The 72,089-nt window shown below is 41.7% G+C and overlaps 2 protein-coding genes across 4 annotated transcripts; one reads left to right on the top strand and one right to left on the bottom strand.

Moving 5' to 3' along the window:
• Positions 1-33,482: 33,482 nt before the first annotated feature.
• LOC147603231 (uncharacterized) lies at positions 33,483-36,983 on the top strand. 3 transcript variants are annotated; one of them, XM_086796729.1, is made up of 2 exons: positions 33,483-33,922; positions 34,046-34,171. In XM_086796729.1, exons 1-2 carry the CDS (start codon positions 33,611-33,613, stop codon positions 34,103-34,105), a joined length of 372 nt encoding a protein of 123 aa, XP_086652855.1. In that variant the 5' UTR covers positions 33,483-33,610; the 3' UTR covers positions 34,106-34,171. The 3 variants fall into 3 exon arrangements, with proteins under 3 accessions (XP_086652855.1, XP_086652856.1, XP_086652857.1); XM_086796730.1 differs by having other exon boundaries at positions 33,488-33,922; positions 34,088-34,171; XM_086796731.1 differs by lacking the exon at positions 34,046-34,171 and adding an exon at positions 36,826-36,983 and having other exon boundaries at positions 33,489-33,922.
• Positions 36,984-44,084: 7,101 nt separating this feature from the next.
• On the bottom strand, positions 44,085-61,466 carry LOC147603230 (uncharacterized). The gene is made up of 3 exons (XM_086796714.1): positions 61,305-61,466; positions 60,591-61,209; positions 44,085-44,128 (listed from the first exon to the last, which is right to left on the bottom strand). Exons 1-3 carry the CDS (start codon positions 61,464-61,466, stop codon positions 44,085-44,087), a joined length of 825 nt encoding a protein of 274 aa, XP_086652840.1.
• Between the last annotated feature and the right edge of the window lie 10,623 nt (positions 61,467-72,089).

Genomic DNA, 72,089 nt, shown 5'->3' with positions numbered 1-72,089 from the left:
CTAGTTTTTTAGTGTTAGGCTTTTCAGATTCCCGATTTTTGGATTCCTGTCTTGAGTCAGTGTGGGGGCTTGCATGGCCATTATCAGGTTCCTTAAATATTCCTCCCACACCTCCTTTATGTCTTCTAACGCGTGATTCTCCCATTGCTCCATCTTTTCCACCTCCATCTCATAGACCTCCTGAAAGTCTTTTGCGTCTGCTGCAGCATAGCCAGTCAGGCTTCCGCCTTGACCTGCTCCACCTTATCCTTGTCTACCCCCTGGACTAGACTTCTCTCATGATCTGTAAGTGTTCTTCTCTAATCATATTCACTTGTCCTTTGGCCCTAACTTGGCTTTCGGTAACCCTGTCCACTTTATCTTATAGCCTCCCATTTGTTTGTTCTGTCTAGACCAGGGCTTCCCTTAGTGTACAACCATTTCCTGCTTTGTTTTTTCATCTGCCCTTTGGAGTTTTGTTAACTGCTTTTCCATTTCCTCCATCCGGGCCACTTTTGTCCTTCTTCTTCTTGCCTCCACCTAGAGCGATGCCTATTAACTTCTTAGTTCTTGAATGGAAGCATCCTTCTGGGCCTGACGTGGTTATTTCTTTGGCCCGATTCATCATGCACATCTGTAGATCATTTAAGCTCCCTTGTATCCACTCCATGTTAATGCTTTCTGATAAAATGGCAAGACTGGGTTTAGAGGGCCCTGCTTGTGTTTGCTCAAGGTGGATGGGCCCTAGAACCATGATGCCCTTTTGTTCTTGTTGAGGTTCTTGGGCGGTGCTCTCTTGCTGTATCTGTAGGCATTGTGTTGAGAGTCCCTCCTGTTGTTGCTCCTTGAGCCTTTGCAAGAGGATGGACTTCCCGATTTCGACAAAGTCCTCCTTGAGATCTCTTTTTTCTTCTTCTCATGTCAAATCTTTCTTTCCCTTCTTTTTTTACCAAACTCAAACACCCTCTTCCTTTCGGATGGTGTCTATCTTGAGCTTCGCTTTTTTTTTGGGCTTTGCATCAGCTTCATCCTTCGCTCTTTTTTTTGGGCTTTGCATCAGCTTCATCCTTGTTTTCCCTGCCCTTTTTCTGGCCTGCTTCCTCCCTGTCGCTCTTTTCTTCTTGCCCAGCTCCTACCTGAGCTTTAAACACTACCGTTATGTAGGGACTGATCTTCCTCTTAGTATTTAGGCAGTTGGCCTTTCCAATTGGTCCTTTATGTGGTTGTACAAGACTTTTTCCTAGGCCACCTTTGTTCTAGCTTTTGCTGCTTTAACTAGTCCATATGCCTTTCTTGACATGCAGTATAGCTTGTGGGTGAGATTGCTCATCTCCACCACAAAGCGCATATGCTTTTTCCTATCCTCATTAGGCATCCTTGTGATTTTGAACTCTTTTGCTCTTCCTTCAAGGGGATCAAACTCCTTCATGATGTCATCCTCATCCGTTACCTTGACTTTGCCCTCACCTTCCACAACACCATATTAGTGAATTTGGGAATTTCCCAATTTCCATTTTTGAATACTTAAAAAAGGGGATATGGATAACATGTTTGTAAGTTTCTCAAAACCCTATCATATGACCTATCGTTGGAAAGCGCTTGAAAAATAGAATCTAAAGAGCTATAAAGCGCTCATTTTGGATTAGTGATGTTCAAGTTATGGTTAATCGAAACTTTTGACCACGTGTCCCAAACTTGTGGGAAATTCCCATATTCCCCAATATGGTGTTCCACTGGAAGCATGAATACCTCAGCCACATAGAGGGGATCTAAAGCCCTCTTTTCTCCCGTGTGATTGAGTTGGTCTTCTACAGCTCCTCTAGCTACTCCACCACTTTGTAGTTATGTTGGAGCTCCTTCCATGTGGCAGCTCCGCAAACTCTTTAAGGACCATCCTGTCCAGCCATTGTGTGTGCTTGTCTACCTCCTTGTATATTGTGGACGACAAGGGCTTGAGCTCCAGCACATATCTTCTTCTTTAGGAACACTATGATGTCTTGGGAGAAGGCGCGGAAGTGAGCAGCGTTTAGCAAGAAGAGAGTTGAGAGCAGGAAGAGTGTCAAGAGTGCGGGGTAGGTTTTTGAGAGTTGATTCACAAACTAGGCGTTCGATGGGGAGAGGCATTCAGCCGTTGCCATGAGGCAGCCATAATTGCGTCATCTTCCCATGATTGCCCCATATCTCCCTTGTTTTTTGACCATTGTCCCTTTTGCACTCTTTTCGATGTCATAAATGGCCTTTACACATCCACGCTCCCCTTTTTGTGGCCGCAACCTTGGCTTTCCCATATGCACCACGCTGCTGTGCCACTTGGCTCCTTGACATCCGTACACACTGTTTATATATGGTGAATTTCATTTTGTGCCATTGGCATTTTTAAAATCTTTGAAATCATGTCCTTCTTTTAGATCCTGGGGCCGAACACTGATTCTAGTTCCTCAATCACTTTTGGATCAGTATTCTGATTCTTTTTTAGACACTTTCTCCCTTCATCTAGCATCTTTCCATAGTAGGGCTTTAGCCTGTATCCATTTACTAGCTTCTTGAGTTTCTCACCATCCAGATTTGCCGACAAAAAAGTTCTTGTCCCCAACTTCCTGATGATTTTGTATGGGCCCGTCCATCTCATGTCAATTTTCCTTGGGTGGGGTCCCATTTTTGATGTAAATGATAGTACTGCATCTCCTTCATCAAAGATCATGAACTTTGTGTTCCTGTCCACCTGTAGTTTTTTCCTCTTCTATACATCCACCAGTGCTGTGTAGTCTTTTTCCATCAAGTTTTAAGAGTTGTTCAATCCTCTGCATCTCCGATTCTTCTGAAGAAAGCCTTTCAATCACTGCTATCCTGAGACTCTGTGGTGTCAATAACTCCATGGGCACTACTTCTTCTAATCCATACACCATACTGAATGGTGTAAGCCCTGTTGCATTCTTATAGGCTGTCCGGAATGCCCATAATGTTGAGTGCAGTTTTGTACCCCAATCGTTTCTTTTCTCATTTACCATCTTGATTAGGATTCCCTTGAGGATCTTGTTGATGGTGGAATCTGCTTGCCCATTGACTTGTGGGTAGTAGAATGTTGACTTCTTATGTATTATCATGTGCTACTCCATCAGTTTCTTGATCACTTCATTGATAAAGTGGGTACCTCGATCAGTGATGACTATCTCTATAGGGCATCCAAATCTTGTCATTATGGTTTCATAAAGAAACTTTGCCACCACAGATGATGCCTTGCAGTCTCTAAGGGCCTTGGCCTCTACCCATTTTGTGCAATAATCAGTGGTGGGCCACCAACAAAATGTATTTGTTTCCTGTCTTGTGAGTAGTTGGTTTGAATGGGTCGATGAAGTCTAGGCTCGAGTGGTAGGACTGGATTATTGGGCATTCTGTCTGCATCGCTTGGTTGCCCCATCCTCTGGCACATATGACACTCTTTTAAGTACTTATGCGCATCATTTAATGCGGTTGGCCACCATAGACCCGCCTAGTTAGTTTGAATGGGTCGATGAAGTCTAGGCTCGAGTAATAGGCCTGGATTATGGGGCATTCTATCTGCATCACTTGGTTGCCCCATCCTCTGGCACATATGACACTCTTTTGAGTACTTATGCATATCATTTAATGTAGTTGGCCACCACACAGACCCGCCTAGAATATTTTCCATCCTATGACTTCTCCAAAAAAATGCTCGTCACTTACACCTTGATGTGCTTCTACTAACATGGCCTGCTGCTCGTGCTTTGGGACACACCTCTTACGAATCTGGTCGATGCCCATTTTGTATAGCTGCCTAGCCACTACCGTGAATGTCTTTCTCTGAAGAGTCAACTTCTTCCTTTGATCTCTAGACATGTACTTCGAAAAGGAAAAGTTAGACAAAAATTGCAGCATTTCATTGTACTAGATGAGTCTTCCTCCATCTATGAGGAAGAGTTATGTATCTCGGAAGTTATCTTCCACCCCTTCTGGCTCCTCTCCTGTTTCCAGTCTCGTGTGACAGGAAGTTTTCCACCATTGCATGCTTGTTACCAGGGATGTACCTTATGTGGAACTCAAATTCTTGCAACAAAAGCATCCATCTAGCCAACTTTCCTGCAAGGTCTGGTTTGTTTGAGAGCTTTGTGATCTACATGAAACTCAAACATCTTACCTAGCAGGAATCAATGAATGGCACTGGGAACAGGTCAAATATAGTGGAAGCATTCAGCGTATAGTAGTCAATGTACACCCTAAGCTTCCCATTCTTTTTTGGAACAATGACTATCGGCGATAGCCATTCTGCCCGATCCACAGGATAAATGAACCCTACTTTCAGTAATTTGTCGATTTATTTCTTTACTTACTTGTAGTTTGGGTTCATCTTGTATCTACTCTATCTTATAGGGGTTAAATCTTCCTTCAAATTGATTTTGTGCTGATAGAAATTGGGGTCAATCCCTTTCATGTCAGAATAGTTCCAAGCAAAGACATCCTTATAGGAATTCAGTAGTTCAAGGAGACTTCCTTTGAATTCCTGATTCAATGTAGCACTAATCCTGACTATTTTGGGTTCCTAATCACCCAGATTCACCTCTTCAAGCTTGTCTTCCTGCCCCCTGATATTTCTTTTCCTGAGATCAGCTTCTTCCTCTTTTAGTGCCACTAGCTCTTCCTCCACATTATCCTCAGTGTCTTCTTCCTCTTTACAAGTGCTTTCCTCCTTGCCCATTACCTCCAGGATGGGCTACTAGGACCTTTGGGTTGTACCTTTGCACAATCCTTTCTATGTCTATTTCAAACATGGAAAGCAGATCTCGATTCTCCTTTAGGATTTTCTCTTCTTCATCATCTTCTACTCTTTCTAGGTGGTTCAGACCTTCTGCATGCATTGATCGTTTTTCCCAAACTTAGCATTGCTTTTCCTGCCCCACTAAGATACAGACCTTATTTTTGTCTTTTTTGATTGTAATCTTGTCCGTCTCTCTGAGTTATGTGTTATTCTTCCACTCAGGAGAACCAAGGTCTTCCTAGGAGCATGGGATATGCACCTGCTACTATCTCAGTCATCTTGAGAACAATGAAAATAGCGGTGAAGCTACACCTTGCTACCTCTATCTATTCTCCCATCATTATCCTGAAAGGTCAACCCTTCTCTCGTCAACCATGCAAATTTGGAATGGAGCAGGTTCCATGTGAGTGATCCCTAGCTTTTTGGCCAGGCTATCTGATATTATGTTTACACTTGGCCCTCCATCTAAAATGACTCTTGTCATTGTCTCACCTCTGATCTTGATGCTCACTTCCAGAATGGAGCTAGCACAGTCCTGCACAATTTTCACATTTCTTCATTCTGCCACTTGGTTTTTGGGTTCTTGCAAAGACATCTGTTGTGCTAGTTTCTCACTTGGTATTATGGCCTGTAGGCAGCTTTTGTCTGTAGTTGGGAACCAGGTCCAGCATTTGATATAGAGTGATATTTAATTTCATCTTGCTGAGATCCTCCCACAAGTCATATTCTTTTCTATTTTTCTCCTCATCAGCTAGCGTGCCTTGTCTTCTCTATACATCCTTATTTCTACTTCTATTTCTTCTCCTTCATGTTCCTGACTTCCTCTTGTTAGTATTCTTGTCTAGATCCCTTCCGGATGTCCTTCTCTTTCTTCTATCCAGACGCTCCTACTGCTCTGGGCTACACTTGGTCGTGATTGGCACTTCATTGCATGTCCTCTGGTTGCCCTCTCTTTGCACTTCAATGCACGTCCTTCGGTTGTCCTCTCTTTGCAAGCCAGCTTCTTTCCTGTTTGGCACTTCAGTGTACGTCATCCGGTTGCCCTCTCTTTGCAAGCCGACTTCTTTCCTACTAGAATATCTTCTCCCTTCTTTGTCTTCTCTGGATTTCCTACTGAATTTCCCAAGCGTGGGTCTTCGTGTACAGTCTTCACCATTCCTTGTGCACTTTGTACTAGTTTGGTTATCTGATCACTCACAGACTGTCTATTGTATTACTTGCCCACTATGCTAGCTTCTGTCTCTGTTCTGGTTCGACATTCCTCCCTATTGACAACTTGGCAAGTCCTTGTGATCTTGTTCATTAAGATCCCTTCTGGTGGCTTTTCCTTTCCTACCCCATGGTCTACTTTTACCATGTTCATAGCCGCATCAGTTCTTGCAGTGTTTGCCTCCCTTCTTGGTCTTATTTTTTATAGTTCCTATTGATAGCACTAAAATATGGGGCATTCATTCTTCCTGTGTCCCAAGACATTGCAATAGAAACATGCTCCCCTAGGACCAAATCTTCCACCTCCCCCAAATATTCCACCTCCTCTTCCATATGGTGTGTTGATTTGGGGTCTTGTGGCGACTTGTTTGATGGTGGGGGCTTGTTGTTGTTGCCTTTCCACCATCCTCAGGTTCTTATTTCACATGTTATAGTAACACCTCTCTGTAGTGTGGTTGTCCCTACCCAAAGATGGTGCACAATTTGTTGTGCACTCCTTAACTGGCACTCCTCTTTTGTGTGCCCTTGATTGTTGCACCACATGCACCAGACATATGGTATGTGTCCGGATCCTGTGTGTCCTCCAGTAATATTGGCTAGGGAGGCCCTTAGTTCTTCTTCAACTTTCTTTGCCTTCTTCCTGCCTTTCGTTTTCTGGGGCTTTCTCTCTTCGGCATTCAACTAGATCTCAATTCCAAGGTATCTTCTCTAGAATCAGATTCCCAGGTTTCTTCCACTTTGTTCTTCCTCTTGTCCTTCTTTTTCTTCTTGGAGTCTTTGTTTGTTTGCTTCAGGACTCCTTCTACTCTAACAGCTCCTACTATCACTTTCTCAAAGGTCAAGGCTTCCAGGTCAAATGAGGCTACCGCTTTCTCGAGCTTTTCCCTTAGCCCATTGCCTTAGTGTGGCTATAGCCGGCGGATGGTTGGGTTGGTCTAGACGCATCAACATTGCTTTGAATTCAGCTACATAGTCTTCTATTGGCCTCTTTTTATACGTCATCCCTTGTAGTTTTTCTAGTACTTCCGTTATAGACTTGTCTTTCTTGAATACTTTCAAGAAAGCCTTCTTCAGCTCTTTAAATGTCTAGAAGTGCTCCATACCATATTGGGCATACCATTTAGTGGCCTTGCTACCCAATGTTGTAGCAAAATACTCAGTCTTTTTCCCCAACAGAGCTGTGTTTGCTTGGAACATGGTTTCAAAGGTAAAAATGCGGGCATCCGGGTACTCCATTCTTGCCTTTAAATTTTAGGTATTTCAGAGACATCTTGTCCCCAATTTCTAGTTCTTCCCCTTCTTGAGCTTCCAGCCTCGTGTTTGGAGGATGACCTTCTTCTTGATTCCTTGGTGGTTCGGGAATCGGTCTTTCCTGCTGTTCTGGGTTCCTGTCCAGTTCTTGATGATTTTCTTCTGGATTTCTCTATTGTTCCGAAATCAGTCTTTAGAGTTACTGTGGAATTCCATTTGCCAATCTTCTTGGTCGGTGTAGAGGACAATGTAGTGGCGCTTCTTGTTCTATAGCTTTAACTTGTCTACTACGGACGGTATCACATTTCCCTGTTTGAGTTTCCTTTACTCTCCATTATTGCTCCCTTGTGCTCTCATGCCTCTCTTGTTAGCATTCCCAACCCTAGTTAGTGTGTGATTTCTACTGAACGTGTATAGGACTTAACCTATACTAGCCTCTATCTTTCTACTCCCTACCTCCTGGAGGAGTGTCGTTCCAAATTGTTAAAAGTGTAAGTGTTCGGTCGAGACTTGGTGCTTACGTGGTTCTCGACCACCTAGTCGGCTTCGGAGGACGAGACACGACTAATACTACTATGCCCAACAAGATAAGCCAACGATTGTGCCTTCGATTTGCCTAGGTTAAGTTAGCTGCATTAGGGCTGCAATTAGTTCCTACATCTAGAGAGTGTCTTAACAAGGCTTCCAAGAGTAACCACCAAGATGTGAAGTACACCACACAAGGCTCTTTATGTGGACAACAAATGTAAATATAATGGACATAAAGGACGGGAATCCATTTAGGATCATGGGAGGAAAAAGGAACCCAATGCATTGCAACATATAATGGTATTAAATCTACAAAGACAACATCCACACACATGAATTTTCTTTCCATACACAATGCTAAAAACCAGGATACATCAAGGACAATATATACCTCTGCCACATATGGACGTAGAAAGCATTCATAGATTTTTTATTCTAAATGTTAAATTTATAATTTTACCTCAACCTCATATTTTATCAACATTTATCTATTTTCTAACTGTTGGATCTCAAAAAATGAGCATTGTAAACTGTCAATCTTATGTGCAAAAAAGTAGTGTATTTTTTAGAATTTATCTCATAATTTCTTAAAATAATTTTAAAAATAGGAATAATTTTTTATTTAAAAACCCATAAATAAACTTGACCTATATGTAATTATGTGAATTTATTATGTTCAAAGTGGCTTGTTGACTGGAGCTAAGATGCAAAAACTATAATCATTCAAGGACATATAGTCCTATAGTCCAAAGTTGTGACATATAAGGAAACGTGTACTTACAAATATCCAATTCTATATTGAATTACATCATTAGGTGCTCAACTTCATGTAGTGTGACATTTTATTAGAAGACCTTGTAAATAATGAAATTCCTTTGGTAGTAGCTAAGGGTGATTCGACATTAAAGGTGACATTAGGGGGCATTTGAACATATTTTGGGCCTTTTGCTAATGAAAATAATTAGCAACCGACCAATAGGAATAGAGGATTGTGCACCTCTGAATATAGGGAGGGAGACTAGGATGTAGGGAGGGGGCCTAGGCTTTCAGTACTAATAATTACACTTGTCTCCCTAAAAAAGTAGGGGGTTTAGGGTAGGTATGGTCCCACCATTTTCGTGGCTTGAAAAATCCTTAAAATTTTAAAATTTTTGAGATTCCCCCAAAACTCACTTTCTCAAATTTCATTGTAGTCAAAAATTTCATTTTCAAGTTTGCTTTTCCTCTTGAACATCTAAATCAAACTCTTCCTGCCTTTCTCTTCCATCTCTATCTCATTTGCCCAACCCTAATGAAACCATCAAGCCCGAAACCCTAATCTACATAGCATCTTTGCGTTTTCTTTCTCTATCTCATTTGCCCAACCCTAATCTTACTACTATAGCATCACAATTGATATGGTTGCACCACGAAGAAGACCAAAAGATGAGATTGAGGAGATCTCACTGTACAATAAGAGGCACGATGATGGTTCTTGGGTGAAAGAGGCATTTCGCAAGGGTGCTTGGGTTTTCCTATAGCCTACTGCTATTCATCCACACCGAGTTTGTTGACGAGACGATGAGATGACGTTGAGATGTGATAGAGCTTCATTGGAAGGGTCATTTAGAGGGATTCAAAAAATCGAGCAATGGAGACTTGTGGCCATTGTACAACATGTGTACATGGCACGAGACATACATCTTCATAAACAAACTCGATTCCCATGTAATTGTATCATAGGGAAGGAAGGAGGGTTGTGATATTAAGATAGCTACATCTTTCATGTTTAATGATCTTATTTTTGGGTTGTAGATATTTTTCCTTCCAACTTGATACAGGAGAAACCATTACGAAGCCTTACCGGAACATTTCAAGCACTCCATGAAGACATTGGGAAGGCATTGTTTTCTTGTAAAACTAGTACAGACCTTCTTAAGGGAAAGATTTTCTTTTACCGGCACTCTTATGTGGTGCCAATGCATGATGGTGGGTTTGGTAAGGTAGAGATCATCACATCTCCTCTCCTCTCTTCTGTTGAATGGCCAACTCCTGATGCTTGGACGGTTATGGTTATGAAATCAAAGATGCTTTGTGACATACAAGGATCTTTGAAGTTTACAAAGCCATCTCGATTTGTGGGTCTCAGTTGGGTATGTCCAATTAATCTTTTTGTTAAGATGTTCAATCAATTTACTTTCTCACAAACACTTACCATGTTTGTGTGCAAGAAAGTACTAGGTGATGACATGGTTGCCTTGCTTGGAGAGTAGTGGGACATTGTAGAAGGGCATCATAAGATACATTCAAGTACAAAGTAGTAGAGTATAGTGTTATATTTCGGTATCTTAAAGCTCGTGCTACCTTATACATTCGCTTTTATTACGAACGATGGATGAAGAAAAATAGTAGTTGGTTCCCATTATAAGAGCAGATGAACAAGTTGTTTTGCCTGTTGACATATGCGTTAGGTTGCCCAATGGTGTGGTGGAAATGGTAAGTGCAAGAAGGCATTAGAGCCTACTAAATATTAGGGAGCACCTCAATATCATGGGAAGTGAAGATATAAGTGGGGCACAATTCAAGGTGAAGAATAGAAAGATTCGAATGCGAATGGAGTCGAAGACCTTGGTAGATGCTGATTGGGAATATAATTGTATAAGCATGATTTAATATAAAAGGTTTGGAGTTTGTTATGAAGTTTATTTACTCTTTGGATTTTGTAAATTTACGTATGTAATTCATCAATGATTAGTTTTGTCTTGTAATTGCTGTGTCTTCGTAATTTTTTAGGTTGTTCTTTTTGAATTACAATATTCAGACCTCTTTTTATGAATTCCCATGTGTAGCCAAGCTTTTAAGGGGTTCCCAAATGGCAAGTGACCTATTATTTTGTGAACGGTAACATGAGAACATGTGAATAACTTGTTCACATGTGCTATTATCACAAAAAATCTTGTGATCACGTGAATATTAAATCCCTGATGTACATACCTCACTTTCTCTCATCTTTGAGAGTTCATTAGACCTAAATAAATTGGTCACTCATTTATATGAAATTGATAATCTCTCTACTTTGACTAATCTCTCATGCACCCTTTAGATGTTATTGGTGATAGGTCATCACACTAGGTGATGCAAAAACCAGTGTATTTTGGGAGTGCAAAAAGTTTTTGCACATGTATTGTTAACATTGGGTGTATGTACATGTACTTGGTTAGATCTGGTATAGGTTGTGCTGAAGTACCGCTGTAGTAGTTACATAAGATATTGCTGTGTTATAGGTTGCATACAGAAATTGTCTGTTGTAGTTTTTTGATTGTTGTAGGAAAATGTGTCTGGTTATGGAATCAATTAGATTGTTAGTGAGAAGATGGAAAAGGACAACTTCCATGCCTGGAAGTTTAGGATGACCAATTTCCTTATGGGTAAAGGATTTTGGGACTATGTCGAAGGAGACAATGAGGATCCTCCTAAGTTGTCTGAAGAGAATGCCACTCCAGTAGACATAAAGGCATTTACGGATTGGAGCCAAGGTGCAAGGAACGTCATGTAATGACTTTCAATTAGTGCCACTGACATGATGATAGGACACATAAAAGATGCCAACACTCCAGTAGTTGCATGGCAGAACCTAGTGTTGATGTTTCAAACTAACACAAAGGTAAAAAATTACACCTAAAACAAGAGTTACATGCTGTGGAAAAGAAAAGCATGTCTATCAATGAGAATGCTTTAAAGATCAAGGTTATTGTTGAATCCCTTGGGTCTATCAATGTATCGGTGGAAGATGATGACTTTGTTAGTGTCTGTTTGAATGGGCTTGGAAAAGAGTACAAGCCATTCAAGACCTTCATTGAAGTTAGGGAGAATATTCCTAACTTTCGGGACTTGGTGTCTATGCTGATCATAGAAGAAAAGGCTTTAACTGAGGACTCTTCTTCACAAAGCAAGAACACATCAGAACATGCCTCCTCCCCAATTCAGGTAGAGGTAGAGGTAGAGGTCATGGTTGAGGCCAAGGTGGTGGCCAACAAGGAAATTAGAATTGTAGACAATAGTCCAATGATTCACAACGGCAACTATACACATGTGGAAGAGGTCAGCCTAGAGGAAAGGGGAGCCAAAGAGGTCAAGGTGTTTGGCAAATAAATTGGAATGCAAATAGCATAGAGTGCTATTATTGTGGCAAACTAGGGCACATGGCAAAGGACTACTATAAAAATCAAAATGACATTAAAGTGGAAAGTTGCAGCATGGCAACTATGCATCATCTAGTAAACTGGGAGGTGATGACAGAAGTGAGTAGTTGTTTGTGATGCAGCACATGCTCAGCTCCATAATAGGAGATGTGTCAAGATCTCAAGTACATGGTATGTGGATTCTGGCACCTCTAACCACATGAACAATCATGCTCAGTGGTTTAGAGACATGTAGAAAAATGAAAAAACCAGGTTATGTAGCCAGGTTATGTAGAAACAAGTGATGATACTATGCATCCCATTGCGTATGTTGGTAAAGTGCCATTGTCTATGTAGGATGGCAAAATGAAGTACTTGGCAGATATACTTCATGTTCCAAATATTACAAAGAACTTGCTTCATGTTGGATAGATGATGAGCAACTTTTTACCATTGAATATTTATTACATGTCCCATGGATTAAGGCTTACCCTTGATTTTTGGCTTGATTCTTTTACAAAGAAGTGAATCCCACAAGGCAAGCTTGGCCACCAAGATGGGGAGGGTAATCTCCAAGAGAGGATGGAGATTTATGAAGCTCCAAAGCTTCCCAAAGTAGAGGCAAAATAGAGGGATAATAAAATTACACTAAAATGAAGATAATACTAGCATGTAAATACACAAAGATGAAAATACAAAAGGAATGAGGATCTATTTATAGTTGAGGGAGGCCACTAACCAAGTCCATCTGGGTTCTAGATGTTGAAATTTGAGCATTGTGATGAGCTATGGTGGATCAAACACTAGAATCAACATCATTAACAAAGTGATTAGTAAATAATAATTAAGATGGGGTAATTAGCACATAGATTAATGTAGGCATGGATACTCAAAAACCAGCAAATTCTCATTAGGGCAATGCCTCAATTTATAGAGCTTACATCGAGCATCAAATCCCACTGATTTCTCCATGATTCACTCCACCTCTTTTCCTTGATTCTCTCCACCTCTTCACTTTTCCCAGAATATCTCCCAGAATATCTCCACACTTCCTAAATCTTCTCATGCTACCCTTTATTCTCTCCCAGTAGATTCTTCTCACCTTTTCATAGGTTCTTTCACATTTACATCTTCTCTTTACAGCCTCTAACCAAGGGCTTGTTCCCGCACACACCCTATTCACTTGTATTTTTAACACCTCCCCTCAAGTGAATAATCCTAGCACACGTGGACCCTATACCAAGTTTCCCTCTTACTTGATAGCCCGCGACCAGTGCCTCAAGTCCCTAAACTCCATAGTCCTTGACACTCTCTCTCTCTATGTGTCCAAGGCTACTATAAGTGCCCGCGACCTTGATTAAATTGCTCACACAAACATCTATCTACCACGTGGCCTACATCATCGGTGGCTCAGAGGTGGTTTTACTTTGTTGGGGCAGGTTACATTGGGTTGTGGGGTCTCTCTCTCTCTCTCTCTGTCTCTCTCTCTCTCAGAAAAGATGATCTGACTCCACTTCTTTTGGAGCCTCCATGAAGTTTGCCGATGTCGTTCCTTCTCCACTGGGTTTGCTGTAGCAGTCTCTCACCAGTTGTGTCCTGGCTTTCCACATTTGTGGCAAGTGAAGGTTCTCCCTCCTACTCTGCCTCTTCCTCGTCCTCGTCCTTGAGAGAATCCTCCTCGGGTGAAGAATGCTTTTTCTTCTCTTGCTGTTGAGTCGAGCCATTTCTTCTCTTTGCCTCTGCTCTCTTGCTCTAGTAGAGCTGCTTCTATCTCGTGTAGCTTCAATTCAGGTACATTCTTTAGTGTTGCTACAATGTTTTCATAATCACCTTTGTCCACACTCTTCAGAAGCACTGCTAGTGCCTCATCATCTTCTACCTTTTTGCCAATAGCTGCAAGCTGTCGCTTAATGCTTTTATATTTGTTCAAGTGTGTGATTAAAGGTTCACTTTCCTTCATGTCCAATTTGTAGAATTGCATTAACAGATTTATATTTGAATTTTTTGTTTGTGTACCAAATAATTTATTGAGTTCATCCCATGCATCTTTTGCCCATTGTATCCCTGTGATGTGATGAATGATTTCATCATTTAAACTGAGTGCAATAAGTCCCAATGCTTTTTCATTCCTGCTCTTCCACTCATTTTTCCCTCTCTCTGGGCATCCCATGCATCTTTTGCCCATTGTATCCCTGTGATGTGATGAATGATTTCATCATTTAAACTGAGTGCAATAAGTCCCAATGCTTTTTCATTCCTGCTCTTCCACTCATTTTTCCCTCTCTCTGGGCATTCATCTTTCCCTTCAACTAATCCCCACAGATTTTTCCTCATGAGCAAATACATGGTTTTTGTCTGCCATGTGTAAAATTGCTCCCCATTAAATTTGGTTATTTCCTGTGCTGTACTCATGGTGATGTGAAGGGGGTCTTACCTCTTGATCCAATTTCAAGATTCAAGGGCAGTGTCTACCCTTTTACAACTCAATCTGGTGTTTAATAGATGATTACAACAAATTTATCAACATAAAATCACCAGAAATTACATTAAATCAAGGGTAACCAATTTGTACGGGATGGTTGGAGTATCAAACCAACTCCGAATTGAAATCTAAAGTTATAGGGATCTGTACCAGATACCTAATGGTTAATTTGAACCCTCAATTGCACCAAAATATAGTGATTAGCACCGATTAATCACTGATTAGCAAATTAATGCTTTGTTTTGTGTGCAAAAAACAGAGTATGCGGGGAGTCCAGATCTGGTGCCTTAGACTTCAAATGAGCTCAAATTCTTTCAAAGGCATCAATAGCAATGAGTCTAGTAGAGGATTAAGCTAAGAAACACAAGATTTGACCAAATATTGAAAGCTTAATCTCTATTTTACCAAAGTCACCTGCAGATTTGATGAAGAGCTTGGATCTCACTGTAGACTTGATGAAATTGAATTCTGTCTTCACCAGCTTGTAGAGCATGCTTGAAAACACCTTGGGCTAAGAGGAATTAGAGACCTTTGATTTGTGGAAGTAGTAATGTCAAAAACTCCTCAGAAAAAAGGCGCCAACAAAAATCACAAATTCTCCCTCATTGCTTGGCGGTTTGCTGTGCCGATTTGAAGAGCTTGAAGGCAATGGATTGGCTACCATATGCTAGACGGGTTTAAGCTAAATGTGAGTGTGCAAGGTGAATGAGATCCTCCACTAGCTGGGAGTCCAGAAGTAAAGTGAAAAATAACTAAAATTTTGATTATTTCTTAATTATCTACTAATCTTGATTAATTAAATAATGGGCTCATAAACCTGATGGATTCTAGGCATGGCTTTGATACCATGTTGAAATTTGAGCATTATGATGAGCTATGGTGGATCAAACACTAGAATCAACATCATTAACAAAGTGATTAGCAAATAATTAAGATGTAGTTAGTGGGTAATTAGCACATAGATTAATGTAGGCATGGATACTCAAAAACCAGCAAATTCTCATTAGGGCAATGCCTCAATTTATAGAGTTTACATCAAGCATCAAATCCCACTGATTTCTCCATGATTCACTCCCTCTTTTCCCAGATTCTCTCCACCTCTTCACTTTTCCCAGAATATCTCCCAGAATATCTCCGCACTTCCCAAAATATCTCCACACTTCCTAAATCTTCTCATGCTACCCTTTATTCTCTCCCAATAGATTCTTCTCACCTTTTCATAGGTTCTTTCACATTTACATCTTCTCTTTTACAGCCTCTAACCAAGGGCTTGTTCCCGCACACACCCTATTCACTTGTATTTTTAACGCTAGAGGTTTCCAGGTTCAGTTTGATCCAGTTTGGACCAATTTAGCTCACTTTTTGAATCCAGTTTGCAGGAGGAGAGATAAAAATATCTCAATTTTTTGAATTAAAAATGCAAGGTAATGATGAGAAAAAGGTGCCTCATTCATGAGCCCCCTTCCCCACTTCTAAGGTGTCAAAATTTGATTTTTTTACTAATAAACCTTAATTTTTAACTAATAAACCCAGTACTTAGTCAACTCTTCATCTTATGTGAATATTTACTCATTTTTGGGGGGTTTTCTTTTATTCTTTGTATTTTTGTCATCCCAACACTTGGATTAATCCTATTGGCCATTTAGAACCTTATTTGGATCTTAATAATCAAAAATTTCTGAAAATGTGAACTCTTTGGCTAAGGTCTCTTGTACACATATATTCAATTAATTTCTAATGCACATTGGAAAATTCTTTTTAAACTTCTATTTCAAGGGAATTCATTTTAAATATAAGGAGAAACTTTGTATCCAAAAATATCTCAAATGTATATCATCTCTCTCTAGAATATTTTCTCTCTCTAGGCTAAAAATAAGGAAAAACGATATTTTCTTGCATTCTGAAATAGGAGATGATTACAGAAACTGAAGGGGATGTTTTTACACCTTTACATCTCAAAAGCTGGAGGGAGGAACCTTACATCCTACCCCACTTAAAAAATGCGAGATGTCCTCATCTCACAATTGGATGATAATCTTTTTCATCTCTTTCTTCTTCTATTACTTCCAGCGTTACTGCCTTGGAAGTGGATGGTTGGTTGGGGAACTTCTCTCTTTAATTTTTCCAATTTTTAGACTGAGGTCTTGCATTACTTTGCATTGAAGCTGAGGGTTGGTTAGGGGGTCTACCTCTGGGGTTTCTCTGATTTTAACAGAAAGGACCTTGATTACTCTGGAAGGAAGGAGCTGGAATCTGGAATCTTGGTCCCTCAATTCCTTGTCCTGAAAACCTTGATCCAAAAGGAGTTGGGCAATCCATACTACAATGACTGTATCCCTGGTAGCCAACTTCTTATTACATGTTTGGCATAGGTACAATGCTATAGATCTAGCAGTAGTTACTAAATCTTTTGTCAAGGGTCCCCCATCACTCATTGGATAGATCTTCTAAGTGAGTACGTTCAACTTTAGCATTCGATCCTTTTTTCGAATGTAAATGTGATCCGTATTCCAATCATGGATCATTTTGGTCTCTCTCATGAAGGCCCATCCTAGGATGCAATCGTAGGAAACTGGCTAGTGGAAAATGGACAGTGCTGCATGGAGAATGAGGGAATCTAAAGTAAAGTAATGTGGTATTGTTCGCCAACAGGTAGTTAAAGGTGTCAATAAGTGAAGGGCAACCACATGTCCAAGAGGATTTTCGGAAGGAATTTTGCACCATCAAGATCAAGAAAAACGACAAAATCAAGAACCTCTGAGAAATCAAGAGGGAGAGGAAAAACACCAGGAGCTTTGAGACAGGAAGTAGGAAGATCAAGTAGCTTTGGGAAGAATGTCTCTGTTATACCCAAATTTCAAGATAAAAAGTTAGGAGGATCTAGATGCTCACATCTTCGCCTTTGAGATCACCTTCTTGGCCACCCGAGCCCCATTGCCACACAAAGACAAACTCTAGATGGAAAGGCCACCAGTAGTTGGCATGCTCAGTATTGTTTGGAGAACTTCCAGATGTTTGAGGAACTTAAGAAAGACTTCCTCAAAAGATTCCAAAAAGACGAAACCACCACTGAAATACTAGAAAAGCTACAAAGACTGACTAAGAAGAAGAGGCCAACATAAGATAATGCAGCAAAATTCAGAACATTATTAATGCATTTGAACTAGCCAAACAAACCTATAGCATCCACACTGAGTCAGTGGGTTTGTGAGAGGATAAACCCTCACATTTAAACAAGTGGTAGGTAGGAGTAACCGAGGAGTAACCAAAGCCGAAGGGATCTTAAAGCAAAAAATGAAAGACCCCATGAAGAAAAAGAAAGGAGCTGACAAAAGGAAAAATAAGGAAGAAGAAACTTTTGAGGTCAGACTCCGGTGGACACCTCAGAATCAGATTCCAATCAAGAGTCGGATGCCAAAGAGAGAAATCCATGGAAGAAGAAAGGCAAGAAGCAGGCAGTTGATGTTCAAGAAGAACTGAAGGCCGCCCTAGCCAGCTTGCCAGAGAGGACACACAGGATCCGGATTAAGACCGAGTGTCTAGTGCACGAAGTGTAATAACCAAGGTCACCCGAAAGAAGAATGACATATGAAAAACACATACAACAACCATGTGTTATTTGTAATAAGAGAAACCACACCACTCATTCGTACTTTTATAACACTCAGAATAGAAGCTCGAGGGTATTAAAAGATAATAGCATCAGCAACTACAGATTCCACTGTTGTCAATTCAGTAGCCACCACTGGACCTCAAAACAACAGACCTTATGGAAGAGGGGGAGGTGGAATACTTGAACAAAGAGGTGGAAGATTCAGACAGAGGAGCTAGAGTGATATGCTAATACTATAAAAATCATGGGCATACACAAACAGAATGTACCATACTACAACGTCATAGTAGGAATTGCAAACAAGAAGTAAGGCTGCAAAGGGAGGCAAACACAATGGGAGCCGACACAACAATAAATATGGTGATAGTGGATGTATGGGTAATGGAGCATCAAGAGGAGCCCTTGGTAGTAATGGCAGAGACAAGGTTGCAAATGGATCAGTCAAAATTGTGTGTGGCAGGTAGGGATGCTTATTTGGAAGAAGAGAAGAATCCAGAATAGTGGGAAGGGTAGCAAGGGGTTCAAAAACCAATCACTCAACTTGTGTAGAGTGAACAAGGAATGATGAAGATAATGCAGGAATGCCCGCTCTAGAATGAGCATGCTAGCACTAATCTGGATAGTACAAGCCTAGTTAGGAAGAAGCAAAACATTGCAGAGCAAGGCAAGAAGGGATGCTGCAGGAGTGCCAACTAGGGCCTACAATGGCACAAAGCAGTAAAAGTATCTTGGAAAAGGAAGTGGAAAAGGAAGTGGAAAAGGAAGTGGAAAAGGATCCAAAGAAAGTCTACGTAGAAGAACTAACACGGGCAGGTCGAGAGAAGGAAAAGGATAATAATATGGAAGAAGGAAGGATGAGAAGAAGCCAAGTTATGCCAATTCAACATCAAAAAAGGGAGAAGTTGCAAAATGTAGAAATGTGGAAACAACTTAAGACTAGGACACACCTATTCTAGAAGTAGCCATAAAACTAAGAGGGAAAACAATGTCATGAGTCATCTTGGATGGAGGATCTAGGGTCAACATAATATCAGATATCCTGGCTAAGAAGCTAGGAATCATAGAAATGCAGCGTGCTCTGTTCTAGATCAGGATGACTGATGGAGGGTTCAACCACTTAGAATCATCAAAGGAGAGTAAATTGAAGTAGCAAGATGTATGTTCACTATTGTATTTATAGTTATGAAGATACTGAGATCGCAGGAATGTATCCCATGTTGTTGGGAAGACCATGGCTCAGGAGTGGAAAAAAAACACAATTGGGAAACTAACAAGATTGAAATCTGGAAAGGAAAGAAGAAGGTATGCATCTCAATTGCAGGAAACGACAAGATTAGTCTAGCCAGCCGACCATTACATGTAGAGGAGCTAAACTACTTATAGAAAAAAATGGAAGATGATGAAGAAGAGTAGATCTTGATAGAGAATCTGGACAACCTGTGGTTACTCTTCAAAGTAGATATAGAGAGAATTGGCCAAAGATATGATCCAAAAATCCTGGTCACTCAACGAGCATGAGGTGCCACAATGAATGAAGGAGATCAAAAATAACAAATGAGACGAAAAGATATAGATAGCCATGACATTTAGAACAAGATAATAGATGCGAACAAGGATAAGGTGGACCTGGTGAAGGCGGAGGCACGATTGGTGGTACTAGATGCCAAAGAATATATCTAGAGGTTTACGAGTTGGAGGCTGGAAAAACATTCTACATATGCTAGGAGATGAGAATCGGGATGGAGGGTCAGGACATTATGATCCAGTTACATCATATAGGAACTGGAATCGAGAAAGGCTTTAGATGCCCAGCCTTGAGTGGAGTTGAAAAGAATAGAAGGAAGATGGTCTTTCTGTGATAACACTACCAAGACAACCTAATGAATTTATAATGGTGGGTAATTGGCCAAGTGCAAATACATCAATTGTTGTAATTTGCCTTGAAATATTGTATGAATAAAAACATTAAAAAGAATGTGTCTTGTGGGCTGGAGGAGAGGCCCAACAAGGTCCCTATCGAGTTGCCTGCAAGTCCAAGAATAAGGCATGAGGGCTAGAGGAGAGGCCCAGAGAGGTACCTACCATGTTGCCTGTAAGTCCAAGAATGTGGCATGAGGGCCGGAAGAGAGTCCCAACGAGGTCTTGACTGAGTCGTAACTCTAAGAAGAAAGCATGAGGGCCAAAGGAGAGGCCTAGAGAGGTCCCTATCGTATCGCCTGCAAGTCCAAGAATGAAGCATGAGGGCTAGAGGAGAGGCCCAATGAGGTCCCTGATGTGTCACCTTTAAGTCCAAGAATAAGGCACGAGGGAAAGAGGAGGAAAGGCCAAATGAGGTCCCTACCGAGATGCCTGTAAGTCTAGGAAAAAATAAAATGTAAACCATAATGAAATTATTAAAATCATAAGGAAATTATGGAAAAATGATGATTTCTAGGATATAGTAACTTGTTGGGTGTTGTAAAGTTTTGGACACATGGGAGAAACTACTGTGTGGATGTCTGAATTGAAAAAAACTTCCCAGAATCTCCGAGATGGACTTCCGAAAAAATGAAGCTAATTCCTCAGACACTTGGACCAGAAGCAGATGACTACTTCAATCACCCACACCAACTTATGATGAAACACAAGAGAACTAGATCAGAAGATCTTAGAAGGTGATGCAATCTTTTCGGAACACACAACTCCACATTTGTCCATCTAGCTGCCTCTCCCAAATTAACATGCCAAGATTCACATGGTTCGGAGAAGGAGACACAATCAAGATCCAAAAATTTTAGAAATTTTTAAAATGCCATATAGGCTTTGCTGACGCCGGGATCCAAAAATGTTCAGAATGACAACATGAAAATGTGGGCTTCGTTGTTGTCTAATGTAGCATCCACCGTGATCACCAGGTATTGGCAGCTGATTAACCCACCTGGCCATCACCAAAATTCCCTTTGAGTAATAGAATTATCTTATCCTGTCTATAACAACCTTGTACACATTCTTGGAAATGGGTAGTACTCCAATGGATGTACGGAGCCATGGTGGAATGTCATGTGGACAGAGAGAGATGCTAGAGTAATGTAAGTTAAAGAGTTAGAGCTAATATGGAGAATGTCTTTTGGGTTGGTCACCCTCTTATGGGTGGCTACTTTGTAGTGCATAGCTCTATCTATTCCATGTGAATTGCATGACTGTCTAATGTCTGGAATCATAAAGGATCTAGGAACTAACCTGTGTGTTGTCACGATTAACTCCCCAAGCTCAGGCAAGCTAGCAACTCAACACTTGGCGTTGGCTTGTCACATTGGGCACAAATGAATTAGTCATCACTGCTCTTAGAGAGCCGGTGAGGTGGTCCGAAACCATGCAAGTGCCAAGTCTTGACCATACACTGACATTATACATGGGGGTGGTGTGTTGGTTGAGATGCTTTAGGTGGAGTCTCTTTCCTTAGGGTGAAGTTTCCGAGCCTTGGTCAGTTGGTTCTTTGCCTAGGCCTAGCATTGGTCTAGGTTCTTGAAATGAATCCACCAATATGGTAGTCGGTATAGCTCCCCAAACTACTCGATCAGGTTGGAATAGGTTATCTGGACCCGATCCCACCTCTAGTCTTGGGTCTAATGGTTCTCTTTACACTAAAAGAGATAGGGAGCATAGCCACGTTGTGAGAGGAATCCCGAGACCAATCTAAACACAATGTATATGTAGATGAAATGTATATATGATGGTGTGAAGGGGATCCTTGATGGCAAAAGCGGCGCATGGCAACGTAGTGAAAAGTTGCAGGTGTGAAGAACCAAAGGAATCGTGCGGTGCTACATTCTAGAAGAAGAAGCAAGGCGGCGACGGGTTGAAGAAGAGAACAATTTATTTTTTTGAAAAACAAAAGGGACAAGTGAGAGAGAGACTACAATGGGGAGGTTACCTACAGATCAATTGTCTTTGTTAGGGTTTGTAGGTTGGAGGCCCTGCATTTTTTGTGGTTGCAAACACAAGAAATAAACAGCGTGAGCGGATTTAGTTCAGCTAGAGCAGAGGGTGTGCTGAAGACCGAAGAATCAGCTAGGATGTGGTTGCCCTAGGATCTCTGTGTAACATCTCCATTAGAGGCTTGGCTCAACCTAATACATCCTCAACAGTAGTTGCTGAAGACGATGCTTTGAAGTGTTATTTCTGGGGTATACCTATAGAGGATCCCTATGATGTTTTGTGTTTTCTTCTTGTATGTTTTGGCCCATGTCTCAAAGATGTTAAGACAATGATGTGTTTTTTAATCTATTTGAAGTAGACAAGAGTTTGGGTTTTATCTGTTATGAGTGGATGCCAAGTTTTTATTTTGATATATTAGTTGTGATGATGAATGAGTGGTTTTGATTGAGTTCATGGAGATGGAATACCTGTGTGTTTTAGTCTGATGTCTAGAGAGTTGGTGCTGTGAGTCAGAGCTGATTGGAGCTGGAGTTGAGTTGTTAGAGCTGACTCAGTCAACATCAGCAGAGATGAGATGATACAAAGTCAGATGAGGTAAAGTGAATATCAGATATAATCAATTGAAGGTGTAGAGGACTAGGATAAGTTTATCTGAGTTGAAGGAAAGTGGCTTTGAGTCAGATTTGACTATCAAAGGTAAGATAGAGTGGTTAGTGGACTGAATGGTGTGATTGAGTGTCAGCTTGCGTCAACTGCAATCAATTGAGAGTCCATAGTGCCGGATCCTTGTGAGGTTTGATTATTTTGAGGGTCTAAAAGTGTCAGAGGACATGTAAGTTATGACATTTGTTGATTCATTTGAGTCAGTTGAAATCAGTTGGGTCTGTTTTCATCAATTGAATTTGATTCAATTTGATTCAATTTGATTCAATTTGATTCAATTTGAGTCAGTTGAAATCAGCTGGGTCTGTTTCCATCAATTGAATTTGATTCAATCAGATCAGTTAGACATGTGTCACCAGAGGGTCAGTTAAGTGTTTAATTAGACCCTGGGGTTAGGGGTTTAAGGTTAGTTGTTCGAGGATAAAAAAAGAGCCAAGAGAACTCATATTAGATTAAGGTCAGTGTCATCCTTCTGAAACAGTTTAAAGTCAACTGTGTATTAGCTAGGGAGGATTCACGTCAGTAGACTGTCATCAGAGGAGGGCAGTTATGGCATATAGGTCGAATATCAGAGGCATTGGAGGTCAAGTATGACTTGGAAGGACAACTGGAGGAATCACCTGAGTGAGATTGGGGTGTTTATAGGTGGCCAATGGTGTTAGTTGAAGGGTTTTTCATTTTTGATTTGCCATTTTGTCCATGTGCTCCTCAACATCCCTATCTTTAAAAATACTCTTTGAATGAGGAGAAACTTATATGATATACCACCATTTCTTGTCATTCATATTTGCATGAAACACAACCTTGTAAGAAGAAAAACATCCACTATAAATTTAACATGCATAAGGATGATATAATAAAAGCTTATGGTGGTTAGAAACACATGAAACACAACCTTGTAAGAAGAAACACATCCAGTGTAAATTGAACATGCATAAGGATGATATAATAAAATCTTATGGTTAGAATTTAACAATGGTGAGGCATCACAAATGTATCTCTCTCTATTTGCCAAAATTTTGTGGAATCGATGGCCATAAATCCATTTGGATGCCTTTTCACGGCTGCTTGAGTACCTCCACACACCACATCCTCCTTGAACCACTTCACATCTAATATAAAACGTTGGAATGTCCTAAATCCAACCTTTAGGATGTTTTGAATCATGCCACAAATAATCAAGCATCACTCTAATATTTTTCTCAAATTTTGTCATAACCCCAAAATCTTGGGTATTTCTCTTTGTATCTATGCATTGACTACGAAAATGCCTTCCTTCGGACCACATGGCATTGTATACCTTATATTACCACCAACACCAAATGAAATATATTTATGATATTGAATAACCATATCATGAGATTCTACTTGGATAAAAAGTAGAGACACATTTACATGAGGTTTATATCCTCTTGCATACTCCCACTCTTCTTCTGTCTCACCATCTCTCCATGTTTTTCGGCCTTTTCCAAAGCCTCTCGAATGCATCCTAAATTCTCTTCTCTCCTCATATTGGTTTTTCCTCACCTCTTCATACCTTGCCACCCACCTATTCACCTTCTTCAACATTGATGTGTCCATTCTCCTTGCTCTTTCTTTGCCTTATGGTACACGTGGGACATCATCATCCTCATTGCTCCACAATCATGGCAATGTGGGATCCACTCTAAAGAGAAATACTTTGAAATGTGGACACATGCTTCTTGCGCCAACTAACCCTCTGCCATGCTTCCTTTTGGCCTAGATCTTCACCTAATAAAATCCTCATTGCTCCACAATCATGGCAATGTGGGATCCACTAAAGAGAAATACTTTGAAATGTGGACACATGCTTCTTGCACCACCAACTAACCCTCTGCCATGCTTTCTTTTGGCCTAGATCTTCGCCTTAAAAAATCCTTCAAGTTTTTCACATGAAATGCTCAAGGAAGAATATTCGTCGAGCATGCACAACACCACACACCGACACTTCACCACTCGCCAAGTAGTCCAGGATTGATTTAAGACTAAATTGATTGAATCCATGCATACCCAATCCAAGTCGTAAGTGACATGGCTCATCCATAATTTGAACCAATCCTCTTCTATGTGTTACCATGCTAATGAATCCATAGGGACCCTCATCGTGCAGTGGAATGATTGTGTGTATGCCATATCATGAGTTTGGAAATAGACTTGCACCAGAACATGTGTCGAATGCAGGGTATGATAGGGAACATGCCTCAACATGTCATGAGTTTGGTAAAAGACTTGCATCAAAAAATTTGTTGAATGCAAGGTATGATAGGAAAATGCCTCAACATCTTTTGAGGAATCATCATACCTTGCAAATCACTTCGGTAATGAGACTCTCCACATTTCGGACATTGAGTTCTATCTTTATGAGCACCCCTAAATAGCACACAATCATTAAAACATGCATGTATATGTTCGTAATCTATATGTTCCGTCAATACTCTCTTAGCATACGCCCTTGTGTTTGGCATCTTGTTTTATCAGAAGGAAGCATCTTTTTCATGAGCCTACAAAGGGTTAGAGAGAATTTCAAATATTATTTATAAAGGGTGTAGTATGTTGAAATTGTAAATTTCCAACCACAACTGCTAAGGACACACCTAAAGAGGCTTGTAACACTAGCATTGATTCAACTATACATGGTTTGCAAGTTTAATAACCCCAAGGTTGCATGAAGGGAGGATTATGCACACGCCTCATATAGTGGAGTGCAAGTGGCTTGTCACAATCGATCTTCGTCACCAAGTGTGGTTTCGGGCTCCTCTTTCTTTCTCAAAGAAGTCATCAATCATCTCATCCATGCCCAAATATTCATCAACTTAATATACCATTGATGGAGAAATTTCTTCCTCATGTCGAGCATGTAGGCTCACCCCAATTGTATCATGGAGGTCTCTAAAGCCTCTATGTAGTCATCCACTCATTACGGAGTAATTTGAGGCATAGACTCCCTCATTTTATGACGGGTCTCCTCCTCATCCTTGTCCTAAAAAACATGGACTAACTTATGAATATCATCATATGCATAAGAACATACAATAGTGAATATATACACTCACCAAAATCTTTGGACATCGTTCATCTTTGAATCGGTTGTAATCTTGCACATGCTTTATTGTGATTCGTCATACGATGATTGTTCCCCCTCTTACTAATGATTTTTTTGTGGTTTTATTTTCATGTGTAGATTAAGCTACTCTTAAGATACTTAATGATGCAAAGAATTCATAGTTTAACCTAATATCCTAAGATTAATGCAATTAAGCTAATATGTATTTTCCTATCTACTTGAAGAAAAACCAAAAATCAATGGAACCAATGGAAAAATTAGCGCACCTACTTGTTGTTCCTGCATTTAATGTAGCCTCCGAAGCCTCTATTGCTTCTCAAGCTCCATTGTAAACTCCATTGATCAAAGAAAAATAAAAAATAACAAACATCAAATAAACAAACTCATGCAAAGCTCATATAACTAGTGGATTTGCATTCCATCCGGGCAAGATAGGTCTCTATCTTAGGACGAAATCATGGAGAACCCTAAGCTAAGTGCTATCCCCGACAATGGGGCAAAAGATGTTCACCAAAATGAACCTTCACCTTGCATGAGGGGAGAAGGAGAGAAGAGAAAATGCAGGGGTTGGTTTGAGGGCATGCACTTAGCCAACTCTATGAGGGTAAACTCCAACTAAGGGCTCACTCCACTACTACTTGTGTCACCCAAATGGAGATTCCATGTGCTAGGTAGAGAGCAAAGAGGGAAGGAGCTACGAAAAGCTCAACCTCCACCTCCATACCTTTATGTGTGAAAGGAGGGTGAGAGAGAGAGACAAAGAAGAAGGGAATGGAGAGGAGATGGAGAGCATAACCTACTAGCGCAAACACACAATCAAGTAAGCAAGCATGCGTAAGAAAACAATCTCACAACCATCACCACACAAAAGAGTAAGAGAGAAGAAGAAGACTCAAATGTGATAATGGGATTGTATCCTTTTCATATTTCTTTAAGTCACTTATATACAAGAGCTCACTTTTAACAATGGCCGGTTGCCCATTTGATAATTGGGGGCCCAAAACAAGTTCTCTATCTCTATGTACACTTAGGCTTTCTAGCTCATGGCCGGTATTACACTTATTATGGGGATCGGTCATCCCATATCTTTTACATGAAGCGCTTAGAGCAATTCAACATAAAAACGTATTACAAGAACTACAACCGCACTTTTGATTGAAAAATAGTAGGAGTAATGTTAACCATTGTGGTTAACATGCGTGAAAAAACCCTTAAAAAAATAGAATTGTCCTAAGTGGAGATGCTGTAGCATGGAAGGTAGCCAAGTATTTCTCTTATTAACACTCCCACGAGCCATTGAAATGCCAATGATAATGGACAAATCATATGATTGAGGCTAGTCTATGTGATGATGACACATTTTTTATGCTACATTAAAAAAAAGTGTTGAAAGAAAATCTAGGTAGAAAGGCAAAGGGCCTTAATATATATACTCCCACCATATATATATCCACCTACCTTGATGGGACCATCTTAATTATTGCTAGAATAAAAGGAAGCAATCCTCCAGTTTATTTTCCACAACTCAAATTTATATATATATATATATATATAACCCCACCATATATCTCCACCTATCTTGATGGGACCATCTTAATATATATACCCCCACCATATATCTCCACCTACCTTAATGAGGCCATCTTAATTATTTCTAGAAAAAGGCCTTACGCAAATTTCTTGACCCATGAGATATAATAAGCGTGAATGCGCAAGATTTCTTGTTCCACCCTCCCTCCCTCCCCCTTGCCCCACTTCCCTACTCAATTAACATGTGTTTTTCTGCATTCTAGTACAAAAAAGGAGATGTCATGGCCTTGTCTAGTATATTTCAATAATAAAGTGGCTTTACCTTAGTGCACAATCTCAAGACAAGGAAGAAATCTAACCCAATTTTATCAATTTGAGTAGTGAAAAATAAACTAGAGGATTGTTTCCTTCCATTTCAAGTCTAGTTGTGATACCATCTAAAGAGGGGAGTTCTGTTCAAGCATTTGAGGACCACAACAAACTCTTTGAATTTCTACTTAAGTAAGTAAATTTTACAAAGGCACGTGGTATTCCAATTTCATTTATGATCAACTTTTTTTTAGAATGACCTTGTATGGAGATGGTAGATCCTCTTATGAATTCAAGCAAAAGAAATCATATAAGAAAGAACTTTGCTCAATCTTTTAACTTTCTTGGAGAAAATGTCAACTAAGGGTATATAAATACACTTGTAGTTGTACTTCATTTGTTTATCCACATCACTATCTCCTACAAGCGAGAAAATAATACATTTTCACACCCCAAAACAAGATTTGATGACCCTATGTATGGTCGAAATTGCCATATAATTACCCTTCTAGGAAACCACATTTCGTTTGTGGTGACCAATATCCTAGTGATGATACCTTTTGTTCTAAAGTTTCCCTCGAAATTATGTGATCATAGTGAAATCAAATAATTGTGGGCTCATCTAGGTAACTTTTGTGGATGGTTGCTTGTTCAAGTTATTTGTTAGTGTGACCTAAACGATGTACCCACACTTGACTTAAGGGAGCTACTTTTTTCTTTTCTTATATTTGATGGTGTGATGTATTAACCTAAGAGATGTGCTCCCCCTTTAGTTAAGGGACTTACTTTTTGCAATGAAAGGGGATTGGTAAGTCATGCAAGTGAACATGTACTCACCTCCATTTTGGGTCTTACTAGGAATCAAGCTTGATTTTTGGCGGGCACCCTTGCCCTTGGGTTTGGTGAAATATAGCAAGCTTTTTTTAAATTGTAGTGTAAATTTTGATAGGCATTTTAAAATTTTGCAAGTATTTTACAGCAACTATGCTTGGAATGACCAATGGGCTTTGATTGCAATCAGGAGCTAATATGAGCAGTATATAAAAAGTGAGATCTCCTTAGTTCCGGCTCTAACTCCTTTTCGGAGAGCAATGAGGCAATGACATTAAAAAGCAATAGTACAAATTGGGCCATGCGGGTGCAGTGTTTTGTAAAAGTATTGTAATAGTTAGACAAAGCGTTGATCAATAAGGTAAGGGGGTGGTAAATTACATTAATATCCACATGAACTTTGTAAAAGTATTGTAATAGTTAGACAAAGATATGCTTAGGTAGAATCTTGATCAATAAGGTAAGGGGGTGGTTTATATTAATATCCACGTGATAACCCTTGATTCTTAGACAAGATAACCACTGCTTCTCTCTCTTTCTCTGTGTCTCCCCCCCCCCCAAAGCTTTCTACCATTCTTATAGGAATTTAGATAAATGACTAATTTATTCCTCATAGGAATTCGTGTTTAGTTTTGGATTCAGTAAAGTAGTAATTGAAATATGACCTTCGAGAAAGATAGTTCAGGGAGAACCTTTCCAGACTTAAATCCTTAATCAGACTATGACCAAGACGTAACTCCTTCGTCAGTTTCAAGAAATGACGATGTGACCAGTTCAATAATCTACACTCAAATCACCCAACTGAAATTGAAACTAAGTTAAGACCTTTGATTTTGATCTGAGGATCAAGAATTCATAATTCAAGGAATTCTGCTTGGGAATCTAGACCTGTGATCTAGAAGTTTTGATTCCTTCAAGTTAAGTCTGTTATAGTTTCCCTTCTATTTGTTTTATTCAGATAAAGGTTAGATCAGCCTTGACTTCAAGTTAAGTCTGTTATAGTTTCCCTTCTATCTATTTTATTCAGATAAAGGTTAGATCAGCCTTGACTTCGTTAGAAAAATTCATTTTAAGAAAGTCAAAATGGTGGAATCGTCCTCTCTTTCCGGGCATGGGAGATTTTCCCGGTTTCGATTTTTGGAATGACCGCCAGCTTAGTCTCGTGCCCGAACATTTGAGGGCCAGGCCTCGAGTGGGAAACCCTGCCCTGCTCAAGAGGGAGCTGCGTCCGCTTGCTACCATCCGGGAATCCGCCGGTGCGCAAAGGGGGCAGTGGGATCTCACAGTACTATCTTTATGAGCACCCCTAAATAGCACACAACCATTAAAACATGCATGTATATGTTCGTAATCCATATGTTCCGTCAATACTCTCTTAGCATACGCACTTGTGTTTGGCATCTTGTTTTATCAAAAGGAAGCATCTTTTTCATGAGCCTACAAAGGGTTTGAGAGAATTTCAAATATTATTTATAAAGGTATGCAGTATGTCAACATTATTTATAAAGGGTGCAGTATGTCAAAATTGTAAATTTCCAACCACAACTGCTATAAGAACACACCTAAAGAGGCTTGTAACACTAGCATTGATCCAACTATACATGGTTTGCAAGTTTAATAACTCCAAGGTTGCATGAAGGGTCCATTATGCACACGCCTCATATAGTGGAGTGCAAGCGGCTTGCGGCTCACAATCAATCTTCGTCAACTGTGGTTTCGGGCTCCTCCTTCTTTCTCAAAGAAGTCATCAATCATCTCATCCATGCCCAAATATTCATCAACTTCATATACCATTGATGGAGAAATTTCTTCCTCATGTCGAGCATGTAGGCTCACCCCAATTGTATCATGGAGGTCTCTAAAGCCTCTATGTAGTCATCCACTCATTACGGAGTAATGAGGCATAGACTCCCTCATTTTATGACATGTCTCCTCCTCATCCTTGTCCTAAAAAACATGGACTAACTTATGAATATCTAAATCATATGCATAAGAACATGCAATAGTGAATATATACACTCACCAAAATCTTTTGGACATCGTTCATCTTTAAATCGGTTGTAATCTTGCACATGCTTTATTGTGATTCGTCATACGATGATTGTTCCCCCTCTTACTAATGATTTTTTTGTGGTTTTATTTTTATGTGTAGATTAAGCTACTCTTAAAATACTTAATGATGCAAACAACTCATAGTTTAACCTAATATCCTAGGATTAATGATGCAATTAAGCTAATATGTAGTTTCCTGACTACTTAAAGAAAAACCAAAAATCAATGGAACCAATGGAAAAATTATCGCACCTACTTGTTGTTCCTACATTTGATGTAGCCTCCGAAGCCTCTATTGCTCCTCAAGCTCCATTGTAAACTCCATTGATCAAAGAAAAACAAAAAATAACAAACATCAAATAAACAAACTCATGCAAAGCTCATATAACTAGTGAATTTGCATTCCATCCAGGCAAATTAGGTCTCTATCTTAGGACAAAATTGTGGAGAACCCTAAGCTAAGTGCTATCCCCGACAACGGGGCAAAAGATGTTCACCAAAATGAACCTTCACCTTGCATGAGGGGAGAAGGAGAGAAGAGAAAATGCAGGGGTCGGTTTGAGGGCATGCACTTAGCCAACTCTATGAGGGTAAACTCCCACTAAGGGCTCACTCCACTACCACTTGTGTCACCCAAGTAGAGATTCCATGTGCTAGGTAGAGAGCAAAGAGGGAAGGAGCTATGAAAAGCTCAACCTCCACCTCAATACCTTCATGTGTGCAAGGAGGGTGAGAGAGAGAGACAAAGAAGAAGGGAATGGAGAGGAGATGGAGAGCATAACCTACTAGCGAAAACACACAATCAAGTGAGCAAGCATGCGTAAGAAAACAAGCTCACACAACCATCACCACACAAAAGAGCAAGAGAGAAGAAGAAGACTCAAATGTGATAATGGGATTGTATCTTTTTCATATTTCTTTAAGTCACTTATATACAAGAGCTCGCTTTTAACAATGGCCGGTATTGAGGGCCCAAAACTAGTTCTCTATCTCTATGTACACTTAGGCTTTCTAGCTCATGGTGGCCGGTATTACACATATCATGGGTTCGTCATCCCATATATTTTACATGTTCAAAGCGCTTAGAGCGATTCAACATAAAAACGTATTACACGAACTACAACCGCACTTTTGATTGAAAAAATAGTAGGAGTAATGTTAACCATTGTGGTTAACATGCATGAAAAATCCCTTAAAAAATAGAATTGTCCTAAGTGGAGATGCTGTAGCATGGAAGGTAGCCAAGTATTTCTCTTATTAACACTCCCATGCCATCGAAATGCCAATGATAATGGACAAATCATATGATTGAGGCTAGTCTATGTGATGGTGACACATTTGTTATGCTACATTAAAAAGAAAGTGTTGAAAGAAAATCTAGGTAGAAAGGCGAAGGGCCTTAATATATATACTCCCACCATATATATCCACCTACCTTGATGGGACCATCTTAATTATTGCTACAATAAAAGGAAGCAATTCACAGCTCAAATATATATATATATATATATATATAACCCCACCATATATCTCCACCTATCTTGATGGGACCATCTTAATATATATACCCCCACCATATATCTCCACCTACCTTAATGGGGCCATCTTAATTATTGCTAGAAAAATGCCTTACCCAAATTTCTTGACCCATGAGATATTATAAGCCTGAATGTGCAAGATTTCTTATTCCACCCTCCCCCTTGCCCCACTTCCCTACTCAATTAACATGTGTTTTTCTGCATTCTAGTACAAAAAAGGAGATGTCCTAGCCTTGTCTAGTATATTTCAATAATAAAGTGGCTTTACCTTATTGCACAATCTCAAGACAAGGAAGAAATCTAACCCAATTTTATCAATTTGAAAAATAATCTAGAGGATTGTTTCCTTCCATTTCAAGTCTAGTTGTGATACCATCTAAAGAGGGGAGTTGTGTTCAAGCATTTGAGGACCACAACAAACTCTTTGAATTTCTACTTAAGTAAGGAAATTTTACAAAGGCACGTGGTATTCCATTTTCATTTATGATCAACTTTTTTTTAGAATGACCTTGTATGGAGATGGTAGATCCTCCTATGAATTCAAGCAAAAGAAATCATATAAGAAAGAACTTTGCTCAATCTTTTAACTTTCTTGGAGAAAATGTCAACTAAGGGTATATAAATACACTTGTAGTTGTACTTCATTTGTTTATCCACATCACTATCTCCTACAAGCTAGAAAGGAAACCACATTTCGTTTGTGGTGACCAATATCCTAGTGATGATACCTTTTGTTCTAAAGTTCCCCCTGAAATTATGTGATCATAGTGAAATCAAATAATTGTGGGCTCATCTAGGTAACTTTTGTGAGTGGTTGCTTGTTCAAGTTATTTGTTAGTGTGATGTATTAACCTAAACGATGTACCCACGCTTGACTTAAGGGAGCTACTTTTTTCTTTTCTTATATTTGATGGTGTGATGCATTAACCTAAGAGATGTGCTCCCCCTTTAGTTAAGGGACTTACTTTTTGCAATGAAAGGGGATTGGTAAGTCATGCAAGTGAACACGTACTCACCTCCATTTTGGGTCTTATTGGGAATCAGGCTTGATTTTTGGCGGGCACCCTTGCCCTTGGGTTTGGTGAAATATAGCAAGCTTTTTTTAAATTGTAGTGTAAATTTTGATAGGCATTTTAAAATTTTGCAAGTGTTTTACAGCAACTATGCTTGGAATGACCAATGGGCTTTGATTGCAATCAGGAGCTAATATGAGCAGTATATAAAAAGTGAGATCTCCTTAGTTCCGGCTCTAACTCCTTTTAGGAGAGCAATGAGGCAATGACATTAAAAAGCAATAGTACAAATTGGGCCATGCGGGTGCAGTGTTTTGTAAAAGTATTGTAATAGTTAGACAAAGCGTAGGTAGAATCTTGATCAATAAGGTAGGTAAATTACATTAATATCCACATGAACTTTGCAAAAGTATTGTAATAGTTATATTGTAATAGTTAGACAAAGCGTAGGTAGAATCTTGTTCAATAAGGTAGGTAAATTACATTAATATCCACATGAACTTTGTAAAAGTATTGTAATAGTTAGACAAAGATGTACTTAGGTAGAATCTTGATCAATAAGGTAAGGGGGTGGTTTGTACTATAACCCTTGATTCTTCGACAAGATAACCATTGCTTCTCTCTCTTTCTCTGTGTCTCCCCCCCCTCCACACAAAGCTTTCTACCATTCTCATCATGGGTTCTATGAGCTTTGGCATGCCTGAATACCTGTCGTTTGGCCAAATTCTGCTCGATGACTCCTACCTGCAAGCTGTTTATGCCAATCTGCATGAAGACCAGATCAAGCGGCAACAAACCGTGAGAAATCGGAAAGCAAAGTGCACCACCAAACCAAGCTCAGGCGCATCATCCCCTCCTTCTTCCCCTTCTTATAATTCCACCAAAGGCGGCTCCCCCATAGCCATGCCCAAGATGCAGATCCTTTGCCCCATACAAGAAGCAGCAGAAGAATCATTCATTGCACCTGACTTGCCCTCCGGAATTGAGGTACCCCAACCCTCTAATCCGTCTTAGTGTAGCCTCCCTAATCTTCTTAGAAAGGATAATCTAAGAGCTAAGCTGTTGCCTGGGTGCTTGTCTTCGTCTTAATCTCTCCTGTTTCGTATGCAGGACACCGAGTTAGAGTCGAAATTGATAGTGTTTATATTGCAGGAATGTATTAAGCAGTAGTGTGGGCGTGTATTTTGATGGATTTGTGGGCAAATTCTCTCCAATTAAGTGTTGAAATTGAGTGAAGACAACCCTAAGAATATTCTGTGAAAACTAAGGCAAAGCCAAGATACAGAGTGTAAAGATGGTATGTTTTACTTCTAACCTAAGGTTTTGTCGCTAACCTAAGTTAAGGTCTAATCTAACTTTGGTTCTAACCTAATCAACTCCCATTTTTGAAGTTTTATGGTTTATTAAAATTATAGAATTGCACACTCATTTATGGTGTGGAGTAGTTCTTTTAGTCTCATTTTCTCCAAAGATAATGGGCAGATGTGGGTCCTCAATTGTCAACAACTTGCTGATCAAATGGTTTTAGTTTTCTATGCTTTTTTGATATTTTTACTTTTAAGCTATGAAATTATTATTTTCATTGTTCTTTTTAGAAGGCTAATTGTCTTTTTTCCAAGTGTCTTTAAATTTCTCAATTTTTATAATTATTCACACTCACTTTTTTTGTGGTTGGTAGGTGGTCATATGACTCCTACCCGTCAAATATTATGAGTGTAAGTAATTTATTTTCTGAGTCATGAAAATCGAACAAGCCTTTATTTTCCTTCAAAGTAAAATTGGCAAATTTCACAATCTCTGAGTCTCTCTTTTCTTATTATTATTTTTCAAATGGATAAAATTGGTGAATTTCTCAATCTTTGCATCGCTCTTTTCTTTTTTCTTGCTTTTTCACACGAGAGCTAGAAAAAATGGTGGTACTTGAATAATCATAACCAAGCAAAAGAGGGACTTAGAGATTCAAAAATTCATCAATTTTACGTAGGAGAAAAAACGCAGACATTGAATCGAGAAATTTTTCCTCCTAGCACAGAGGTAGCACCCTCACCTAGGTGTTGGGTTTGAATCTACCCACTTCTATAGTTGAATGTGATGGCATGTAGTAGTACTCTTTTTTTTTTTCGTGAAATGGTGTTTTATATTATATATAAAATGTACATCAGCCACATGGCTCACACAGAACCTATGGCCCCAAACAAAACCCCCACAAAAGATCCTCTAAAGGATCATGACCATGCAAACCTGTACACTAATAAGAAAGCCTCCTAGCCAAATAAGCATCCCAGATATAAAAGCATCAAAGATGAGCTAGCCGAGCCGCTGTAGACCATAGCGAAATAACATTTGCATCTAGTAGCTGAGCTGAGAGAAGAGAAGAAAACTGCCAAAGCAGCAAACCGCGGATACGTAGAATGTGCCCATGTATTCCAGACAAGGAATAAAAAATGAACCCATTCCGTGTAGTCCAAATATGCCAAAGTCCTGTCCATCTAAGGAAATGGAATATCACAAGGTGACTGTCTGAAGTAATGACTTGAGGACAAATCCCAAATATCCACTGATGGGTCGAAACAGTAGACCTCTCTACTGCCTCCCAAACGCGAGAGACAAAAGACCAAATCTGACGGGCCACTGGACAACTCATGAACAGATGCATAACTGTTTCAGTGCATGTCATGCAGAAGAAGCAAGAGGCCAGTGTAATTTTACGACGGCTCAGCTGATACGTAGAATGTGCCCATGTATTCCAGACAAGGAATCAAAAATGAACCCATTCCGTGTAGTCCAAATATGCCAAAGTCCTGTCCATCTAAGGAAATGGAATATCACAAGGTGACTGTCTGAAGTAATGACTTGAGGACAAATCCCAAATATCCACTGATGAGCCGAAACAGTAGACCTCTCTACTGCCTCCCAAACGCGAGAGACAAAAGACCAAATCTGACGAGCCACTGGACAACTCATGAACAGATGCATAACTGTTTCAAAGTCCTGTCCATCTAAGGAAATGGAATATCACAAGGTGACTGTCTGAAGTAATGACTTGAGGACAAATCCCAAATATCCACTGATGAGCCGAAACAGTAGACCTCTCTACTGCCTCCCAAACGCGAGAGACAAAAGACCAAATCTGACGGGCCACTGGACAACTCATGAACAGATGCATAACTGTTTCAGTGCATGTCGTGCAGAAGAAGCAAGAGGCCAGTGTAATTTTACGACGGCATGTAGTACTCTCTCTCTCTCTCTCTCTCTCTCTCTCTCTCTCTCTCTCTCTCTCTCTCTCTCTCTCCCCTCCCCAAAAAAAGTGTTCTAAATCTTTTCTCATGATGCTCCCTAAATTATGATTGAATATTTGATACCTAACTCTCCTTGTATTTGATTGATACCTAACTCTGCTTGTATTTGATTGATACCTAACTCTGCTTGTATTTGATTGATACCTAACTCTGCTTGTATTTGATTGATACCTAACTCTTCTTGTATTTGATTGATACCTAACTCTTCTTGTATTTGATTATGATTATTGAAGCTAACATTTATGCCTACTTCATAATGATATGACTTATTTAATTTATGTTTCTTTTATACAAATTAAACCTTTGATTGTTGCTTAATTTTTATAGTTACATAATTGGTAATTCATGATTTGGTGTTTTTTTGGTACTTGCATTGCACCTTCTCATATAGAAATGTTGTAGAAAAAGGGGTAAAGATCTGTGTGTGTGTGTGTGTGTGTGTGTGTGTGTGTGTGTGTGTGTGTTAATTAACGTCAAGAGCTTACCTTAGCCTTGCCGAAGCATGTGTTGATGGGCCTTGACTTAGAGGCGCAACTTCTTGATGTGGGCGCTCTAACTCACCTGCCGTGTCCTTACTCTGTTGTCACACAGGAATGATCATTGCCAATGGACCATGACTCGAAGGCTAGAAAGCTTGAGAGTAGTTACTTGCTTACTAGCTTGATTACTTGTTCCCCCAACCTTGTCAACTACTACCGCAACTCAATCCCTCGCTCTCAAGCACTAAGCGCTTTTATTGTAACTCTCTTTTTTAGTAAAAGAATTCTCGACTCCACCACATGCCTTTCATGTAAATTTAGGTCATGCTCTCTCTTAGTAGCTTTCTTCATGAGTCCCTCGTTGCCTTTTGGCTCTGAACAGTAATGAGCTACGAGGGCTATTGGCTGGTCCTGTCATGTAGTGCCGTTTATAATGGTGGTACGGTGCGACTCGACCCACATCAAGGCACCCTTTGGGCCATGAAAAGAGGTTCATCTTCTTGGTGGTTTTCTCTTACAAAAGGTGGGAGAAGATGAGGAAGCTAATGCAAGAGAAAATCCTACAAAAAAACTTATCTAGCATGCATCCCTCAAGCAAACGAGATTCAAAAGGTGGGGGGAGAAGAGTAAGCTAATGCAAGCTTCAAACAAACCTATCTAGCATGCATCCATCAAGCAAACAAGATTCAACACCATACAAGCAAGCAAGAGTAGAGAAGGAACCTCACAAGTATTCTATTTCAAGGGAGTGGATTGTGTATTGCTTATTATCAAAAATGACTTATATACAAGTGACTAGTTTTCACACTAGGTAAGTCACAAATGACTTATATACAAGTCACTAGTTTTCACGAGGTTTTCACACTAGGTCAGCGAAAACTTAAAAATGGTTAAGTCTCTATTACTAGTCTTAAGCAACTATGTACATGGAGTCATACATTTTCTATAAGCACAAGGTAAGGCTGATTTATATATTCTAACACCATCTTATAAAGTTTGAGCGACCTAGTTTTCATACTAGGTCGGTCAAACTTAAACTTATGGTTCACTCTCTATTACTAGTCTTAAGCAAGTATGTACATCGAGTCAGATTTTTCTTATAAGCACAAGGTAAGGCTACTTTATATGTTCTAACACCATCTTATAAAGTCTTAAGCAAATACATACACGAACTCACTCTATTAGACAACACAAGGTAAGGCCGCTTTATATGTTCCAACATGGTGTTACAAAGAATAAGTGTCCATTATCGAGTGCCTTATTACGATAGGTCAAGTAGGTGAAACCATGCTAGTCTATGGAGCGGCTTTAACATACCACCCTTCCTAATAATGACCATGTTCTCACGTCACCCAAGTTAGTGTAAAGTACCTACTAGGGTGGAAAGGTGTGGATGGTTGAAGATACTCCATGAAGTAGCCAAAACAAATTAAGTGGCATCCCATTGCTCGTGGACGCAGGGAATATTGGTGAGATAAGCATTGAGTAGTGGTAGGTAGCTTGTCGAGGCAACATGGAGGCCTCTGTTAGTTGTGGAAGTGGCATGGACACTTCAAAAATAGGTAGTGGATAGATGTGGTCCGCACCTTGTGATTGGCAGAATGAGGACTAGGACCACCATGGAATGCTTTGCATGGGTAGGTGGCAAGCTGGTGTTGAGATATCGAGCTCATCTAGTGAGGCGGTGGACACTAATGACCTGCCTGGGGGATAGGCCCCATACTTACACCACTGGCATGGTTGGTGAGATCATGGGTGATATGCGGCTAGTGGGATGACAGGTTGGCATAGTTATAGCGCCTGCTCATTTAGTTGGGTTCACACTATAGAGAACCCTAGTATGTATTTGGTTGAGTACCTTTTTCATATTGTGTGTACTCTTATCTTTGCATATGGGGTGTTGAATGTTGTGTGAAGAAGAAGAAGATTTTCAGCCTCTCACCTTGTGTGTTCTCTTTTAGGGTTTTATGAGTGTGTGTGTGCTTGTTGCAAGAGTTCAAGCTCTCTTCTCCCCTGCATCTTTTCATGGTATCAGAGCCTGGTTCGCTGAGCTGCAAGCAAGAGAAGCATAGGAAGCGGTACGAGGGTAAGAGCTTCATCTACTCTTCCCTATTTTTGTATTGGTGACTACACCCTTGTCGGGAGCTCTACGGGAGGCACCGGCAAACAATCTCTGATTTTCTTCGCGGGCTATAAAGCTATAGGGCAACTATACGGTCCCATTGGACAAAAATTTTTGGGCCGAAAATGCATTTCGGGCGCGTTAGGACCTCCGTTTTCGAAAAGCAGGCGATTTCGAGCACAGGACGGGTAAGTCATCGATTCTATGCAGAACTTTGTTTTAAGAACTGCAGGAAGATAGATTGGTTGTGCAGACATTATGTGTGCTGCAAGGAGGTCAAACAGTTGCCATTGGATGTATGTATGCACATTGAGGTCACTGGTTGTGACATTTGAGTGTAGTACAGTACCGCTGTAGAAAATACAGCAGTTTGTGCAGGACAAACCAGAGTGTTGTTTGTGGTAAATTTATGTGTCTGGCGGCAAGATGTCAAATTGTGAAATCCCTATTTCCACCGCGCAACGGATTCAGGGTGCTAGTAGCGGAAGTAGCCTTTCTTGCACGGGCCAGGGTCCCACACTCGGGGCCTCGTCCACAGATATCCGGACAAAAGACTAATCCGTCGGTTTTTCCAAAACCAAACCCGGAAAAACTTCCTTTATCCGGAAAGCACGGGCGATTCCACCAGGATAACTTTTTACTCTAACGTAGTCAAGACCATTACTGATCAAACTGATCCGACTGCACCTTTAAAGGTACTTGGTCAATCAAGGACGAAACTTGCACTTGGATCATTGGGATCAACGCTTTTTTCCCCATCAAGAGGCACAGCCGTTGATTCCTATCCATAGAACAATTACTATCCGAGATTTACTTCATCTATCGTAATAACAGAAATTGAGTCTTGATTTACGGATCCATCAGTCCAGCCTAACCCCATCCAGTCCCATGGGTTAGCCAACCTCCCAACCACTGTAGTGATGGGATCCAATTAGGAATTTGGTTAGGTTTTGTCCCGGGTACCAGGGAAAAGAGTTCCTAGGCCCCCTAGCCGGAAGTTCATACAAACATAAAACTAGTCACACCACTTACACACCCAATATGAAATTGCCTTTTTCTCAGCATCAATTAACTTTCAAACAATCCTTTAATGAAACCATTATGTCACTAGTGACAATCCTCAAAGTCTTTGGTTGAATCCTTATTTCCCGTCATTCATTCATCGGTGTACTTATGGCATCATTGGCAACCAGAACGCTCACCTCCTGTTCACTCAGGGGCCTTTTCCATAGTTCCTAGCTCATAGTAACCGGCAATATATTCATATAATAGAATGGAATCTCCGTGGAAGATCAGCAAGATCAACCCACAGATCCATATAAAAGAGCCATGGACTCATCCGTTGAGGACCAGCAAGGTCAATCAACCACATCCATGCCCGGTTTCAGAAAACAACTCTTACTCCTTGTTCCAATATCTTCCACGACGCACGTGTGGATATCTTCGGCGACCCAGAGCCCGAGCACCGTATGGTTAGCACCCTCTAGGATCCTTCGCAGGTGACCTAGCGCTTCACTCATAGGCCGCTTCCTTGGTCCCTCATCCACCATACCGGAAGCTCACCATTTAAATCGACCTCGATCGACCTTGCTACGCGAGACGTCCTCCATTGACTCTCCGTCAGCAGTTGCAACTTTATCAGTTCGGTCTTCATGACCTTAATCCTCAAGACGGTCAAAATGCTTCCCCAACATTCTTGACATAAAACAATCATTTACAAACAGTCACAAAATACGGTCATTTACAAACAGTCATTTACAAACAGTCACAAAATACAGTTTCTATAACGAACTCTCGTCTTTCCACATTATCCACTCTCGGACCACATTACTTATTCCCTATTCCATTCAATGTGTACTCATTCTCATCCATTCACTCATATAGACTACACATTATTTCACATACACATTCACATTCATTATTCTACATACATATCCATGTTCGTACGTCCACATCATACATCCAATTTCACATTCATACATACGCATCTACATGCATACATCTATTTTCACATCCACATTATACATACATCCCAATTTCACATTTATACATACGCATCTACATGCATACATCTATTTTCACATTCTCATTCATACATCCACATTCACATACATACATCTACATCCGAATCTATATCCATACATCCACATCCACATCTTCATTCACATTCACATTCACATCCATACATCCACATCTACATACATACATCCATTTTCACATCCTCATTCATACATCCACATCCACATACATACATACATCCGTATCTACATCCATACATCCATACTACATCCATTCTCGCCCTAACACATCCCATATACATCTTATCCCATCAGATACACTCTCTACCTCGTCCCATACACATCTTAACACATCCTAACTCATCTTAACACATTCTATCACATCTCATACACCTCTTATCATATCCTATCACATCTCATACACATCTTATAACATCTTATCACATCTCATACATCTCTTCTCACATCCTATCACTTCCCATACGCATCTTATTACATATTATCACATCTCATTTAAAAATCAATCTTTTATGCATCTTCCTATGCATAAATTCATTTTAAATGAAAATGACACTTTTGAATTAAAATTCCATCTCTTATGCATAAACTCAATTTAGATGAGAATTGACACTTTTGAATTAAAAATCCATCAACTAGAACACTTCTCACTGTTCACCACACCACCCACGCCAGACAGACAGCACAAAACAGGGGCACCATAAATATCATGGAAATTCATCTTATATGCATAATCTTTGGTTTGAAGTAAGGGAAAACATATGGGTATGTGTGCATTGTCTAAGGCTAGCACCCACATTTGGATACCCAAGTCAGCCCCCCTACAAAGCCTCAACCTGGCCTCTCCATCTCTCAAACCCCACACTACAACATAATGGGGGCTTTTAGAGCGATGCTTCCATCGTCACTTTTATGAATAAAACTAGGCGGCATGTTGGGATGGAAATACTGCTATAAACGATCATGGTATTTGTTCGACAATATGAGTATTGCCGCTCTATGGCATTTTACCGATGATTATACCATCAGTTAAATGTCACTTACTTGCTACTATAAAACGACACTCCTAAAGTGGCACTGGGAAATCTTTTTTTTTTGGACAGATTAGGGGATTGCCTCCAATCTTCTATCCCATTTTAGTTTAAATAGTAACAGGAGAATACAAGTTTGAGCAATTCAATGACATATGGTAAAACAACTCTTCTTTTGTTGGGCCATGTCCAACAATCTTCCTATACATTTAAAAAAAAAAGATACAATTAGTTAAAGGAAATAGTTTCAAAAGAAATGAAAGAGGAAAAGGAAAAGGAGGATTTTCCTCCCGAGCCAAAGTGTGATGCTCCTTGCTTCCATAGTCGTGAAGCACTTGTTGTCGCTTGTTGTTTGAAAAGCACATGGATGCTTTCTCACAAAGCTCCGCCCTTGCCTCCACTCCTCTGCGAGCAAATGCTTAGCTTCTCCATGTTGTTCTTGGTCACTCTCTTAATTTTTGCTCTCCTATTAGAGAAAAGCTTTATCCTCTTCTTCATCAAGTCCTTTAAGAAGGCAAGACTTGCATGTAGAATAACAAACTCAACCTTGAGCACATCAATAATATATTACTTTGAGAGCTCATCTTGTGCTTCCCACTTCTTAAAGGAGTTTGTGAACTCTACATTAGCAAGTATATGCATCCGTTTTGTTGACTTGCTTCCCTTGTGCATCCATCATGAGGGCCATATCAACATCCACATTATATGGTAGGGCTCGTGGATCAAATTGTGGATTGGCTCTTACAGGGGTGGCTCAAAATGTGCAAATGATGAATCCCCCTATTTTGAGGAGATGACTCGAGAGACCTAGTGCTGCTTGTGCCAAAGAAAAATCACCCTCCCTCCCCCTTCACTACTACGTCTACCAGACCCCCCAAACTCCCTATACGACATCGTGTTGAAGATGAACGTGAGGGAGTGGGGTGGGTCTAGTCGACATTGGTAGTGTAGGCTCATCACAACCATAGTGTGAAAGGTCTACACCACTTGGACATGCACCTATCAATGGATTGGACTATCCACTTGGACATGCGCCTATCAATGGATTGGACTATCCACATGGAGATGACCGGCCATATGGAGTAGATTACCCATATGGAGTCGATTGGGTTAATGGTATTTTAGCATGCATATAAGATTAAAAGAATTAATTTACAAAATGCATAAAGGAAAAGGGATGTCAAAACATACATGTGTCTATGAGAACTAAGTCCATGCCTATTACCCATATCAATGGTTAATGATATTGAACAGGTTCTCGACATCTCGGTCTTGTGTGATGGGTCGATCGACATTGCCTATATATATAACCCAAACCAAATATATGCATAAGAGTCAATTTCTCCAAGCATGAAACATTCATAAATAGCTATGCATGAAGCTTATGCGTAGAGCCTATGCATAGAGCTTATGTATAAATCTTTGTATAGAACCTACGCATAAAGCCTACACATCAAGCTATGCATAGAGCCTATGCATAAAGCTACGCATAGAGCCTATGCATAAAGCTACGCATAGAGTCTACACATAGGCACTTATGCATAAAACTATATGCATAGGCTCTACGCATAAAGCTCTTATGTATAAGCTTGCATATGTGCTATGCATAGAGCCTACATATAGAGCCTAAGAATAGCCCCTTGTGCATAAAGCTCTACAGATAGGCTATATGCAGCATAGAGACTACACATAAAGTACTATGCGTAGTCTCTATGCATAATCTTGCATACGCTCTATGCATAAAGCTCTTTCACATAGTTCTGCATAGGCTCTTATGCATACGCTTTATACATAGAGCCTATGCATAAACTTTATGCATAGTCTCTATGCATAAATCCTATGCATAAGCTCTATGCAAGAATCTTTATGCATAAGCTTTATGCAAGCTTTTGCATAGGCTTGTTTAAAGCTTCTTACGTACAGCCTATGTGTAGAGCTTATGCATAAAGCTTGCAAGCCTATGCATAAATCCTATGAGCCTATTCAAAGGATTTATACATAGAGCCTATCCATAAACCCTATGAGCATATTCATAGGCTTTATGCATAGAGCTCACAAGCCTATGAATAAGCTTGCAAGCCTATACGTAGAGCTTTATGCAAGCCTAAATTAAACTTATACCCAACACCCAAGGATCTAATAAATGTAGAACTTGCATAAATAATTAAAATAAAAAGAGGGCTTATCTCTTTTTTGTGAAGCCAAAGGAGATGATTGGTGTAAGACCTACAAAACATAAGATTAAACAAAGGGATTAGTAGATTAAACAAAGTGAGCTTACAAGAAGCATAGAGCTTGCAAGAAGCTTTATGCATAAGATTTATGCAAGCCTATGCATAGAGCTTGCAAGAAGCTTTATGCATAAGGTTTATGCAAGCCTATGCATAGAGTCTATGCATAAGGCTTGCAAGAATATTTATGCAAGCAAGACTATGCATAGAGCCTATGCATAAAGCTTGCAAGAAGATTTATGCATAAGCTTTAGAGTCTATGCATAAATCTTACAAGAAGCTTTATGTAAGCCTATGCATAAAACTTACAAGCCTATGCATAGACCTTGCAAGCCTATGCATAATGTTCTAAGTCTGTGCATAGATCTTGCAAAGAAGCTTTATGGAAGCCTATGCATAAGCTCTATATAAGCCTATGTATAAATCTTGCAAGCTATTACAGAAGCTTGCAAAGCCAGTACATAAAGCTTTATGCAAGCCTAAACTAAAACTAAAACCGGCACCCAAGAATGAAATAAACGTAGAAAAAAACATAAACGATTAGAAGAATGAAGAGGGCTTACCTCTTTTTTATGAAGTCGAAGAAGAGGATTAGTGTAAGACCTACGAAAGATAAGGTTGAACTAAGTGATTAATTACAAAACATAAGATTAAACAAATTGATTAGTGCATTGAGAGATCTATACATGCATTGAGAGCTCTATGCATGCATTGAGAGAATTGAGAGCTCTATGCTAACCCTAAAAGCATAAAACCCAAAAAATACAAAACCTTAAAAGCTCTATGCATGCATGGAGAGCTCTATGCATGCATGGAGAGCTCTATGTATGCATTGAGCTCTCAACGCATGTATATAGCACTGAGAGCTCTATGCATGCTTAGAAATAACCTTTAAAGAATAAAACCCAAAAAATATTAAGCCCTTAAAACATAATAGAAAGTAATAAGCTCTTACCTCAAGAAGCTAGGATTGTGGGTTGTTGACTTGAATAAGTCTACAAAGCCTTGTTTTCAAAAGAACCCCAATAGGTAACACAAAATTGAACCAAATCTATAGAAGAACTCTTTAATTCACACAGCTTGATTCTTTTTGTATTTTAGAAGACTCCATATCAAACCCTAAGACTGGGAGTGGAGCTGGTGATGTTGAGTGGTTTTGTGAATCCTAGAACGCACATAATAATACTCGGATTGTTGTGAGATTTTAGCTAGAATATATTTTTACTATGATATCATCATTGTACATATAACATGATATGATTGCATGAGGAAAATAGGGTGGATCTCTTTGAAAAATATCTCTCAAAAGATAGCCTATGGTGCTGACATCAAGGTGATATGCTAAAGTCAATGGAGCCTCAAAGATTGGCAGCTAAAATTTTGAGGGTGCACAATGCACACTTACATAATGGTATTATACCAAACTTTTGGTAGACAATTTTTTTTATCTTCTCATATAGGAGGCCATGGACAAGGCAGCCTGGAATTCATCATGGCCATGCTTTGGATTGGCTGTGAATTTGCTAAGGGTTGGCAACGTGAAATTTTATTGCTAATGGATAAATTCAAAGCTAGCCCAGAGAGTGCCTAGCCTTTGGTGGAAATAAAGCCAATATTGTTAGTCATTCCATGGTTGAAGTACTTGTGAAATCCTTCTTAGCACTTCATCATGATGAATTTTAGAAGTGTGTAGCACCTTTTAAAGGAGCCTAGTATACGGGATTTATTTATTTTAAAAAAAGGAAAGCTTAAACAAGATTTAGCACTAAGTTTTTAAGATAAAAATAAAGATACGATGGGAGGTGCGGTTAACCAATGTATGAAGAAACTTAGAAATCTATACAAGAAAGCAAGGGAGGAGGATGATTTCTTGCACCACAAGGAGATAAATTAGTGGTGGCATGACCACATAGAGTGGTTGTCTCACTATAGAAGGATTTGGAGAAAGGAGAGGAGGCATGGAGTCCTGCATTCGCCAACTTGGAGAAAGAGAAAAAGGATGATATGGCCGCATTAAACTGCAAAGATTCGTGGAAAGAAGAGGCGATGCTGGAAAGCTGAGAAAGGCAATGAAAACTCTAAGGCAAGCAAAGGCTATAAAACGGGGATGAGTTGGTCATCCGCTATAGAGTCTTTTGTGTGCTACGCTGAGATGGTGGCGAGTTGATGCAGAGTCGGCTTTGTTTCTTGGGTGTTATCTGCTAATTAGCCTTGAGAGGGTGATGTCATTTCTATTTTTTCTTGGTATCTTGTTGATGCATACTCAGCCGTATGGAGCCAACCCACTTTAGGTGGTGAAACCGACTGCATAATTCGAACGAGAAGCTAGCATGTTTTTTAATTTTGATATCTTTGGTAATGGCTAGTTAACTTATATTGAGACCGATTCATCCCAGTAGAGAAGAGGCTAGTTAACTTATATTGAGAGCGATTCATCCCAGTAGAGAAGAGGATCATAACATGAGGCATAATTGGCAATTTTTTTGGGTGGCGATTGGCTGCTCCTGTAGTGGCCATTAGTAAGGCAGTTTAAGGCATAATTGGGTTGCTTGTGGGCAATCTATCAAAGAACATAGGAGGCTAAAACCAAGGCATACTTCAGGCATATCATTGTCATGAGGATGGGAGGCATGGATAAGCTTGTGCTCCGATCGTGGGGACCAAACTTTGCAAGCATGTGGGGGTAGGTTCCCTCCACATGCTTGCAAAGTTTGGTCCCCATCGGATCATGTTTGGGTTAGTCTTAGTGCCGAGTACAGATTTTGCAAGTCTCTTTTGGTGCGTAAGAGGCCATGGAAAATCCGGGTCTTTCCCATACCATCGTACCCAAACAAGCTTTAATGGGGACCAAACTTTGCAAGCATGTGTGGGGGGACCCACCCCCACATGCATGCAAAGTTTGGTCCCTACATCGGAGCATGTTTGGGTTAGTTTTTAACGCCCAGTGTGAATTTTTCAAGTCTCTTAGTGTTTAAGAGGCCGTGGAAAATCCGGGTCTGCTCCATACCATCGTACCCAACCATGATGCAATGGGGACCAAACTTTGCGTGCATGTGGGGGGACCCACCACCAATGCGTGCAAAGTTTGGTTCCCATAGGAGGATGTTTGGATTAGTATTTAGCACCCAAGGTGATTTTTTCAAGTCCCTTGGTGCTCAAGATGCCATGGAAAATCCGGGTCTGTCCCATACCATCGTACCCAAACATGATCCGATGTGGGGACCAAACTTTGCAAGCATGTGGGGGGGATCCACCCCCACATGCTTGCAAGCTCTAGTCCCCTACCATCAGAGAATTTTTGGGTTAGTTCTTAGCGCCCAGTGGAGATTTTTCAAGTTTCTTGGTGCTTAAGAGGCCATGGAAAAGCCATGGCTTCCCCATACCATCATACCCAAACATGCTCCCATGGGGACCAAACTTTGCAAGAATGTGAAGGGGACCCACCCCCCACATTCTTGCAAAGTTTGGTCCCCATCAAAGTATGTTTGGGTACAATTGTATGGGGAAGCCTCGGATTTTTCATGGCCTCCTAAGCACCAAGAGACTTGAAAAATCCACAGTGGGCACTAAGAACTAATCCAAACATGATCCGATGGAGATAAAACTTTTCAAGCAGGTGGGGGTGGGTCTCGCCAACATTCTTGCAAACTTTGGTCCCCATCAGAGCATGCTTGGGTATGATGGTATGGGAAAGACCCGGATTTTCAATGGCCTCTTAAGCAGCAAGAGACTTGAAAAATCCGCACTGGGCGCTAAAAACTAACCCAAACATGACCCGATGGGGACCAAACTTTGCAAGCATGTGGGGGGGACCCACCCCCACATGCTTGCAAAGTTTGGTTCCCCAGAGCATGTTTGGGTTAGTACTTAGCGCCTTGTAAAATTGGGTCTTCCACATACCATCGTACCCAAACATGCTTGGATGGGGACCAAACTTACTTTGCAAGAATGTGCGAGGGTACCCACCCCCACATGCTTGTAAAGTTTGGTCCCCATCGGATCATGTTTGGGTTAGTTCTTAGTGCCTTGTGCGGATTTTTCAAGTCTCTTGGTGGTGAGGAGGTCATGGAAAATCCGGGGCTTCCCCATACCATCGTACTCAAACATCCCACCCCCACATGCTTGCAAAGTTTGTTCCCCATCGGATCGTGTGTGGGTTAGTTCTTAGCGCCCAGTGCAGATTTTGCAAGTCTCTTGGTGCTTAACAGGCCATGGAAAATCCGGGTCTTCCCCATACCATCATATGCAAACATGCTCCGATGGTGGGGAGACCAAACTTTGCAAGCATGCGAGGGGGCCATCCCCCCACATGCTTGCAAAGTTTGGTACCCATCGGAGCATGGTTGGGTTAGTATTTAGTGCCCAGTGCGAGTATTTCAAGTCTCTTGGTGCTTAACAGGCCAGGTCTGCCCCATACCATAGTACCCAAACATCATTCGCCGAAACATAGCATGTGGAGGGGACCCACCCCCACATCCTTGCGAAGTTTTGTCCCCAGAGCATGTTTGGGCTAGTTTGTAGTGCCCAATGCGGGTTTTTCAAGTCTCTTAGTGCTTAAGAGGCCATGGAAAATCTGAGGGTTCCCCATACCATCGTACCCAAACATCCTCCGAAGCTTTTTTGCAAGAATGTGGGAGGGACCCACCCCCACATGCTTGGAAAGTTTTATCACCATCAAATCATGTTTGGCTCACATTCTTGCAAAGTTTCGTTCCCATCAGAGCATGTTTGGGTTAGTATTTAGCACCGAGTGTGAATTTTTCAAGTTTCTTGGTGCTTAAGAGGCCATGGAAAATCCAGGTCAACCCAATACTATCGTACAAACATGCTCCGGTGGGGACCAAACTTTGCAACCATGTGGCCAGGACGACCCACCACCACATGCATGCAAAGTTTGGTCGCCACCATTTGAGCATATTTGGGTTAGTTCATAGCACCCACCAGTGCAGATTTTTCAAGTCTCTTGGTGCTTAAGAGGCCATGGAAAAGCCATGGCTTCCCCATACCATCATACCTAAACATGCTCCCATGGGGCCCAAACTCTGTAAGAATGTGGAGGGGACCCACCCCCACATACTTGCAAAGTTATGTCCCCATCCGAGTATGTTTGGGTTAGTATTTAGCGCCCAGTGCGAATTTCTCTCTTGGTGCTTAAAAGGCCATGGAAAATCCGGGTCTGCCCCATACCATCGTACCCAAACATGATCCGATGGGGACCAAAATTTGCAAGCATGTGGGGGTGGATCCGCCGATGGGGACCAAACTTTGCAAGCATGTGGGAGTGGATCCTCCCCACATGCTTGCAAAGTTTGGTCTCCATCGGAGAATGTTTGGGTTAGTATTTAGCGCCCAATGTAAATTTTTCAAGTCTCTTGGTGCTTAAGAGGCCATGGAAAATCCGAGTCTGCCCCATACCATCGTACACCCAAACATGATCCGATGGGGACCAAACTTTGCAAGCATGTGGGGGGGAATCCATCCCACATGCTTTCAAAGTCATCTAAGCATATTTGTGTTAGGTCTTAGCGCCCAATGTAGATTTTTGAAGTCTCTTAAGAGGCCATGGAAAAGCCATGGATTCCCCATACCATCATACTCAAACATGCTCCCATGGGAACCAAACTTTGTAAGAATGTGGAGGGGACCCACCCCCACATTCTTGCAAAGTTTAGTCCCCATCAGAGTATGTTTGGGTACGATTAAATGGGGAAGTCCCAGATTTTCCACGGCCTCCTAAGCACCCAAGAGACTTGAAAAATCCGTAGTGGGGGCTAAGAATTAACCCAAACATGATCCGATGGACAGAAAACTTTCCAAGAATGCCGGGATCACCCACAATCTAGCAAAGTTTGGTCCCCATTAGAGCACAAAGCTTGGAGAAGAAGAAGCAAAAATGCACACAACACACAGTGTATTAGATTGTGTTAATGTACAAAGGTAAGTTAGCCCTGATGGGCGTATATACAAACCGGGGGAAAAAACCTCCTAAAGAGGGAAAAAGTACCCCGACAGTCCTAAGTGTGTTCACACATATCACTGCCTATATATATGGCAACAAATCCCCCCTGGGAAGAGTGATGGTGTGAACGAGAGCTGGCACTCATGTATAGGGAAGTGCCATGCCCGAAGTAGATCAGTCCACAAAGGGGAGCAAGCCCAAAGCTTTGCAGAAAGCTTCGAACTTCTCACGAGGAAGCGATCGGCGAGGGATCCTGTGTTGGCATATAGGCCAAGCTGATCTCTCCTACTGATAGTCTCTCCCTGACATAGTGATAATGCACCTCAATGTGCTTTGTGCGAGCATGAAAAACTAGGTTTCTCGCAACTGCGAATGCGCTCTCACTGTCAATGTAGATAGAGGTGGCAGACTCCTGTCCAACACCCACCTAAGCCACACACACTCAACCTTGGCTCTGTGAAAGCTACCCTGTACTCAGCTTCACAATTAGAAGTGGCCATAGTAGGTTGCTTCTTGCTCAACCAAGATATGCATGAGCTACCGAGCATGAAACAAAAATCACTTGTGGTTGGACACTCTTGTGTCATAGTAACTAGCCCAATCTGAGTCTGAAAAAGCATGTAAATCTGGCGGCAACAATCCCCCCTTGGGATAAAACAACCCAAGATGTATGGTGCCACTCAAGTAGTGAAAGATGCGTTTAAGTGCCTTCCAATGCTGAGACCCTGGGCTATGCATAAGCCTGCTCACCTATGAGACTACAAATTGAATGTCCGGCTTCGTAATGCATACATAAATGAGGCAACCAATAGCTGTCTGATAGAGTGTGACATCAAAGTGATCTCCAGCATCATGAAGACTCAATTTCAAACCTCCCTCCATTGGAGTAGCAATAGACTTGCAGGCTTCAAGGCCAAATCTCTGCAACAACAATGTCTCAATATACTTTGTCTGACACACAGCAATACCTCCATCACACTGCTTAAATTGTATCCCCAAATAATGATGCAAATGTCCCAAATTTGATATCTCAAAAGAGGCATTCAAATCAGCCTTAAAATCAGCAATATGACTCATTTGGTCCTGTGAGCAGCATGTCATCGACATAGAGAGCAATAGATGTACATCATCCACACGTTTAACATACAAAGTGCTTTCTGTTGGACTATTCTGAAAACCATGTGCAGTCAAATATGCATGTATCTTTTCATACCAATCTCGTGGAGCTTGCTTTAAACCATACAAAGCCTTTTTCAACCTGCACACTTTGTTTTCTTGCCCTCTTTGAACAAAACCACGAGGCTGCAATACATACACCTCCTCATGCAAATCTCCATTCAAGAACGCAGTCTCTATGTCCAATTGATGTACATTCCAACCATTATGAGCTGCCAATGCACAAATGCTACGAATGGTAGTCATACGACAAGTGGGAGCAAAGGTCTCATCAAAATCAATGCCCTTTTCTTGAGCATAACCCTTTGCAACAAGTCTAGCCTTATAGCGATCAACACTGCCATCTGGCTTTCGTTTCAACTTAAAAACCCACTTACATCCAATGACCTTTTTACCAATAGGCAAATCACACAAAGACCATGTACCATTCTTCATTATAGCATCATATTCACTTTGCACTGTAGCCAACCAATTTTCTGATTTTTGGGTGGTTGCAAGATGAGGTTATCTAGTTTCATGGCGTGGGCGCCCTTGGCTTTAGCTGAAAAACAGGCATTTTTTCAAGAAGAATAGCCAATCTCTCATAGTTAGCCAAGGAGTTTCACTTCAAGGTCTTCTAATGAAACATCATATGCAAAGTTGGGCACCTAAAACTATAATCTGATCGAATATCCAATAATTGCAAATCCCCTTTTCTTTGGGAACCAAGTTTGTATACAGGCCCTGTCCTAGGTTTAGACAGGTATAGTGAATGTGAGTAAATTGCCTATAACTTTTACATTATTACTCATACGATGTTCCCACTTTGCATTTCACAAATACAAATAACATAGAGCTTAACTTGATTTATCGAGTAATTTTTGATGTGTTCTACTATTTTCTATATTATTTAAAAGATATTAGAATTGTTAAAAAACATACTATTTTATCCTCCCACCACATCTACCATTTAAAATGCTCAAATTGTATGGATCTAGTGATGATTAGATTGGGAAAGATTAGTATAATGTGGGTATAAGATAAAATTACAAATCTAACGGTTTGATTTTTGTAGATTTACTTTGGAAAATTTATTATGACTGTCAGAGGCCCATTAAATCAATAGTAATTTAATTCTAGAAAATTAAATATTGAATCTTTCAATCTAAAAACTCATGGGATCAATACTCTTGTTGCCATGAATTTATCAAAAAAAATTTGGCTTGATTTGAGTATGGGAAGGTCCATTTTCAATCCTCCCAAGTGAAAATTCCCATATTGTGTCCACTCTCCCCTTTTCAAGTCTAAAACCAATCCTAGTTAGGTTTGGAAATCTAGGCTTGGTAAACTTCACAGCTTAGGTTTCATTCCATGTGTGAGGCTTGGGTAGGCCCAAACCTTATACATGCATGCCACTTTATGTCCACGTGAGCATCGAGAGGATCCACATAAGCAGCTTGCCACCTCAGCTTGCCACCTCCACCTTCCATGTCAACATGGTCAACCTAGTTGACTCCCCACCTCATCATCCTAGTCATCATTAATGCCACATCATCTTGCCACCTTTGCATGCCACCTCGCACATGGTGACATGGCATGCCACATCATGGAATTGCCACATCAACCATAATAGTGCCACATGTCAAGAGAATGCCACGTGTCATGCACGCTTGTGACACGTGGCATCTCCTTCCCACCTCCCCTCTTTTTTCAAAAACATATTTTTGGAAAAGTTAATTTAGTAATTTAGAGAAATAGAATATAGAAATTTAAATAATAAAATATATGTAACTTATTAAATAAAAGAATTTAAAATCACTAATTTAAAAGGATTATATTTTGGGATTAGATCAATAAAAATATTATTAAAGATCATATTATTAATTTTAAAAAAATAAATTTTTTATTTTTATATTTCTTGAAAATTTTTTATGTAGAATAAACCTTTGAATAAAATATGAAAAAAATACTTTATTTAAAAAAAGCAGTTATATAATTATAAAATAAAAGATTTCTTTAAAGATATATTTATATATATTTATATATCTGGTAATGATAAATATTTAGACTTGTTAATAAATATTATAAATAATATTAATTTTTAAGTGGATAATAGTTTATCTTTAAATATCTTTATGTTTATCTTAGTTATCCAATCAATCTTAGATAGGAAATCCAGTGAGATTTGAAGTGGATAACCTATTTTTCCTATATAATCACACATCTCTAGTACTATCCCACACTTATCTGTAGTACTATCCCATCATTGAGCCCTTATAATATTTTCTCTCTTAGCTTCCTTGAGAATGGGTTCTCAAAGCCGTAGGAGTCGGAAACGTGATAGGACTAGACTCCCCCCCATCCACCAAGTTCAAGAGGAGGAGAGGAGAAGGGTAGCTCGTGAGAGAAAGAGAGAGTGGAGAGCACGTCAACGAGCAACACCTTCCGTTGGCGATGATCCAAGCCTTGCTCCTCCTCTTCCACTTCCTCTCCCTTCGCCCTCTTCCCCCCCACTACCCCTTAGTTTAGATAATCCACATGAACCCGCCCTTCTTGAGTCCTCTCTTCTACAAGAACCCACCCCCCCTCCTTTGGGCGCCCTTCGTGTGGATAGGAAAGAACTATCAAAGTCAGGGGCACATCGTCGTGCCCATGCAATCTTCCAATCCTATTTCAAAGACCTCACATCTTCATCACAGGCATGTGTGCTTGATGCTTTGATTGATCTGCCCAACATGGCCAACTGCAGGGCGCTTTCCGACATTGGAGGTCGAAGAGAGAGGAGAGCTGGCATGGCGGTGCTACAAAGTGTTCGTCATTCCTATATAGTTAACAAGAAGAGGAACTCTGCGGACGCTTTGGCTGCTCGACGGGCTATTGTGGCAGCCATAAGTAGCTCCCAAATGAAGGGTAAGGTTAGTGCCACATCTCGCATCCTTTCCATAGCACCACACGCACTTAGAGTTGGGTCTATTACGCGACAAAGTTTAGATGCCAATGAGGTTGGTGCTATGTGGGCGAGTAGTGGTCGTGTAGCTAGGCATGATCGCCTACTAGATGAAACCACTAGAACCTTGATAGAAAGTTTTTGGGAGGAGAATTGTCGTGCATCGCCAGTTTTCAAGAAAGCTTTGCGTAAGAGAGTGACAAGAGGAGTGTTCATTGAGCACGGTGCTTGCTTTCTTGAAATGTCCCAAACTGAGTTGTATTCTCAGTTTGTAGCTTCGTATCCAGAGCTTAAAATTGGGCAAAGGTCATTTGAGGGGTGTAAGCCTTGGTTTGTGAGGTACTCACGTCAGCGTGACACATGTTGTTGTCGCTACCATGTTGAGTTCAATCTTTTTTATGATGTGTTCCGTTCTCTTAGTGGGCATAGAGAGTTGCCTCGTAGTCCACGTGATTTCATCCACTCTCTTTTGTGTGCACGCACGGAGGATGCCCAGTTCCATAGGATGCCTTGTGTGGAGAGCAATTGCACATCATGTGGTTCACTTGCACATCTACAGATGGTAGATCTTGATGCAAGTGACCAAGAGATAGTGGCATGGCAACGTTATGAGTATGTGACACACCAGCTCCAGAGTGGTGGACAGTCCAGGAAGTTGCAGCTCGTGGACAAACATACACCACGTTGTCACTTCACAGCCACATTTAGGGAGCAGATCTACCCCTACATACGGCACAGTCATTGTGCCAAGTGGCAGGATCGTCAGTTCCGAGCATGCCTAGCAGAGTTTCCTATTGGTGTGGTCGTCTCTGTGATTGAGCAGAGAACTACACTTTCACACCTTTTCAGGAGATACAATCTGAGTATTACTTCTCAGAGCAGGTAATGGTTATATTTTGTACTATTTGTTTTATGTTTGAGCTTCATTACTTAATTGATTTTTTGTGTCCTAAACGTATGTATTGCTTCCCTCACCAGGTTGCTATTTTGGTCCACATTAGCTATCGACATGCAGAGGCTCATGTAGATGGGATAGCGAGTACCCCCGAGACCCGTGTCATTATTCGAGAGTATCATTTCTATATCAGTGATGATCGTTCACATGATGCACATTTTGTGCAACACTGCTTTCGTCTCCATGACGATTTTTTAGGAGATTGTGGGATCAGACATGTCCAGCGATGGGTTTGGTCGGATGGTTGTGGCGCACAGTTCAAGTCATCACGTCAATTCTATTGGCTCTACAGGTTGTACTTATGGCTTTCTTACATTTTCAATTAAACTAAATTCACTAGAACATCTTAAAGAAAACAATAACTAAGACTATCTTTTATGGATTTATAGGTGGCATGTGCAGTCTAGTATCCCAGTGATTTGGTCATTCTTTGAGACTGGTCACGGGAAGGGTGAGCATGATGGTGCAGGCGCGTGTGTGAAACGTGCCTTGAGGCGTCATCAGCTGCGACAGGATGCTCAGCGGTTCAGAGATGCGGGCCACGTAGTCGAGTGGTGCTCCCAACATTTGTGTGGGAGTGCAGCATCATCGTACCCCAGACGTGATGCTCGGATTGTCAGGAGATTTTTTTGGCATGTGGATGGTGGCACGATTGACCGCAGAGCCTCCCATGATTGTGACACAGTACCTGGCACCTTGGGCTTACATTCCATCAGGAGCACGTGCATGGCGGCCCCCACGATTTACACACGACGGTTTGCATGCTTCTGTGGAGCATGTATGGATGGCGATTGGTCACATTGTGCCTCGAGAGGATGGGCAGATGCATGGATACAGACATTCCTCTCCCCCGAGCATCCTTCACATCCAGTGGTGTCTGTTGAGCACACAGGTCCTGCGTTCATGGTCAGTTATGATGACCTGACAGATTTGTTACAGGAGGGTGATGTATTTGCTGTTATTGCCAGTGAGGGAAACAGCGAGGGAGTAGACTACTATCTGATGAGTTGCACTAGGCCAAAGTGCATGCTTGACCAGGATACAGTGGATGATCATGGGTTTTCTTATGACGCCCATAGCATGATTGTGGCAGGCCGGTTCTACCAGCAGATTCGACTTCATCGGGGGAGTCTTGAGTTCCAGCAGTGGAAGTGGGAGTTAGAGGCATTTCAGTTCTCTCATCTAGTGGTTGCTACCAGGCTCACTCTTGTTCGAGTACAGAGCCGAAAACACAGTTCTCACCCTCGTTTTCGGCTTCGAGTGGATGACCATGAGAGCATTCTAGAGCAGTTGAGAGCTAGAGAGGGTGCTGCTGACTAGATCTCTATCTTGATAGTGACTAAACTCAGACTAGCTGGGTTAGCTCACTTACATTGTACTTAGATTTTTGGGCAGTGACTAACCTCAGACTAGCTGGGGTAGCTCATTTTCATTCTGATGTACTTATTTGATGTTTATATCATTATGAGTTTTCTCATTATTGAGTATCATTACATTTTAGTTGATGTTCTTGATTTTATTATATTTTTTAACACTTTGGCTATCATATTGTTTGTTGAAAATCTCCATGCCATCGTACCCAAACATGCTCCGATGGGGACCAAACTTTGCAAGCATGTGGGGGTGGGCCCCCCCCACATGCTTGCAAAGTTTGGTCCCCATCGGAGCATGTTTGGGTTGGCAATGGGCGCCCAGTGCGGTTTTTTCAAGTCTCTTGGTGCTTAAGAGGCCATGGAAAATCCGGGCCTTCCCCATACCATCGTACCCAAACATGCTCCGATGGGGACCAAACTTTGCAAGCGTGTGGGGGTGGGCCCCCCCCAAATGCTTGCAAAGTTTGGTCCCCATCGGAGCATGTTTGGGTTGGCAATCGGCGCCCAGTGCGGGTTTTTCAAGTCTCTTGGTACTTAAGAGGCCATGGAAAATCCGGGCCTTCCCCATACCATCGTACCCAAACATGCTCCGATGGGGACCAAACTTTGCAAGCGTGTGGGGGTGGGCCCCCCCCACATGCTTGCAAAGTTTGGTCCCCATCGGAGCATGTTTGGGTTGGCAATGGGCGCCCAGTGCGGGTTTTTCTAGTCTCTTGGTGCTTAAGAGGCCATGGAAAATCCGGGCCTTCCCCATACCATCGTACCCAAAGATGCTCCGATGGAGACCAAACTTTGCAAGCATGTGGAGGTGGGCCCCCCCCACATGCTTGCAAAGTTTGGTCGCAATCAGGGCATGTTTGGGTTGGCAATCGGCGCCCAGTGCGGTTTTTTCAAGTCTCTTGGTGCTTAAGAGGCCATGGAAAATCCGGGCCTTCCCCATACCATCGTACCCAAACATGCTCCGATGGGGACCAAACTTTGCAAGCATGTGGGGGTGGGCCCCCCCCACATGCTTGCAAAGTTTGGTCCCCATCGGAGCATGTTTGGATTGGCAATCAGCGCCCAGTGCGGGTTTTTCAAGTCTCTTGGTGCTTAAGAGGCCATGGAAAATCCGGGCCTTCCCCATACCATCGTACCCAAACATGCTCCGATGGGGACCAAACTTTGCAAGCGTGTGGGGGTGGGCCCCCCCCACATGCTTGCAAAGTTTGGTCCCCATCGGAGCATGTTTGGGTTGGCAATGGGCGCCCAGTGCGGTTTTTTCAAGTCTCTTGGTGCTTAAGAGGCCATGGAAAATCCGGGCCTTCCCCATACCATCGTACCCAAACATGCTCTGATTGTGACCAAACTTTGCAAGCATGTGGGGGTGGGCCCCCCCCACATCCTTGCAAAGTTTGGTCCCCATCGGAGAATGTTTGGGTACGATGGTATGGGGAAGGCCCGGATTTTCCATGGCCTCTTAGGCACCAAGAGACTTGAAAAACCCGCACTGGGCGCCGATTGCCAACCCAAACATGCTCTGATTGTGACCAAACTTTGCAAGCATGTGGGGGTGGGCCCCCCCCACATCCTTGCAAAGTTTGGTCCCCATCGGAGAATGTTTGGGTACGATGGTATGGGGAAGGCCCGAATTTTCCATGGCCTCTTAAGCACCAAGAGAGTTGAAAAACCCGCACTGGGCGCCCATTGCCAACCCAAACATGCTCTGATTGTGACCAGACTTTGCAAGCATGTGGGGGTGGGCCCCCCCCACATCCTTGCAAAGTTTGGTCCCCATCGGAGAATGTTTGGGTACGATGGTATGGGGAAGGCCCGGATTTTCCATGGCCTCTTAGGCACCAAGAGACTTGAAAAACCCGCACTGGGCGCCGATTGCCAATCCAAACATGCTCCGATGGGGACCAAACTTTGCAAGCATGTGGGGGGGGCCCACCCCCACATGCTTGCAAAGTTTGGTCCCCATCGGAGCATGTTTGGGTACGATGGTATGGGGAAGGCCCGGATTTTCCATGGCCTCTTAAGCACCAAGAGACTTGAAAAACCCGCACTGGGCGCCCATTGCCAACCCAAACATGCTCTGATTGTGACCAAACTTTGCAAGCATGTGGGGGTGGGCCCCCCCCACATCCTTGCAAAGTTTGGTCCCCATCGGAGAATGTTTGGGTACGATGGTATGGGGAAGGCCCGGATTTTCCATGGCCTCTTAAGCACCAAGAGACTTGAAAAACCCGCACTGGGCGCCCATTGCCAACCCAAACATGCTCTGATTGTGACCAAACTTTGCAAGCATGTGGGGGTGGGCCCCCCCCACATCCTTGCAAAGTTTGGTCCCCATCGGAGAATGTTTGGGTACGATGGTATGGGGAAGGCCCGGATTTTCCATGGCCTCTTAAGCACCAAGAGACTTGAAAAACCCGCACTGGGCGCCCATTGCCAACCCAAACATGCTCTGATTGTGACCAAACTTTGCAAGCATGTGGGGGTGAGCCCCCCCCACATCCTTGCAAAGTTTGGTCCCCATCGGAGAATGTTTGGGTACGATGGTATGGGGAAGGCCCGGATTTTCCATGGCCTCTTAAGCACCAAGAGAGTTGAAAAACCCGCACTGGGGGCGCCCATTGCCAACCCAAACATGCTCTGATTGTGACCAAACTTTGCAAGCATGTGGGGGTGGGCCCCCCCCACATCCTTGCAAAGTTTGGTCCCCATCGGAGAATGTTTGGGTACGATGGTATGGGGAAGGCCCGGATTTTCCATGGCCTCTTAGGCACCAAGAGACTTGAAAAACCCGCACTGGGCGCCGATTGCCAACCCAAACATGCTCCGATGGGGACCAAACTTTGCAAGCATGTGGGGGGGGCCCACCCCCACATGCTTGCAAAGTTTGGTCTCCATCGGAGCATGTTTGGGTACGATGGTATGGGGAAGGCCCGGATTTTCCATGGCCTCTTAAGCACCAAGAGACTTGAAAAACCCGCACTGGGCGCCGATTGCCAATCCAAACATGCTCCGATGGGGACCAAACTTTGCAAGCATGTGGGGGGGGCCCACCCCCACATGCTTGCAAAGTTTGGTCCCCATCGGAGCATGTTTGGGTACGATGGTATGGGGAAGGCCCGGATTTTCCATGGCCTCTTAAGCACCAAGAGACTTGAAAAACCCGCACTGGGCGCCGATTGCCAACCCAAACATGCTTTGATTGTGACCAAACTTTGCAAGCATGTGGGGGGGGCCCACCCCCACACGCTTGCAAAGTTTGGTCCCCATCGGAGCATGTTTGGGTACGATGGTATGGGGAAGGCCCGGATTTTCCATGGCCTCTTAAGCACCAAGAGACTTGAAAAAACCACACTGGGCGCACATTGCCAACCCAAACATGCTCCGATGGGGACCAAACTTTGCAAGCATGTGGGGGGGGCCCACCCCCACATGCTTGCAAAGTTTGGTCCCCATCGGAGCATGTTTGGGTACGATGGCATGGAGATTTTCAACAAACAATATGATAGCAAAAGTGTTAAGAAATATAATAAAATCAAGAACATCAACTAAAATGTAATGATACTCAATAATGAGAAAACTCATAATGATATAAACATCAAATAAGTACATCAGAATGAAAATGAGCTACCCCAGCTAGCCTGAGGTTAGTCACTGCCCAAAAATCTAAGTACAATGTAAGTGAGCTAACCCAGCTAGTCTGAGTTTAGTCACTATCAACAGCAACCCAATCAAAATCGTCATCTCTAACTGCCGGTCGACGTGCGCGTCGAGGCTGCTGTGCACGTCGAGGAGGCTGTGCCGGCTGCGGGGGTCGTCGAATGTCTGCGGGGAGGTCTGCCTCAAAGGAAGGATCGTGAGCTGGTGCCGGTATACTCGGGAGCTCACGAGTCCCAAAAGCTGCTATGGCCCTCTCTCTCTCTCTGCGTCGTGCTAATGCAAGACGCCTCTGTCTGTACACCCAAAATCTATAATCTGCAATGGTGCGTGTCTGCCACTCTGCTCGTGTAAGCTCCTCTGCTGTAAGGACACGCTGCTCATGAGAAGCAGCACTGCTGCTAGCACCATCACCCGCTGTGCCACTAGGGCCAGCACCAACCACGCGCTCAAATGCTATCACCTGGCTCTCATGTAGCACTCTCTGGTAAGCGTCGAACTCATGTGAGCTCCACTCTATCTCAGGAGGCACCTCAGGCTCCTGGGCTCTATCGTCGAAGGCGTCGAGTCCCAAGTCCATAGCTGATGTAAAGTCGACAGGCCTCCCAGTCCTGGCATCTACTCGTACAAGGCCTGGGTGAAGATCATCGATGCCCAATACCCTGTACGTCGCTAAGTCGACGCGTGCACGGCAGGATGGGCATGCTGAGAACCGGACGAGCTCCTGGGTGATGCAAGACAAGTGGAAAATATGTCCACATCCTAGGGCATATCCTCCTGTACTATCAATGTCCTCGATACATAAACAGCAGCACGCATCCCGTAGGAAGGGAGGTGCATCCTGAGGGAGAGGTCGTCGAAAAACCTCTGTGATAGGCCGTGGATATAACGGTAGGTAAGGCACTGTCACATCGGATGATCTACGATACTCTCGAACATGCAGCATCAGCTGCTCTGCCCTGTGCTGGGCAATCTGCTCCATGATCTGATGATGCTGTGCCTCAGCTCTGGAGCTCTCTACCTCGGTCCGAGCCTACGCAAAAAAGTAAAGCATTAAAATATTTGATTAGTCTCTCATTAGGTATTACTTAAAGAAATTTGTAACTTAAACGTGCAAGAGAAACCTACCTGCTGGATGTCGGACTCTCTCAGATGCTGTGCCTCTGCAGTAGCTGCCTCTGCCATCTGTAATGCAGCTCGGAGGCGGTCTATCTCCGCTCTCGCCTCTACCAACTCCTGAGTGAGCCTCTGAGTGGCAGGTGTGGGAACCTGCGTGACACAATCAACCATGCTGCTCATGTAAAAATATAGAAAAGTACATATAAACATGAAGATAAATGACCAAAAAAACTTAAGACGTAATATATATGTAAATACCTCCACATCTGTCGTCGGTATAGCTCGTGAGAATAGGCGCACCACGTGCTGGATGCTCTCCGTGGTACTCCGTACGTCAATGCCGACCTGCGTGCCAAGAGCCTCTACTGTCGACAATGGCACAAATGAAGGATCTGTGGCGGCAGGTGCTACACGAAGTGCTGGTGGAGGCCGCCTACCCTGGTCCTGGAGACGGCCTCGGCCAGCACCACCACCCGGACGATGGCTGGTGTAATCGACCTCCTCCCCTAAGACAAACTCCGCATATAACTGCTTTGCAAAGTATATGGGGATCTGGCGGTTGTTCGGCATCCTCCCATATGCGGCAACATATCGACTATAGATATGTGCCGCCATACGAGGATGCGAACACCGCGAAATAGTGAGGGGCTTCCCCGCCCCGGGCCTCATCCCACGACTATCGAGGAAAAGATCTAGGAAAGCCCCATCCCTAATAGGAGCAAGATCACAGACCTGACGATATGTCAGGCCATGTGACACCGGAGCAGCGCGATGGTGGGCTATCCACTCATCTACATAAACAATATCGTGAAGGCTACGAAGGGACGCAAGCATCGCCTCCAAGTCTGCCACGATATGTAATGTAGACGGAGTGTCTCTAGCACTCCTACGGATAGCCGCTAGCTCACGGTCTATCTCCGCGATGAGGTCCGCAATAGATGAGCGGCCCTCCTCGTGGCCCTCCTCGTGGCCCTCCATGCTAAAACCTAAGCCCAATGTGAAGGGTCCAATGTGAAGGGTCTAATGTGAAAGGTCTAATGCTTAGTGCTAAGTAGCACTAATGAAGCTAAAAACAAAGCTAATGGGCTCACTAACACTAATCCAAATCAAGAGAGAGCAAGGGAGTGAAAACGACTTGTGAAAATGAGCCAAAAAAAAAAGTTTTCCGGTTTTATAACCTCGATCGAGGTTCGGTAACATCATGCAATTTAGGGTTTGCAAGATTAACGCTCTGGATATTAGGGTTAGTGCAACATACGGCCAAGATACACACCTAATTCTAGGGTTGGGGAAGGATCGACGGCTGAGATTTGATATTAATATCTCGATCGAGGTAATTGGACGGCCACGATTTAGAGGCATTACCACGAAAAGGTATCTCGACGGTCAAGATTCATTATATACCTCGATCGAGATATTTAAACGGCCGAGATCGCATCTTCCAGCGTACGTGAATGGACGGTATAGATTGCGTTTCCTTATCTCGATCGAGATAATTGGACGGTGGATATTGCATCTACGTATCTCGATCGAGATATTCGGACGGTGCAGATTGAATCTCTATATCACGATCGAGATATTTGGACGGCTGAGATTTGAACTCAGTATCTCGATCGAGATATGGGGACGGTGGAGATTGTATCCGATTACCTCGAACAATGAATGGTCGCGATTGGATGTATATTTCTCGTTCGAGATACGTGGACGATGGAGATGTGCTAGTCAAATATGCCTACGGGGATACAGCGTGGCCCTGATGTGGATCCGAGTGGCATAGATATCTCGATCGAGATATTGTGGTGGCGGTGACATGTATTGGTGACATGGATGACGCCTGGAAAGCCGGACCTGCTAGCGTGGCATTAGATGGTATCTCGATCGAGATATGTCGATTTAGGCTCGGGAGCCACATGTCGTCTTTTGATTCGCGGCACTATCACGATCGAGGTACTCCGCCCGAGATGGATGGATGTCCCAATTTTGGAGAGAGTGAACGAAAGTGAGTACCCTCATCTTGCAACCACCCTTTTGTGCCTCATCAAATGAAAGAGGTTCTTCCTCTTCACACATACTAGACATAGCCAAAGAATAACAATCTGATGCATAAGAGGCATACTGAAAACCTGAACAAGTATGACTAGAAATAGGTGCATCAATTTTACTATCACGCAAGGTTTGCACACCAGCTATTTAGGCATACCTCTAGCCTGCTCATTTTCAGCCCTATCCTCATAAATTACATCCTATAAATCTGCATCAGAAATAGGCTGATCTATAATGTCGTTTGAAATCTGCATAGGCTGAATATTTGCCTCATTAGGACTTACATTTGAATTCCCACCTATAAACAGAGGCAACAACGTATCAAATACATCCCGTGAGCTCACATCTGTCTCTTTGGTACATGATAACAAAGGCTGCACAACATCTTCCACAAAAACAACATCTCGACTAATCAAGATACGCTTTGACTGCAGATGATTCAATCTGTAACCCTTGCTCTCAGCACTGTAACCAACAAAAATGCATTTGACAGCCTTATCATCCAATTTTCTACGTTGTTACAAGGCACTAAAGCATAGGCCAAGCAACCAAAGACACGCAAGTGACCAATAGAAGGATTCTTGCCATGGCAAGCTTCATATGGAGTAACAGACTGCAAGGCCTTAGTGGGACACCTGTTGAGTACATATGCAGCACACACATGATAGCCTCAAGCCAAAACGCATGTGGCAAAGCTTGGCTCTTGACCATACATCGTGCCATCTCCATAAGTGACCTGTTTTTCCTCTCAGCAACACCATTTTGCTGAGGGGTATACGGCACTGTACATTGGTGTTTTATCCCACGACTAGCCAAAAATGCATCAAACTCTTTAGACGTACTCCCCCCCTCGATCAAAACGGAGGGTGCCCACAGTACAATTGGATACATTTTCAACCATAAGCAAAAACTATTTGAAGCACAAAAACACTTCGGACTTTGCCTTCAATGGATATATCCATGCATGCCTTGAGTAATCATCAATGAAAGTCACGAAGTACAAGTGTTTACCAAATGACGGAGTTTGCATAGGCCCACATACATCACTATGTACAAGTTGCAATTTGCAAGTGGCCCGCATAGAACCATCCTTTGGAAATGCAGAACGCTGCATTTTGCCCAAATACAGCCTTCACAATAATGAGATATCGAGCTCGTCTAGTGAGGCGGTGGGACACTGATGACCCGCCTGGGGGATAGGCCCCACACTTACACCACTGGCATGCTTGGGTGATATGCGGCCAGTGGGATGACAAGCTATGTGTGACAGCCATTCTAGAGACTGGCATAGTTATAGCACCAGCTCATTTAGTTGGGTTCACACTATAGAGAACCCGTGTATGTATTTGGTTGAGTACCTTTCATATTGTGTACTCTTATCTTTGTATATGGTGTGTTGAGTGTTGAGTGAAGAAGATTTTTTGAGTGTTCTCTATTAGGGTTTTGTGAGTGTGTGTGTGTGTGCTTGCAAGAGCTCAAGCTCTCTTCCCCCTTGCATCTTTTCACACAAACATGTTTCAATAGTGCCTCAAGAGGGGGCAATGAAGCAACCATATCAAATTTCTGCAAACGCAGCAAACTAGCAAAGTTCAGATGACCTAAACGAGCATGCCATAGTTTTGCATCAGAAACTGCATTTGTTGAATCTTCCACACACTTGTCATAAGAATTGAGCCTATCCAGCCCACGAAACAAGGTGCCAGATGCAATAATCGTATCACCAGAAGTCAAATCATGAACAGTACATCTCTCATCCACAAATTTGACTACAAGTCCAAGTCTAGCAAGTGCAGAGACAGATAATAGATTCTTCTTTATCCCTAGCACATACAAAGCATCTGAAAGTGTGAAAGCACTACCATTTGCAGCAGTAAGCATAATTTTACCAATGCTCTTCACTGTGGGTAAGAAGCATTATTGGCACATGTGACAGTATTCCCATTAGGGACAGTCTCAAGACAAGTGAACATATCACGATGCGAGGTAATGTGCTTTGTAGCACCACTGTCAAAATACCATACATCAGAGTCAATAGAAACTGCCAAACATGCATTATATACAGATGGGTCGTACTGGCAATACATGGGTTGTTGCAAGATCAGGGTGTCTAGTTTTGTCCAGTTTATGCTGGACTGGGACAATTCTTGGACAACAAATTTGGGGGGGAAAGGTACTTCAAACGAGATCAAGAAACTAATAAAAAATGCACATACACTCAAATTTAATCCCAATATAACTTAAATTAGTATAAATTAGTCCAATTTATCAAAATTAACCAAAAATATGATAAAATAATAAAAAATGATCTTTCCATACTTAGAGTGATCTAATTTTTTTTCCATAGATGCACCAATACAAGTACACTAGTCCCTATAGGTTTTAGATGATTTACATAAAAAATGTAATTTTACTAATTAGATTATTAGTATTTGCAGGCCTTCTGATAGCCTGGAAGAATTTTAGAAAAGAGATCATTAAAAATCAAACCATTGGATTTGCAATTTTAACTGACCAACCACATTCTACCAATGTCTCACTATCTACCACTCTTTTGATCTACAAGATTATGCATTTTTAAGTGGTAGTTATTGTGGGTGTAAAAAGTGGCATATATTATAACTCTTTAAAGACCTTGAAATATTTAAAGAAAATAGACAAATAGCTTAAAATTTCTCAAAAAATCAAGTTAAGCTCTATATTATGTGAAGATCTAAGATGCAAAGTGGAAATCTCATATGAGTTTATATATGAAAGATATTAGCATTTTATGGAACCAGCCCAAATTTGGGACATGGTGTATACATTGAGCTTGTACCTAAGGAAATGAGGACTTTTAACTATCTAATGCTTAATTAGATTATGCAACTATATTCCCAACTTTTCATGTGATGTTCCAACAAAAGAACTTGAAAGGAAATTCCTTCGTTAGCTAGGAGAGATTGACCACCAAAGGTAAATAAATGCCTGTTTTTTTACTATTTACAGGGTGCCTGAGTGGACAAAACTGGGCACCCTGATCCTGCAACCACCCACTGTATGCTAAATGCCCATTCTGTATCCTACACAACATTTACAGAATCTGCATTTGTAGAAGCATCCGCTCTTGTGGTTGCATTTGACTCTTTCTTCTTTGCCTCTTTAGCCTTTAGCTTAGGGCAATTCTTAATGACATGATCAGTTGCCTTACAATAGTTGCACCTAATCTTTTTCTTGCCTTTATCAAGAGCCTTCTCAGACCTATTGTTACTACCTGTGGAAGGAGAAGAAGTTGCAGACCTACTAATAGGAGAAGAAACAATGGAAGGGGTTGCCTTACCACTTCTTCTCTACTGGGAAGCAACAAATGCCTGATCAATTGCACGCTACCTAGCCCTGTTTTACCTGGACTACGCTTCTTGCAAGAGCTTGTTGACTAAAGTATCATACTTGACAACATAAGGTCTGTCCTCAGTAACAAGTCTCCACGTGGAAGCAAAAGTCTGATATGACTCAGGTAAAGCATCAAGAACAGTCTGATATGACTCAGGTAAAGCATCAAGAATAGTCTGCACAAGAGAATGATCAGGAATAATCTCACCTGTAGAAATCAACTGTTCCTTGAGATCTTTAATCTCAGCAAGAAAAACATTCATGTCATCATCTTCTTGCATAATCTTCGATTCTAGCTCTTTATGCAGGTAAGAGATTTTTACCTTGTTACGAGACCTGCATACAAACCAACTAGAATATCCCAAGCCTGTTTTGTTGTTTTAGCTGAACGAATATGTGGAGTGATGTTACGTTTGACAAAAAGTGCAATCAAGGCATGAGCCTGCGCATCTTTACCATCCCAAAAAAAAACGAGCTTGTTCAGCAGTGGGTAAAATAGCAGTAAACAGTAGAGCTGCTAGAATACCTGCAACATCCTCAACAGATCCTACATCCACAGAACCTAGACGTACATCCATACCCTGCACAATGTCCAACACTCCTTTTGCAACCAAAACATGCTGCATCATGTATGCCCAAAGTGGGTAGTTGCTGTCTCCATCCAGTTTGTCATCAGCAGGCAGACAACATGCGAAATACATCATTGTTGTTATCAGCCATGGTGGTGGCCACTGACTGAAACTGATGCAAAAGCTACTTGTAATGAAGCAAAGACTGAACAAAAAACAACTCGTGCTATGTAGCACGGTCCACAATAGAATACTTATGCCTGTTTTGCAAAAAACTGCACTGTCAAAATTTTTACACAAAATGACAAAAACACCTATACAAAACTTGTAATGCAAAAACGGAGCCCAAAACAACCTCAGATACAATTTCTGAGAATGCGATGCCCAACGGGCTCATCTGCAGAGCATAGGGACCTACAAGCGCTCGTGAAATCTCACCTCAATCGGAGAACGTGAGTCAGAGGGTGCTAGCGACGTAGTCCCGGGAGCCGATGCTTGCTCTGATACCAATTGTTGGAATTAGGGTTGCAGGAAAGCACACAAAGCTTGGAGAAGAAGAAGCAAAAATGCACACAACACACAGTGTATTAGATTGTGTCAATGTACAAAGATAAGTTAGCCCTAGAATGATGGGCGTATATACAAGCCAGGGAAAAAAACCTCCTAAAGAGGAAAAAAGTGCCCGGACGGTCCTAATACACATCACTACCTATATATATGGCAACAAGCACCAAGACACTTGAAAAATCCGCAGTGGGTGCTAAAACCTAACCCAAACATGATCCGATGGTGGGGAACAAACTTTGCAAGCATGTGGGGGGACCCACCCCCACATGCTTGCAAAGTTTGGTCCCCATCAGAGCATATTTGGGTTAGTTCTTAGCGCCGAGTGCAGATTTTGTAAGTCTCTTGGTGCTTAAGAGGCAATGGAAAATCCGGCTCTTCCCCATACCATCGTACCCAAACATGATCGGATGGGGGATTCTTAACCACGCACGTGTGCACATGCCTAGCCAACCTAGACACCAAGTTCATTTTGATCTTCAAGTTGCTCGGGAAAAACCACTCCAAGTGCTTTTTTGGACACCCATTTATCCAGGTAAGGAACCATCCCATGTGCATGACACTTATGCATGCACAACTTACACACACATCACTTACAAAACATTTTTAGCACCCATGCTAGGCAAGGGACCCTCATAAATTTAGGTGAGAGAAATACAATCCTTTTTATGCCATGTGCAAGGCCAGAGTACCCAGAACAATAGAGGTCACAAAAACTACATCCATGGCTTATTTCACAAGACGATGCGCCTGATTTTTCAAGACAATAGAGAGATCCATCTGGATCATCATCACGCCAATATGGATCATCGTAATGACCATCATCACATAAATAAATGCATCTTCATCCTTGGCTCAAGCAACACCACCTTATTGCTTTTCAACAACCAAATCTTGTGGATGTATCACACATGGCATGCCCAAAACACATGCATCATACATGGCATCAAATACATCAACCATGTCTTCATTCCAAAAAAACCGTCTAATAAAAGATTTATGTGAACAAGGCAATGCTTAATTGCATGCTATAATTATGAGTGCATGAGTAATGTGAACCTTCCATGTGAACATACCCCTTGTGTGGGGCTTGATATAAAGATTCCTTAGGGTGAAATACGTTTTAAGACTTCGTACTTATCTTATCACAAAGAAAATGATGGGTGGTTGCATGGCAACTATTGCACCGCTTTGAAAGTTGGTAAGTCACCTGGTCTTGATGGATTGCCCAATGAGTTCTTTCACGTTTATCAAGAATTTCTTATCCCTCATCTTCTTAAAGTCTGGCAGGAGGCCTTAAAGCTAGGAGCCCTCCCTACTTTTGTTAACACTGGTGTGGTTAAACTGATACATAAAAGGGGGGAGAAGGAGGACCTAGGTAACTGGAGACTAATAACTTGTTTGACTTCTGCATATAAAATCTTCTCTCTCTCTCTAGCTAGAAGGATAAGTCCTATTATGAAAGACATTATCCTGCCTGAGCAAAAAGGATTTATAAAAGGTAGATTTATTCTTTATGCAATTATCAGTTTGTGGGAAGAAATTGAGGATACAGATGAAACTGATCAAATATTTATGTTCTTCAAGATTGATTATGACAAGGCTTATGATGACAGGATGGAATGGGACTTCATCTTTCAGTCCTCACATGATGTTGGTTTTGGGAAACTCTTCATCATAAAATTCATTTCAGTTCTATTTGGTAATGCACATGCAAGAATTGCTTTGAATGGGGAACTCACTGATGCTTTTCCTCTTAGGAAATCTATCAGACAGGGTTGTCCTATTGCTCCTCTGTTATATGCTATTTGCTCAGATGCATTGGGATGGCTTGTACAGGATGCCATGCACAAGGTAAGATCACAGGAATAAAAATCCCAGGGGCTTGCAAGGACCTATGTATATAGCAGTTTGCTGATGACACAAATGCTCTGATGAAGAATGATGTTTAGTGTGTAGAAACTTTTTGGCAATGTCTGGATATTTTCTGTCTGGCTAGTGGGTCAGTCATTAATCATGTCAAAATTGGTTTTTATGGGCATTCCTATGGGCTTCAGAGTCACCCTTACTCAGAGATGGGACTGGGTACTTAATAAATTGAGGCAGAAGATGTTCAAGTGGCAAAAGCATCAAACCTCATTGTCCTCTAGGTCTTTTGTGCTTAATCATTATTTGATGTCTTCTCTGATTTATTTCCTTTCTTGTTGGAAACCTGCTAAATATCAGATTAAAAAAGCATTTGCAATGTTCAGATCATTCTTGTGGGGTGGTGATCTTGACCATCCCAGAATACCAAAAGTCAGCTGGGACACTTGCTGTCAGCCCAGGATAAAAAGGGGGCTAGGTTTGCTCAACTTGGATAGGATAGCAACCAAAATGGCCAGCAAATGGATTAAAAGGGCAGTAGATTCAGATGACTTTTGGGCACTTCTGCTAAAGAGAGATATTCACAAGTTCAAGCTAAAATCCTACAAAGCTTGGACCAACTTTGACAGTGAGAGATTTGCTTCTCTCACCTGCTCCTTTTGTCCTTGTTGGCTCCAAGTTAACTTACAGATTTTGGAATGCCTGGATAGAGGTGAAGTCCCAACTGGGTACTTACAAAGGATCTGAAGACTAACCCTCATTTTTTCTTGAATGACTCTCCATGGTTTGGTTTTTTTGCAGTTCAGTGTAAACTCCCTCTGAAAAGGAAAGCTCACGTGTTATAAAGTTGGAATACTCTCCTGGGGATGCTTCTTCAAGAATCAGAGAATCAAGGAAGCTGCTGATCTTCAGCTAGACTTCAATATCAGTCTTGCTGATGCTAAATGGTGCATAGAAAGATTGCAGAAAGTGCTGAGCAAGTTCCATATACCTCCCAGAGGTTCTCAGATCAAAAGTACTACAAGCATGCTTGCTCAAGCAATCTTCTCTCAATTTCAGGTCAAAGGTGGAGTGTGTGAAGATTTAAAGAGAAAACTTAACCAGAAATGGAGGGTCAATTGGAGCTCCAGACAGTGGACATATAGATTTAAATGTTTGTGGGCATTTCCAGTTTCCAGCAAACATAGCTTCTTGTTGTGGAGCATTATACATCATGGAGTTTGGACTGGCTCCAAGGCTCTCAAATGTGGGATAGGGGATGAAAAATGTGTAAGATGTAAAGGTCCAAAAGAGGATATCTTTCATCTGTTCTTTAATTGCAAAGAGAATGAACAGGTAATTCAGCTTTTACAGCAGGCAGTTCAGCCTAAAGGTGCATACGAAATAGGAATTCAGGAGTTTCTGCTGGGTAACTGCAAGCATCTTGACATTCCCCTTTGGAACATTTGGAGGGGTGTTGCCATGTGGTTCATATGGCACAATAGGAATGCAAGTTTATTTGATGGAAACCTCTTTCCTCTCTAACTGTAGAAGTCTGACTTGAAGATTTCAGGAGAGCTACTGTGTTTGAAAATGAAAGAAGCTCAGGACCCCTTGGCTACCCAATCTCAACTTCAGAAAAATACCAGATGGCAAAAATGGAGTTCCATCCTTCCATTGTTCTACTCAGAACTAGGCTCAAGATGTATCTCAATATGCTTATGTTGTAATCTCTTTTGTCTGTTGAGGCTATCCCTCCCTCTTCCTGAGGGACCATTGTAGTTGGTTCAGTTTTCTCTTTAATTCAATTACACTTTCTCAAAAAAAGAAAAGAAAAGAAAAACTGTTGCGCCACTCTCTTTCTCTCTCTTTTTGCTGCCACTGTTATCAATTTAGCATGAGAAGGTTCTCCTCTGTTTTCTCCACATAAGCAAGAGGGAATTTGGGGGCGGTGGCTCCTCCTCAAATGTGTCATCTTCCTCCACATCTATCTATCTGATCCTTTGATCTGGGATCTTTTTACAATGTCTCCTTATCCTTTATGACCTCTAATTCCTCCATCTTTATGCAGGATGTTGCTTCTACCACAGATGGTGCTACTGGAGCTTCTGTAGAGGAGATGTTTGCTGGATTATGTAGTTCTCTTGGTTCTACTGTAGGCCAGCCTTCTCACGCTCTCTTCTCCGGCTCCTCAAAGCACGACTGTCCACCGTCTGAGCCCCCACGGTGAACACCTTGTCTTCGACCTCTCGCTGGATGAGTCTAAGGGACTTGGATGGGCACTATTCTACATATCCTTTTTGTCTCGGTTGAATGAGGGAAAGCTTCTGTAGGAATCGCAAGGCAGGACGAAGCAAGAGAAGTCCTTGCCAAAGCCAAGGCAAACGAAATCCCTCTTGGGCGG

This window comes from Cibotium barometz, chromosome 64 (assembly GCF_041138505.1).
Source record: "Cibotium barometz isolate CiBa-2024 chromosome 64, ASM4113850v1, whole genome shotgun sequence".
NCBI lineage: Eukaryota > Viridiplantae > Streptophyta > Polypodiopsida > Cyatheales > Cibotiaceae > Cibotium > Cibotium barometz.
This window is presented reverse-complemented; position numbering and strand designations above follow the sequence as displayed.

What these genes read in the sequence shown, in the direction of transcription:
- LOC147603231 (XM_086796729.1), top strand. Translation starts at nt 33,611, where the DNA reads ATGGGTTCTATGAGCTTTGGCATGCCTGAATACCTGTCGTTTGGCCAA. An exon ending in ACTTGCCCTCCGGAATTGAG is followed by an intron (nt 33,923 to 34,045) that starts GTACCCCAACCC and finishes TTTCGTATGCAG; the next exon opens with GACACCGAGTTAGAGTCGAA.
- LOC147603230 (XM_086796714.1), bottom strand. Translation starts at nt 61,466, where the DNA reads ATGGTTGATTGTGTCACGCAGGTTCCCACACCTGCCACTCAGAGGCTC. An exon ending in GAGAGTCCGACATCCAGCAG is followed by an intron (nt 61,210 to 61,304) that starts GTAGGTTTCTCT and finishes TTTTTTGCGTAG; the next exon opens with GCTCGGACCGAGGTAGAGAG. An exon ending in TGGCCCTAGTGGCACAGCGG is followed by an intron (nt 44,129 to 60,590) that starts GTGATGGTGCTA and finishes TATGTTTTGTAG; the next exon opens with GTCTTACACCAATCATCTCC.